Source organism: Tripterygium wilfordii, chromosome 11 (genome assembly GCF_013401445.1).
Source record: "Tripterygium wilfordii isolate XIE 37 chromosome 11, ASM1340144v1, whole genome shotgun sequence".
NCBI lineage: Eukaryota > Viridiplantae > Streptophyta > Magnoliopsida > Celastrales > Celastraceae > Tripterygium > Tripterygium wilfordii.
This window is the reverse complement of record NC_052242.1, coordinates 8,937,443-8,992,648: the sequence shown is the minus strand read 5'-3', so window position 1 is coordinate 8,992,648 and position 55,206 is coordinate 8,937,443. Positions and strand designations below refer to the sequence as shown.

At 35.2% G+C, this 55,206-nt stretch overlaps 1 protein-coding gene, 3 long non-coding RNA genes and 1 pseudogene across 10 annotated transcripts; 1 reads left to right on the top strand and 4 right to left on the bottom strand.

The window, feature by feature from the left end:
* Window positions 1-2,494: 2,494 nt before the first annotated feature.
* LOC120009940 (ethylene-response factor C3-like) lies at window positions 2,495-3,207 on the bottom strand. Its single transcript, XM_038860675.1, has one exon. The coding sequence runs from the start codon at window positions 3,199-3,201 to the stop codon at window positions 2,560-2,562; it is 642 nt and encodes a 213-aa protein (XP_038716603.1). The 5' UTR covers window positions 3,202-3,207; the 3' UTR covers window positions 2,495-2,559.
* A 7,545-nt stretch (window positions 3,208-10,752) lies between these two features.
* LOC120009901 lies at window positions 10,753-12,612 on the bottom strand. The gene is made up of 2 exons (XR_005470762.1): window positions 11,121-12,612; window positions 10,753-10,957 (listed from the first exon to the last, which is right to left on the bottom strand). It is a non-coding gene; the product is annotated as an uncharacterized LOC120009901 (long non-coding RNA).
* Window positions 12,613-15,081: 2,469 nt separating this feature from the next.
* On the bottom strand, window positions 15,082-18,540 carry LOC120008462. Its single transcript, XR_005470509.1, has 3 exons — window positions 18,312-18,540; window positions 18,151-18,211; window positions 15,082-15,494 (listed from the first exon to the last, which is right to left on the bottom strand). It is a non-coding gene; the product is annotated as an uncharacterized LOC120008462 (long non-coding RNA).
* Window positions 18,541-30,331: 11,791 nt separating this feature from the next.
* LOC120008750 lies at window positions 30,332-36,015 on the top strand (annotated as a pseudogene).
* A 3,123-nt stretch (window positions 36,016-39,138) lies between these two features.
* LOC120008939 lies at window positions 39,139-46,038 on the bottom strand. Of its 7 annotated transcripts, none has more exons than XR_005470565.1 (7): window positions 41,422-46,038; window positions 41,118-41,353; window positions 40,836-41,038; window positions 40,327-40,503; window positions 40,149-40,250; window positions 39,662-40,063; window positions 39,139-39,353 (listed from the first exon to the last, which is right to left on the bottom strand). It is a non-coding gene; the product is annotated as an uncharacterized LOC120008939 (long non-coding RNA). The 7 variants fall into 7 exon arrangements; XR_005470567.1 differs by having other exon boundaries at window positions 41,118-41,348; XR_005470569.1 differs by having other exon boundaries at window positions 41,118-44,671; window positions 45,834-46,038.
* Between the last annotated feature and the right edge of the window lie 9,168 nt (window positions 46,039-55,206).

Below are 55,206 nucleotides of genomic sequence, written 5' to 3'. Positions count from 1 at the left end.
ACTCCAACTAGTGGCTCAAGTGTGAAAATCCTCTCGTTAATTAAGTGTGGTAGAGCATCCACCACAGCTCCTCTTAACAGATTCTCTAAAATACAATAAAATGAGTCATTTTACAGTTTCACAGAATCACAGTTCAACAGTACTCCACAGCAGCTCCTCTAAAATCATCTTCTATAAAATGGTAGCATATATTGTAGCATATATTGTGGACAATTTATGCAGGTATAAAATGGTAGCATATATTGTTGCTGAAATGTTGATAGGTGTTTGGTTGTACTTTTACTGGTAGCATATTGGTGTTAAAATTGTTTTGACAAATTACGTGCAGGAGTATTATGTATTTAAGTTGTAATATATTCAAATAAATAATAAAATAAATAACAAATAATTTATAATATTGATAAAAACATTGAAATTAATTTTAAGATTTTTTTTTTGAAAATTTCGTTCACTTTATTATTCAATTCAAACTAAAAAATTTCACAATTCATTATTAAATTTAATTTTTATTAAAAATATTTAAGTATTACAAATATACATATAAATAATCTATTATTAAAAATATTTAAGTATTACAAATATACATAAATATCAGTAGCAATCGAGGGTATTTCGGTAATATAGGCATAATATTGTCTCAAAATTGTTCAAATTGGAACAATTCCAAAAAGACAATAATATTGTCCAAAAAATGCTTAGGAATATGCACCCAAAAATTGCTGTTTGTTTCACAAGTAGCATATATTGTTTGGGAATTGTACTTGGGTAATATATTGCCTTCAAAAATTGTTTGCCAAACTGGTACTTAGTCTAAAAGTTGACTCGAACAACTATATTCTCAAAACTCAAAATTCCAATGGTCATATATCAAACGGCTATATTTCATAAGATATTCGAATGATCTAGAATATTCTAATGACATATTATAAAGGATCAGAGTATTCTAAAGCATATTCTAAAGGATCATAATATTCTAACAACATAGTCAAATGGTCAAAATTTCAAACGTTACTTTTCAACAGTCACATACTTTTACTATAAAAGAACTAGTGTCTCTCAACTTCATTTTCACCTCTCCCAACTCTTTTTCATTATATTATATTTTCACAATGAAATCTCTTTTCAAGCGTATACAAAAAATTTACGATGATTCATCCTCAAACTCGTCCTCTGAGGATGAGTTTGAAGATCTTTTATTTTTGGAGTATGAAAGAAAACAATTCGAGCGAGGATCAACGTCACGTACCGGTTCTCATTGACAATGTTCGGTCATTAATCATAATCGACTGCAAGGTCATGAATGCATTTTCAACGATTATTTTGTAGAATCACCAGTCTATAATGATGTTATGTTTAGAAGGAGATTTCGCATGAATCGAGCTCTATTGCTGTCGATTACGACTAATGACCGAACGTTGTCGATGAGAACCGGTACGTGACGTTGATCCTCGCTCGAATTGTTATTGTATAATGTAATCAATAAAAATTAAACATAAAAGATTTTAAAAGTGATTGGAGAAATAAATATTTTAAATTATAGAAGATGGTTTAGAGGAACCGCTGTGGAGTGCTGTTGAATTGTGATTCTGTAAAACTGTAAAATGACTCATTTTATTGTATTTTAGAGAATCTGTTAAGAGGCTAGTGAACCACTGTAGCGAAACGTTATTTTGCCGGATGTTTACCGGATCCGTTGGGGGTGAATTTTTCTCACTTTTTGGGCTTCCATCCTGTAAAATAGGATGAAGGAGCAGTTTACAAGAGCTGCTGGAGATGCTCTTAGTAGTGACTTTATTCTTATTAAATTTAGTTTACTAGTTTCTTATACAAATATTATATGTATACAACTAACTAGAGAATTAAGGAGTTATGCATGTTGAATGTGTTATAACCTCAGTCATCCTCCCAGGATCATATCGGAATAACAATCTTCTATTTTCACATATGTAAACTTTGGGAGCCGGTTGAATGTAGCCTTAAAAGGTCAAAAGCACTTCATGAATTATATTAGATATACTTATATAAAAATAACATATATATTTCCACTCTTTTAGTGTGTGAAAGCAAATTTAATATTGCTGGTTAAATGATCATTGTGAGCACTTCAAGACAAAGAAAAAACAGATATTAGTAAAAGAAGATCTGTGTCCCCAAATCTCACTTAATAAATAATTAAAACTTTAGTCCTCCATTTGCCAAGATAATAGACACAAAAAGTATAAAACTTTTTAGTGGGCTCCTAATTATATATTAATTCATAGTGATTCAGAGTAATTAATCATCATGCTGGTGGAAGAATAAGTTCTTAATTAATTAGCCTAACGATTAGGAGAGTCTGTCATTTCTCGAGATTGTAGGTTCGATTTCTACTTGAAGTCTATACATTATTTTTACGTATTTGTCTGACATGCGTGATTTTCAAGTTATTATATATACAGGCCCATGAGTTAACCATTATGCAAAGGATATGGCTGCAAATGTTTCAATTTGTAAAAAAGATCGTCACACTTATCAAGTATCAATTACAAAGAGAGAAAGAGAGTGAGTGAAAACAATTTACTAAGTAGTAGCATTAAGCAACTCCTCCAAATAATCAGCCCCTAAATCCTCCAACACCACCACATTATCATCATCTTCATTAATATTATTATTGTATTGTGATCTTTTTCGACTCCCCGATTTCCTCTTCATGGAGTGTATCCTTTTCAACTCCAGAACCGGTGATTCCCCTTCCTCGTACGAGTAGTTCATCGCTCTTAGCGACTCATAAACCTTCTGCGCCGGGAAGTTGAGTGTTGCCAATGTACCTCTCAAGGCGAATGCTGCTTGATCATAAGCCAACGCCGCCTCCTCGGCCGTGTCGAAGGTCCCTATCCAAACCCTCACTCCATTCCTCGTTGAGTCTCTAATCTCCGCCGCGAATTTCCCCCACGGCCTCTTCCTAACTCCTCTATATGAAATCTCCGATGAGGTTATCTCTTCATGGTCTCTTGTAACAGCATTGGTCGTCACAAAAGAGTCTCTAGTAGTAGTAATGGGTTCATTGAGGACATCCATAAGAAACATTTCTTGTGAGTCATTTGGGTTGAAGGGTAGGTGTTGGTGGTTATGATTGAATGACAAAGAATCCGGTGAAGAAGATTCAGGGGAGAAGTAGTTGTTGGATTGATATTCTTGGGATTGGAAGAATGAGGAATCCATTTTGAATAGTTTCTGTTTTGAGTGAATACGAGTGAGTTGGTAGTATTTGTTTTGAAATGAAAGGGTTTATATAGGCACGTAAAGGAAAAGAAAAACGGATTCCTGGTCTTTGAAAATCAAAGGGAGTCTTCTACGTTGGATGAATTTGGGTGGGGCCACCTTCAAAGAATGTTGCTAACTGGGACCCACTAAGGCTACTTGGTGCACGTGTGTCAAAGGGTGTCTTTTTTTTTTACAATTGGTGGGGTATGGCGGCCCGGTCTTAACAAGAATTCAACGTGATGTCAAAGAATTCAACATGTGATGTCAAGCATGACGATATCATTCTTAGTGCCCTCATGCACGTCCACTTGGCACTCTCTATTATTCATATTTTCATAAAATAAAAAGAAAAAAAAAAAGGAATGAGAGAAAGGAGTTATTGGGCACAACTTTGACTTGGCAAGACAAAAAAAGAAAATAGTGAAAATACCTTATATGAAATAAAAATGTATGATGGTGAAAATGTTGCTTGAGGTGGGATTAAATGTCGCAATTACTCAATACAATAATGTATTGGATAAAATAACTTCCTTGACTCATTTCCATACCTAAATATTAATTTTACACATTAATATTTAAGGTTCTTATGACCGATGCCATCATATATGCACTAAAAACATCACGTCTAAAACAGCCTTCGGTCTTGTGATGTATCAGAAGGTAAGGTTGATCCTTTGACTTATTCCAGTTTCGCAAAAAATGTAGTTAGCATAATACTCTTAAAGCTCTAGAAAGGCATATGTGGTAGTTTATTAGTTACCAAGGGGGTCCCAAGGGTGTATTCAGGAGAGTTCTCTGACGCTCAAGTCGGTAAACTATTAACTGGGGAGTGCTCGTTGTTTGGAACCCTCTCTCTCTAGTAGCAAGTAAAGTTAGAAGTTCAAAAATCGTTTACATGTAGGTGGGGTAACTGGGTCAGTGGTCTTCATAACCGCAACTCTCTCCTAGAAATGTGGATGATGGCGTATCTCTCTATTCATGCTTCTTCTTCAAGGAGGATGTGTGTATTCTTGGAGGTTGTGATGTGCTCCACCTTCTAGGTTTACAAGATTCGTGTTTGAAATTATGGGAACATGGCTAACAACAGCCATTCCATTGATGCTTCTACACGAAAGATCGTGAAAAATGACATCTTCCATGATGTATAGGACGAACATGGCTTTGACCTCTTAATATCGTGTAACAAACTCTTATTTCTTTGACCTATCACCAAACAAGCTGTGTGCAATTTGAGAACATAAAAAGTGCTAGTTCGAGGGTGCTTTCCTGAAAAGGGATGTAAAATTTATTGAGTGTCAAGTGAGAAAAGTAGGAGATATAAGACAAACATCATAATGAAATAATAGAACTTCTTACTTAACTGTGCAAGAATGCTCTTTATAGCCAGTGCTACCATCTCCTCTTCTGGTATCTCAATGTTGCACCGAGGTTTGACTTCTTTGAACTTACTGAGAAAATGCTCAATTGGCTCTTCTGGATATTGAGTGATCATAGACAAGTCTGCCACAATAACTTTTTGCAAAATTACTTGTTGAAAGCGTCCTCCATCTCTGTCCAATTGTCAATAGAATTATTAGCTAACTTTATGTATTATGAGAGAGCAATACCATTAAGGAAATTTCCAAATAGCTTGAGCTTGTAGTTGTCTTTTGAGCCCATTTCTCGACACTGGATGGTGAAACGGGTGATGCGCTCCACTGTTGATTGAGCATCCTTTCCTAAGAAAAGAGAAAATTATGGAGTTATGAACCCTCTAGGGAGTGGAATGCAATTTGTTGCTCTATGAAAGGTCTACAGTACATGAGTCTCCCCAAACACCTAGAACCCAACTTGCCTTGGATGATATTCATTTCTTAATCTCTGTTTACCACATTTTAAGCCTAATTCTGGATCACCTATGGCAGACGATAAAGTTGTTGATAGTCAAACTCACCTTGCCCTTGGTAATGTTGTTGTTGTGGTTGAACATGTGGATCTTTCTATGGTTCCATAGATGGTACAAAATGAGGAGGCCTTTGATTGATATCGTTCAGTTCTCTCTACTCATTCAGTTACTCTAAAAGGAGCAATTGTACTTTTAATGATAGGAGCAGCAATTAATAGACGTAAAAAGGTAAAGCCACAAGACATTACCTGAAAACATATTTATTTCACTTTAGAAGTCTGGACGGTTCACAGACGAGCTAAAGGAGTGATTATAGGAACTTGATTGTTCATAATAGAGTGTCCATTGCTACTATTGGGATCTGATGCTGGTTGGCTGACCTTCAACATGATCACTAACTCCTTCAAAAAATCTTGTGAAGGTTGAAGGGGACCATGCTATTGAATGATTAGTGTAGATTGTTGTGGAGCAATAGCTAGATGCACAATTTTCTGCGAGCCTTGAATTCTCTGAAAAAATTGTAATTCCTAGGAATTACATTGAAGAACTTCTAGATTCTACTGAAGAGTCTGCTGGTAAGCTTACTGCATACTATTTGATATTTGCTCCATAATTTGCATAAAACTATGATTTTTCGAGAGTATATCTCGGCTTAAAAGTTTGACAAAAGCGAAACTTACATTTCCTTCTCATTCTCTTTTGCCAGAATGAAAGGATTGAAGAACATTATGTAACTCCCTAAGTGAAAGGGGCAGAGACTGATCTACGTGTTCACATACAACTGCTTTTCCTGTTCTCTTTATCATGACTACAAATGTATGACACATAACGTCCCACTAGGCGGGCCAAAAATTTATTGGCCTCTTATGCGTCTAGGTAGGAGATCAACCACTTCTAACTCTTGGGGATAGGAGTTTATAATGTGATGAGTATGTAATGTTGAAGCATCCAAGGACTTGTTAGTCCAATGAATTGATATGAGATTGTGCATCAATCACCCTGTCGCCGAACGAACTGTGTGCAATTTGAGAACATAAAACTGATAGTTCAATGGTGCATTCCTGAAAATGACTTAACATTTATTAAACGTCAAGTGGAAAAGGAGGATATAGAAGATAAACACCGGAATGAAAGTACTTCTATTGAGATAATAAAAAAAATACATCACTGGAATATATTGAAGTTTTTCTTTGGGAATACATCCTGAAATGTATGGTTATGTGTATTTTATAAGTTAAAACATAAAAAGCAACCGCAGAGGCTACAACCATGGAAGTTTGAAAGGAAATAAATTTGGTTAAAAGTACCTTATCAGAATCATACTAAGAAAATAGCAACTTAAGTTTGTAAACACGGAGTCTGTGTTTGACGTGGGAAAAGAGTGGAAGTTATTACTGTACAATGTATTAATCGCAATTAATGATTAATATCATTCATAAAAAATATTTTTAATAGTCATTCTAATATTAGAAACCAATTCCTTCGCAAAAAAATATTAGACACAAATTTAATTTTATTAACGTCACGATTTATAGAAAATGGAAATATTAATATTATTGATGTCCAAGAATCACCTAATAATCAAATTCAATGTCATTAATATAGAATTATTAAACAATAATTCAATAACAAATTAATATCATTCATAAATATATTAATGAAATATGTCATCACTCGACAATGATGTGATGTGTTTAATGATTTTAGGAAATAACACGAAGCAGAAAAAAAAAATCAGAGAAAGAGTGAAAGTCATTTCGACAAGGTCTGATGTGAACAAAGCCATTACCTTGTTTTTCCTTATGATACGTAAGTTCGATTCTGCAATGGGCAAGCTCATATACATGCGCAAAAGTCTGCAATGCATACCAAATAAATTATAGTTCGTTAGGAATCGACCATGTCTTCCGAAAAAAATTCTTATTTTATTATTAATTTGGCTTTATTATGATAAAAAAATATATATATGCCACAAGCCACTTTCAATTCTTTAGGGAATTAAGTGCATGAACCTGTTTATCAATACAGCATCCATGGCTAGCTACAACAAGTTGTGCAACATTAGTCATCGATCGATCCTTTAGAAGTGGACAAATTATTCTTCGGTTTTCATTGGTCAAAACCTCCATATACTCTCTTTGCTAGAAAGGGTCTTTTCTCTTTGTTTTTCAGCCCGAAAAGGGATAATCAATTTATATGTAATGTAAAGCATGTGATGCATATATGTTCGATCGGTTGTCTTGCAATTTGATATATTAAGGTTTGGCATGTAATTAGGCAGATGCAGTGCATCCATTATATTATTAGTCAGCCCACGTGCTACTCGTGCGGTCGTGCCACTAGAGTCATGACTTTCCACCCTAAGCTAGAATTTTTTTTTTTTTCAAACAGGGTTTGGCAAGGGTTAGGATTTAAATCCACGACTTATTGGGTGAGTGAATCCTTACATACAAGACGATTGTCATTCAACTAATGACTCACTTATTAGTTAATTACACCCTAAGCTAGTTAATTACTACTTTGTCCAAGGATGTATATATGCAATAGCCACTGCACCTGCTCATCTACATATAAGAGGAGCAATCTGATGGAAGCCGTGGTTATTGATTGGTCTTCTTGATTGACCGACATCAAAGTGTGTGTACTTACCCCAAGTGTAGGGTATCGACAAGTAATAAAATTGGTGAGTTCGGTATCATATCCACAAGGAAGCAATGCAAATTTAGTGGTGGAATGAAATGCAAACAATTTGCTAACACTAATAAACGCAATGAATGACAAATAAAAGTAAGTAAATGAAATGGGTCGAATGACTCGGTAGCATAGGCAATTCGTAACCAAAGTAAGTAAGAATTGGATTTAAAAGTTCTAGCCTCTAATCCTTTTATGTGGATGCTTATTTTTCATGCTCAAAATATAATTTCAAGCACACACAATCATACACAATGCATTGTGCGATACTATTAATTATGCATATGCAAAAGAAATTGGGCATGAAGACTTCAATTTCTACATGGAGGCCATCGGGTCTCTTGATCTACGATGAACACAAAGGGGTAGACACCTACTCTTAAGGATTAATATTCCCCCTTGGGGCTTGACTTTGCTAACACCCTAGTTTCACACTCAAAGACCAATTAACCATAACTCTTCCATGCATATTCCATAAATTCCACAAAATCTCATCATCAATACACATAATAAATAGCTATGCAATAAAAACTCAATCAATTATGGAAATCATGCATTGGGTATTAACAATTCCTAATTCAAGGACATTAAATTGAATCCTTAGATTATACAATCGAAAAACACAATAAACGTATTATTCTCATGCACCCATATACATAACTATCACAAAATCGAAAGGGAGAGATCAAAGCTACAACTCTATGAACATACCTCAAGCAATCGAAAATCACATCCATCGTTGGGGACTAGAAACTAGAAAGGGGACTCATCCACTCATCATAATGAACATAAACATCAATTTTTATAGAAGAAAACCAATGTTTACAACCAAAATCACAAGGACTAAGTAAAACCCTATAGAGAGAGAGACAAGGAATCACAATATTGTAGAATGAATGAATGAGATAGAAACTCAAATCTTAGGGTTTTTCCCTCTTTTTATGCTGGAAAATACCTAATTAACCTTACAATATTAATCCCCATTGGTTACAATTAAGAAATACCTGAAAAACCCTTCAAAACTCTATGTTGCAGTTGCTGGTTCACGACGAGATGTTCGGACGGCTTCTGAAGGTGTTCGGACATCTGGGCTTCATCAAGTCTTCGCCATAGGCTCTGTTTCATTTTTCAAATTAGGTGTCCGGATACCTAAGTAGGGTGTCCGGATAAAGGTGTCCCGACACCTCACTACAAAAATGCCCAAAAAGGTCCCCTCCAAGTTGCCCGAGTTAAGTATGATTCCTACAAAACCAAGGGAAAATATTTGTAAGTGCAAAACTAAGATAAAATGCAATAAAACACATTAGATAAGTGCTGGAACATCCTATTTAAAAGACATTGAAACCTCAAAATAGAGTTCCAATCAATAATTCCTTGACCCCAGAGACATGACACCATGCATCTACATCTTTCCATCCAACACCATTGAGTCTTGGCACCTGTTTGGCTTACGGGACTGCTAGCAACCCCACTTTGCGGCTTTTCTCCACCAAACAGGTGATACAAGTTAGCGGTATTATTGGCAAAAAATATGCTTCAATATGAAGCTTGTTTTGCTGGATTGCTCTAATTTTTTTGGTTTTATTTTATCTTATTAAATTATAAATAATTTTAAATTTATTTATATAAAAGTGATTTTAATAATATAAATAAAAAATAATTTTCACAGTTTATAAGCTATCATCATCTAAAAGTTTGATCAAACACCTCTCATCTTATTTCACAGTTTCTTTTTCACAGCTTTTCAAGTAGCGTTGAAAATTACAACAACTACTCTACCAAACGAATCCCTGAATTTCGAAAGCAACATTAAGGTATGAATCAGAAACCCATTTGCATCTTGCATGCGCCATAGCGAACACTAGATATGGTAAATAGCTTACTAGTTAGTTTGCCCATTTTAGTGGCCTCCTAGTACTTCTGGCGGACATGACATTCTAATGCGCCCATCACCTCCACTCCCCTTGAAAGTAATCTTGTCCTCAAGATTACAGCTACAAAAACATCGCCAAATATGGGACAACCACCTTCCAAGTGCATCGTTCTTTGAGACACGGTTTTGAGGCATTTCAAACCCACTTGCAAGGTCCTATAATTTTGTTTCAGTGCCTCTTGGTGCAATACCAATACCAACCAAAATGCTGCCCATTTCAATAGAGTAATTACAGGATGAACTACACATGCAATTGTACCAAAATTCCATAAAGAGAATCCAATTCCAATGAAGCCAACATGTGTCATGGCTATTGTCAAAGAAAACTAGAGAAACCGTTCAAAATCCAATCCTTTGAATAAGCATAATGTTGAAGTGCAACTACAAACACTACAACAGTAATTTTTATTACGGCGCCGTTAAAGAGAAAAAAGCGTCGTAAAGGTAGTTTGCAGTGTTACGGTAAACCCCCAACAAGTGCCGTTGTTGAAGGTGCTGCTAATGATCTTACGACGCTTTTTTATAAACGTCGCTACATTTGATAATTAACGGTGCTTTTACAAATGTCGTAAATGAGAAAAAAAGTGTCGCGATCTCGACGACAGGTTTGGTCTCCATTGACACGGGAAAGCGCCGTTTACGTTATATGTTATGGCGCATTTGTTAGCATTGTAACTATTTTATTCTTATACTGGTGCTTCAAAAATGTCGTAATTGAAAAAAAAAATGAATTAAAAAAAATTAGACATATACCGATGCTTCCAAAGCGCCGTAAATGAATAGTTGGGAAAAAAAAATAAAAACTATATTCATTTGCGGCGCTTTGAAAAGCGTTGTAAAAACTATAACATATACCATAACAGCTTGTTTGTGCAATGCACAAAACAAATTACTTGCAAAACTCAAATTAGACTGCAGCAACAACAACAATAGCAGAATATAACTCTAGCAGCAGTAGGGACACAATCTAAAATAATAATCGCACTAATTAACAAGCATCTATCCCAAGTCTAGTAGGCATTACGAATCTAAATTAGGTCATAGAGATCAACATAGGTAGTTAATTTATACATAAGCATCCCATGCTGAAAACTCAAGTTCAAAATATTTTTTAAAAAAAAACATAAAGCTTGGTCATCCAAAATGCATGAGCATCCCATGAGAGCTTGACCTTTAGCCTTCCTTGTAGCCAATTGAGTATCGAGCTGAAAAAATACGTATAAAGAGCAATTAATTAAGCAACTACTTGGGCATGCTGGCTCCTTTAATTTTTCTGCTTAACAGTGTAGCTATGACTGCTAATTTACATGTTACGAGAGTCAGAACACCAACGTTTTAACCAACTAAAGTAATTAGAGTTCAATTTACCATCTTAAATGTTACCATCATTGCCCCCTTATGTAAATCTCCTCAAAGTTTGTGTAAGCATAGCCTCATCTTCCTCCGTTTTTCTTGCTCTTTCATTAGACATCCTCTTATAGTCCTCAAGCTCTTTATTGCCTCTTCAGCTGCTCTTCGTGCACTCTCAGCTTCTCTTTTTGCTTCTTGGACAGCTTTAGAGGATCCAGACCTATTAGTAACACCTTTAGAAGATGGTGTCACTGTCACGCCCCGATTTCCATAGGAAAACGAAACGTGAGGAAATGACAAAAATGCACCTGGATCAAAAAGACGGACGTGGCGCAATATTGCATAGCAATGGCACCAACCTATCGAACCAATCCCTATCATGAAAAATTGCCAAAAGTGGCCCAAAAGATTTCTCAAAACATAATTAAAGACGCAAACCATGCAACATGTCTAATCCATGCACCTCATGCATCCGGACATTCAAATATAGGAAAATCTCATCTGGTGTCTAAACACCTAAATAACATAAAACATAATCTAAAACATATCGAAGAATACCATGCCAACGTGGTAACAATCCTAATATGTTTAAGAGCTTAATTAACCAATATCCTAGTAAACAAGTAGATCTACTAAAAATTCAAAGTGCAAATAGAACAAAATGGACTACGCCCGCATAATGCGCCCGACAAGTGTTCCTCAACCTGCTCACTTGAAAACAAAGGTAAACAAGGAATAAGGAAAGAGAATAGGGTGAGCCAAATGCCCAGTAGAATATAGAAAGCTAATGACCTATGTCGGAAAGGAATTAGAAGTAGAATTCGAAGACAAAAGGAATAAACTGGATGTGACAATCCATCAATCATGCTCATGCAAGCAATGATATAATATTTTTATCAACGTATGCTCAAATCCAAGGTAATTATTAAGTAACATATTACATTTCAAATATCACCAGTCACCAAGGATATAATAATAATAATAACATCAAATAGTCAACCGTTCTTTAGCCTTGCCATGATCCTTTATCGGTCTTTCACCGAAAACCGATCACCAATTATTGCTTAACTAGGTTATAAGTACACCTAGTAGGACATCCGGACTCTTATCTTAGGTATTGGAGTATACCATTCCAATAGCCTACTTTTGACTAAAGAATCTTGGGCCGAGAGCTTTGCTCAATCCTAGCCCCCCATGGCTTTGGTTCCTAACCAAGAGCTTTGCATAGTCCGATCTAGGAATACCAATTATTTATCCAATCCACATTTCCAGTGTAAAAACCTCATCAAAATTCATGATGCATGCTGTAATTTCAAAAGCTTAAATATTTCCATATCAATATCCCCTTATCCATCCATTTTCCAAAGACATGGAACTTTAACAAAACCAAGTGTAAATATTATAGATAGTTAAACTTTAGCCCAGTCACATCGGGACTCACAGGTTTGCACAACTCTATCTTCCGAGGCCCAGCTAGGTCCTATACCCTATTGAGCCCAGGGAAAACCGAGTGTTAAATATTTAACTACATAATATTTAGACGTATGCATTTAAACATATATATATATATATATATATATATATAGGAATTCTCCTATGTGGACCAAAAGTGTGGACCAAGTTTGTGGACCAAAATCCAATGGTTGTAATCAATCAAAACATAAGTAGGGGCCACACATTTATTATAGGGCCCACCACATCTATGGTTGAAAAACAAGTCCACAAACTTTGTCCACACTTTTGGTCCACATAGGAGAATTTCTGTATATATATATATATATATATATATATCTAATATAATTTCATTGAATGCAAGGATTTAAAACCCGTGTATCAAATCAAACCATGCATGCATGTACCACCCTCTTCTATAGGAGAAATCAAGAATGTTCATCAATCGGGAGCTCAACAAACTCCAGGGAGACACCACGGAAAACAACTCTAGCAACCTAATCAAAGGAAGATAAGGAGTTCATCAATCCATAATACACCAAGGAATATGAATTTAATCATTGAAAACAATATACCATGACCATTGAAAACACCAAGTTGAAATAATGATATACGAACCATTTATTCAAGGAATTCACTTATAGCCAAACAAAGAGTGGTTTGGTTTACTCAAGGATTACCACCTCAAGAATAAGCAGCAACAACAATATTGAAGCTTAGGAGCCCAATGATAAGAAATCCCCTACCTCTCCTCCTTAGCTTCTACGCAAAATTCACAAAATCGTCCCGCGTGTGCACCAATTGCTTTCCGAATACTATCCATTGAGCCAATTATCCATAAACAACACAATTTATCATTAGCAACCCAAAATAATTGATTCAAACTAAAAATCCCGAAATGCCCATGATTCCTAAAATCTCAAATCACCTAAATACCCAAATACAAACTTTTAGGTTAAATAGACTTATTAAGGGTATAGAAACAAGTAAAGGAAGGGATTCATGCTTCCTTTAAGCCCCCAATGATATAAGAACTCATGGATTCGAGTTTGGGTTTAAACCTTGAAAATTAGAACAAAGAGAGAAGTTGAAGAATATGTAATCTAGAGAGAGAATCCATAATCCAACTTGGAAACAACTTAGGTGAGAAGAATCTTACCTTGATTGATGATCTTGGGTGATGGAGATGAGGGATTTTGAGAGAAAATGGAGTTTGTGGGTTGTTTAGGTCAAATGGTATGAAGAAGAATCGCGAAATGGGTGTTTTTAAAACAACTCACGCATGCAGATTTTTTTCACAGTAACGAATTCCGATCGATCGGGACCAATTTCAATCGATCAGAACTAGACACTGTAATCCCTTTTCACCTCTTTTTCTACCAATGCCTCTCATATTTGATCCGTATTTGTTTCTAAGAAATTTTAATACTCCAAAATGAGTCCCGAACCCCTATAACTACCCCGAATCACAAAATATTAAATTCTAATATGTTTAAGCCACCTATTTGACTATTCACACTTGTCTACCCTACTCAAATGGATACGTACTCAACACATGCTATTCGTACAAAGACTCTAAAAGTACGAGGTATTACAGTCACTCCATGTCTTCGACAGTGCACACGCCCAGGTCTATCAAGCCCAAAACTTGGGTGAAGATGCCTCGTCACCTCAGGAGTTCAATCCCTCCTCTCGATCGACGATCAAATTACGCATTTCTTCCTATATACAAACACGGGAATCATTAGTTTTGTAGTTAATAAAAACATTAAATGAACCAATTAGAAAAACAAATAAATCATACCGCCTTTTGTTATGTGAGTGGATTGGGAAAAGATCCATCTTTATTAGCATAGTAAAGCTCGAACATTTCGATGCGACTGGGTCGAACTTCCCTCTTTTTTGTCTAATAACAATGGGAAAGCAACACAAATTATAATATGTACTTAATCGATATTCAAGAATTTAAGCTCATAAATGCATATAAACGTCATCTCTTCATGCTCAATCTTCGCATAGGATTTTCAACCGGTGGGATGGTGCATTTTGTTGAACTTCTCAATTTTCCCTTTTCTTTTGACATAGCTCTTGTATAAATAAGTTATCATTAAACCAATGTAAGTTATAAACATGTAATAACTAGACAAACAATTTGTGTTGACAATAAAATAGAAGAAAATATCACTTGTACTTTTTTCGTCCCCTAATATTATTTCACCAACCATTTCCGCTCAATTTCACTGACGTTTGGGGGTTTATTTGCCAATCTTTCCTTATCAGTTTCATGCCTATCATAGTATTCCTTCTTCAATCAATATCGAAAGTCCCCCCTTTTTTTCCCATTGATGACAACATCAACTTTTCTCTTACTAGCTCATCACCTATGTCAAACTTCTCCTAAGTAAATAATCAAGATATCATCTCAACGAAGCACACAAAGGTCAAAAAGTATTAGTACATACTAAAAATGAGAACTTAAATGATGTCAATACATCAAATTTCAGTTTGTATTTCTACTTACCTTCACATTAGCAAGCATGAGCTCCTTCTTCTCTTTCTCAACATGATGCCAATTTTCTTTTGATACAGGTGTAATAAGCATGTTTCTTACAATCACCCCTTGGTGTGACACAAATTTGGGATGTTGTTCTCCCACGGGTCGGTGATTGTCATCGAATTCTACCGTAAACTTTTCTCCAGTTTGCAATTGTGTAACTTTTTTCCCACTTGCCCTCCACGCTCTCTTGTCCGTCCATGCTTTCTTGTTCTGACGCTACCTGCAAAAATGAAGTATAAATCAAAGATCCAAGTAATTATTAGACGATGCTTGAATGAGAAACAAACTAGAAGAGCTTGCTCTAGTATCATGTGGAGAAGATTGCTCTGAATGTGATGATGGTGATCTGTCATCAATTGGTCTTGATAGCCGTGATGTCATGCCTATAAAAATTGTTATAAGTTAGTTTGAGATCAATAAAGCAAATTCCTTTGTTGACAAATAGTTAAAATTAAGGTTGCATACATAATTAGGAAAATTAAGAAAGACTGAGAATAATATTCATTCAAGATCACCTCTAATGTCTTCTTTTTCTCTTCTTTTTTTATTTATGCTACTTTCAAACAATGGAATTGTTTCAATTGGCAAATCTGGTCTATTCCATATTACATTATCAATATCATATGTTGACGGATGACAGAATGATGTATCCCCTAGTATAAGAGGTTGCAATGCCTCTGTTTCATCGACAATTGCCTCATCTTCATTCTCTATCACGTCATAAAATTCACGTGGAAGGGCTTTTTATATGACTAGCCATTGTGGTCATATGTTGTCTCTAACATAGAAAACTTGTTCACATTGGCTTGACAACACAAATGGCTCATTTGTCCCCAACGTTCTCATGAAATTAACACTTACAAAACCATGCTTGTCCTTATCAATCCCTCTGTCATGGTTATGTACATCTCTCCAGTCACATTTGAACAGAACAATACGTTTTCCTCCAAGATATTGTAATTCAACTATGTCAATAAGAACTCCATAGTAATTCAATCTATCAGCACCATTATCGCCACTAACCACCACACCACTATTTTTGTGTTTTAGACGAGCTTCTCGCATTTTTGTGTGAAACTTGAAACCATTAACAATATAATCACTCCACGACATTATCATTTTGTCAGGGCCATGAGACAAACAACTCAATTCTTCAAGTGATTCATCATTTGTGCTTCTACGTAATCCAGTCATATATACAACTAAAAGTTTCACCTTTAGGGAAAGTTTTCTTCAATTCCTTAAGCAACATGGTGAATGTGTTATTAGTTTTTCCCCAACACATTTAATATGTAGGAGTTTTAAGATGAATGAGAGTAATGAAATCTCACAAGCAAGAGATATGCTAGTTTTGGCATTTTCAAGAATCCTGTAAATTCATTCAACCTCATTTTGTAACAAATTACTACTAGCATCATATTCAGGGTCCGCAAAAAGCTCCGAATTTAGACTTGGTAAAGTATATGCTATCAATTGATCTATTTCATCACATTCCACCTCATGCTTAAGCTCATCTTCCTCAACTTCCATGGTAGCAGGTCGTTCTTCACCATGGAAGTTCCAAAAAGTGTAACTACGAATTATGCCCCTTATGATCAAATCTTCCTTCACATTCTCTCTAGTCTTAAGATGTCCATTGAAGCACTTTTTACACGGGCAATATATGAGATTTCCTACTCTTGGGTGTTGAAAAGCAAAATCAAGAAATTCCTCGACTCCCCTAATATAATTAGGGCCCAACCGGTTGCCAATATTCATCCAACTTTTGTCCAATGTGGGCATCTATTCAATAATCTGTAAGTACATGTGCCAAATTGAGCAATAATATGACATGTAAAACTACACAAATGAGGAAGTTAATAAAAGCATAAGTTAATTTGTACGGAACATTCCATACAAATTTAAAATTTACCACTATACATTTATTCTTTTTCCCAAAGTTCCAAGATTGATATATCCAATATGCATCCTAAGCTAAATTATCAATACAATAAATGATGAAAACATTGTTTATCTATAAAATCAACTCAGAAAATTAAAACTTCACAAGAAAGTGCATTAGCACACTAATGCATGGTACAGAGCTTAAACACAACGTTGGAATAATACATGTGCACAGAGAATGTTCACAAGGCATTAGAATAGACACCAAAACTAGTTTTGAAAAGATAAATAGCTATGTTGTATCAACGTACAACTCTGTGCAGCTAAAGAATGAATACATGTCATGTTGAGCTAGAACCTGTCTCTGTCTCTAAAACAACTTAGAGACGGTTCCTATTATGGTAAAATTTTATGCAAATAAAACCCAAGAATGAAAATTTATTCATGCAATTAACTCATAGTGGTCTATCATTCGCTCAATACTGAAGGTTTTATCCAAATCATGGATTACAAAAAGGAATATTAGATGGTAACAAAATCAGCCATGAGTGTATTGATTTCCATAGAGTAAAAGAATGGTACTCATCCAAAAAACAGAGAGCAGTGAAGATAGATGTAGGAAGTTTCCACAAAATTGAGAAACCTACTGGAGTTCATCTTTTAATCACTAAATTGATGAAAACCTATCCAAGCGTGTATAGGAGCAATTTCAATCATAGAAAAATTAATAGGGAGATACATATATATTAAGTATATAAATAATGGTCACTGTAAAGCATGGAGGAGAATTGGGCTTGGTGCAATGTAACAAAATAAATTGGGATAAAGCTCACCACACAAGAAGTAACAAAGCAAAACAATAGTACAGTAACAAACCAAATCCAACATCCAAGGATAGCAAGCAACCAATGCCTATTTAACAAGAGAACATGAACCACTAAAACAATCGAAGCATAAACATGAGAGAAACAGATAAAATAGGGATTCACTAGAGACAGGCTCCTGTCTCTAAAACAACTCAGACCAACAAATAAGAACAATTGAAAGAATGACTTAACTTCTTGGTAACCAATAGAACAATTGAAGCATAAACATGCTAGAAACAGAGAAAACAGGCAAAGAAAATCTACCAATTGAAATATTCGAACGACTCACCAACACTATACAAATTGTGTCAAAGGAATCGCCCAATTCTTCTAGCACCGCTCTTGTAAATCTACCAAAACCAAGGGCAAAACTTAGTCAATATAAAGAATTGAACCCACAAAGATCTAGGGCTCCGTCCTTGAAGCAATAAAAATGACATAGATTCATACCTTACAAAGGACCCAAGCCAGAATCGTGCAATTGTATCAAAATTTATGGTGCAGTGTGTGCTTGTGGTAGACATAGTGCAAGTGTGTGCTTGTGTCAATGGAATGCAGGAACTGGAAGACGGAGTGTAGTGGTGGAAGTCAGGAGCATAGTAGTGGAAGATGGAGTGTAGTAGTGAAGACAGAGTGTAACTGCGCGAATCGTGCTAGGAAAAAAAGGGGATTTGCCTATAGCTACAACAAAACGGCAATGTCTTTATGTTAAAGAAATTGTGGCGTTTCATAAGCGCCGTAAAATAACACTATTTACGTTGATAAGATAACTAGCGTTGTTATATGAAATTCATAACTTAAAAATAAAACGAAACGATGTCGTTTATTTTACTAATGTTATGACGCTTTTCCAAAGCACCACCCAATTACATATATTTCTGGCGCTTCTCTGGGAGAAGCGCCACCCATTTGAATACAAAACCCTAAACACTAATTTTTTTTAAGTTCTCATTCATTATATATATGTTTTAAAATTAAACATTTGGATGATATTTGAGTTACAATATGATGTTTCAAGTAAAATTATATATTATTTTTAAAATTATACTCAACATATATACATAGTATTAGCTACTCATCATATCCCAAACCCTAAACTAAAGAATTATGTGATGATCAAACACTAAACCCTAACATATAATCCTCATTCTTAATTAAATCGCAAACCTTATGTACGTAAACCTAGATAGAACTAAACAAATCATATATATAAGTATTGGTCTAATATATATATCACTACAAATTAACACAAAAATAAAATATTATTTAGATAGACCAATATCTATAAACAATTGTGTGTGTATATATTAATTAAGGATAATGCATATAATTAATAAGGATATATATTTTTGTGAATTTAACATATAGTATATCAAATAATCTATAAAAACATGAATCCTTATTAAAAAAAGAAAATTCATAAAATCATTTAACGACGCTTTAAATAAAATTGTCATCACATGACGACACTTTAATGGAAAGCATCGTTAGTGTTTCATTTAACAATAGTTAGGGTTAACGTCGCTAAGTAGAAACTGAATAACGGCGTTTTCTTTTTGAAACGTCGGAGAATTGACTACGCTTCAAAGTGTCACGGTGTAATTCATACCAACTGAATTGGCGCGAATTGCTTTAAGTAGACGACGCTTTTTGGAAAAGCGCCGATATAGGGATGTTTTCATGATGCTTAAACTAGCGTCACGTATGTGTTTCATTGTAACGACGCTTGTTTATAAAGTGCCGTAAAATAAAGTAAAGCGTAGGTCTTTTTCTATAAGCGTCGAGAAAAAATGTTGTAAATAATGTAGTTTCTTGTAGTGAAATCAGATAACTATTAATTAAAACTGTGCAAAAAAATAAATTGAGGCTTGGCATATTGCTCAACTTCTTGAGTAATTGGTTGGTTGTTAACGATTCTTTTTCTGTTCGATTTGTTTGGTTAGATACATCATACACTTTGTTTTTCATTCTACATAATGCAATTGGTCAATCACTTTGTTGTGTATCTTTTTGTTATTTTGTTTTTGTATTATTTGTCATTATGTACGATCATTAGTTAATATTTCATTATTTAAGGAGTGTTGATGATGTAAACATCGTTCGTGAATCCCACATCGGTGGATTCAGGTTCCAAGTTGTAGTATATAAGTGGGCCAAACCTAACATTGGATAACCGGTTTTCTAGTGGCTAGTTAGGGTCGCTTGTTGCTGGGCTTGGGCCTGGATTTACATCAGAGCAGGTTTCGAAAACACTTGTCAGCCGGGGCCCGGAGGGGTAGCAGCGGCATGTCGTAGAGGGTGTGAATGATGTAAACATCGTTCGTGAATCCCACATCGGTGGATTCAGGTTCCAAGTTGTAGTATATAAGTGGGCCAAACTTAACATTGGATAACCGGTTTTCTAGTGGCTAGTTAGGGTCGCTTGTTGCTGGGCTTGGGCCTGGATTTACATCAGAAATGATGTAAACATCGTTCGTGAATCCCACATCGGTGGATTCAGGTTCCAAGTTGTAGTATATAAGTGGGCCAAACCTAACATTGGATAACCGGTTTTCTATTGGCTAGTTAGGGTCGCTTGTTGCTGGGCTTGGGCCTGGATTTACATCAGAGCAGGTTTCGAAAACACTTGTCAGCCGGGGCCCGGAGGGGTAGCAGCGGCGTGTCGTAGAGGGTGTGAATGATGTAAACATCGTTCGTGAATCCCACATAGGTGGATTCAGGTTTCAAGTTGTAGTATATAAGTGGGTCAAACCTAACATTGGATAACCGGTTTTCTAGTGGCTAGTTAGGGTCGCTTGTTGCTGGGCTTGGGCCTGGATTTACATCAGTTGACTAGGGTTGCTTTATGATTAGTTATTAGTTATTATTAATCAATGTGGCTCAGTCTGATGTCCCTTACTATGTATGTTATGTTATTCATTATATACATAATATTAGGATGGAGATTGATGAAAATAACAACATACGTAGATCTAAACAGAAGATGTTGATGACAATATTGTTAGAAAGAGGGAATGTTGAGACAAAGAATGTTGAACTTTTTAAATTCTATATTACCAAACTTGGCATGTAAATTTTGTGGTGTAATCTTCTGGCGTGATGAGTACCTAAAGCCTAATGAATAAATTTACTAAAAAACACAAGTTGTATCAAATTAAAATTTAAAGACCTTTATTCATTTTTAAACCACAAATAAATATGAGAGGATCGAAAAAAATTTCAATACAATTTTAGTTGATCCAAAAAAATTACAATAATTACTCGTAGATAATTTTCCGCAAGAGAAATATCAAAAGAAAACTTACATGGGGGAGTATGGTTAAAGAAATGCAAATTGCACATACAAGAGTAATCCTTTTTTTTATGTACTTGAGTCCATTAAAAAACACATACGAGAGCAACAACCCGCAGTGAAGATCAAATGTCACCTTGTATAATTAAGAGATAAGGGTGGAACATATTTTAATTGTTCACCATAAGTAAACAACATAAGAAGAATATAAACTTAAAGCAAAGACGAAGCTTTGCATTGTAGGTTTCATGTTTTTGTACTCAGGTCCGGTTGGTTATCTCTTTCTCTAGCATATAAGAAATATTTTGTATTTTTGAATAAAAAACCAAAAACAAAAAGGTAATGGTATTGGCAACAACTTGGGTGGTGTAACATAACTCTTTATTTCGTCACCTTAGCTATCAACAACATTGTTTGTTATTTTTTTAGACTCATAAACCAGCTTTTGTGTTATCAATCCCTCTCCACCATCCGTAGAACTACTAAATAACGTAAATTTATTCAGTAATAATAGAAAAAGTAGCTTCTCCCAAACACGAAACTCCAACTCATATTTAAAACTCTTCGACGAAGCCGCATTGTTGTTGTCATTTTACCTCCTCCGTCCCTGTCTAAAGACTCCAACAAACATGTTTTCCTCATCTCTGTGGCGTCATTGATGTATATAGAGGCACATTTCATTTTCATAGATTCATAGAAATGAAGAGAAATAAAAGTTAAAGAGGAAGAAAAGGAAATGGTGTTTAACGGTTATTGCCTTTGTGTACACTATTGTTTCATTTATTTTGAACAATTTTGTGGGACCATTATACTAGAAGATATATTCTATTTATGACTTGTACATATAAAAAAGAGTAATGGGTGTATTAAAAGTTTTATTCAACAAGTACTTGGCTTATATAAAAATTATAATTAGTCTACATATGTGTGCATACTAGATTTAAACTCATGGAAAATGAGTTTTTGGATGTGAATAAAGAGTTATTACTTTATCTTTTCTCTTATACATAAATGTGTCCAATAATAGAAATGTATATGGGTCTATTTGAGTCAGATTTTGTTAAATACCTCATCTGACCCTTATCGATACAAGCTAACCTAATACAACCCTTAATTGAACCTAGAAATGTTTAGGTGAGGTTGGGTTAGTCGGTTAGAATGATAGGGTTGGGTCAATAACTTGTTAACATGTACATCTTCATATTATTTTTTTAGTTTTGTAAAATTTCATCAATGATAGTTGGATAGATTAAAAAAAATATAAAAATATTCAAAGCACGCAAGTAACATCAAACTCAACAAGAACCACCTCTTAATATCTACCATCTTAAAATATTAGCCAAAACAAATTAAAAGAGTTACAACTCTTCATTGATAGTGTCAAAGTGTCCCCAAACCTCGAATGGTTGAAATCCGTCATCCACATCACTCCTTGGAATTCGGTGTTGATGTCTAAGGTCGTGTAAAAAATCATATCGATAATACAAAACTATCATAATACTATGGAAAATGACATGCATACATAATATTTGGTATACATAAGATACATAATCTATGTGGCATGCCACATAGATATTTTACACAAAACCCTAAAGACCCAGCCATTGTCTTTCTCACTTATCTCTCTTAGTCTCCCTCCGATCTGTTATTTCTCTCTCTATTTGTACGTTAGTCGCTACTTTACGTTACCCACTAGCTTACTTACACAAAAACCAAGTTTCTCTCTCTATTTCTCTGGTAGATAGCGAGGTGGCCGACGTGTTTTCTCAATTCACATAATCATCGGCTTGATGTATCAGTTAAACGCTGCACATATTCATCATTCGGACGATATCAGACCCAGCCATGAGTTTCCCTAGTTGTTCCAGGTTATTATTATCTTATTCAACATTTTTTGATGAACACTGGAGTTTATGCATGGATTTGGTGAGAATGAGTTTGGTTGTGTTAGATGTTGATGTTATATATTTTTTTTGGATTTGTTGTGAATGAATTAGATGTGGTAGATGCCCATGTTATTCCTTTTGCTTTTGTTGTGTCTGAAGTATTACTTGACCAAAAAATCTACAATGTTGGTGATGATCATTGTCCTTCCTTTAAGATTTCTTTCATGGTGGGACTTTATCAATGGGGATTCCCATTTTTGTCATGCCAGTTACTTATTACATTAGGTTTTTTAATGTGTATTTTGTTAGCCAGGTTTTAATACATTACGAATAACCAGTGTATTTAGACAAGTTGTTCATTATATAGAAATTTTCCTTGTTAAATAGATCGATATTCCTTTGATGGTGAGATTTTATCACTGGGGATTCCCATTATTGTCTAGCACGAGCAACACAGTGGGAGGATCTGGGACAAATGGAGATCTAGGGTGTTGAGTGTTCAAGATGTGGTTTATTGTGTTTTAAATATTTATTACTATAAAATTTTTACGGCTATTTCTTTCTTTGTGAGACTTTATCAATGGGTATACAAATGTTAATGCATTACGAATTAACAGGTATTTAACATAGTTGTCCATGGCGGTGTCTTATTACATTATGTTTTTATAGTATATTTGTATCTCAGATGTTAATACATTACAATTTAACAGGGTATTTAACATAGCTGTCCATGGCAGTGCCTTATTACATTGTGTTTCGATAGGGTATTTATTACCCATTTGTTAATGAATTACCACTGTATTTAGCGCACGGTAGTGATAGCATAGTCATATTTCTTGTTAAATACATGGAGTTTATGACACTCTAGTATGATAGTGTTTATCAATTGCATTTGTTTCACAGTTTCTTCGTGGCAGCAGCTTCTTACATTTTGTTTAAATGTATTTCTTTCACAATTGTTAATTCATTATGTAGTATATTTACTCACTAATACTTATGTACATTCATGTGAGGTGTTCATCAACAAAAGTTATAAGGCTCACTTGCCTTTTAAGCATCCGAACATCAACAAAATTGACATGGTTCAATTGATATAAAAACCCATCTTCCATTTACAATTACATAACTAGATAAATGTTTTGCTCATCATTTCCACTTTTTTGTAGTGGTACACATCCCATGAATATCCATCATCATTCAAAAACTTATGAATGTAGTTCGCCCTCAATTGGTTTATGTCTGTTTTGATTGGCTTCTTTATACTCACGTTGTTGAATATGCAATCAATTAAGTATATGCATATTAAACCGCAATCGACCCTTTTTTTTATTACAAAAAAATATGTCAATGTATTTATATATATTTACTAAACAATAACAATAAATGAAAAGAAAAATTACACGAACATACTTAACCCAAATACATTACACAACGTAGTAGTGTAGTTAAATACTAAATACACTTCCATTAAGCATGAAGAAAAGATCATAAAACACCAACCATTACAATTTCACTAAAAATTTCAGCAGCATCACCCCATAAATTGGGGAACCCAACCTGTAAACAAATCCAAAAATAAAGAAAACACTTCAAAATCCATCCACCATCAAACACATAATTGATATGCCAATTATATTCATATAATTGTGCATCATTTTACATGAAATCTTGCATTGTTTAAGAGTTGTTTTGGACTATATGCTGCTTAACGAGTGTTATGTGCGCATTTCAGGTGCCGGGGCACAAATGGAAGAAAAGCAGCTGAATGGATAGGAAAGAGACGAGAAGTGGAGACAGAGAGAAATTTCGATCGATTGGCCTTATGGTCCGATCGATCGGACTTCAGCTCTGTCTGATTCAGCTTCAAGGGCGTCCGATCGATCGGCCACATCCGCAACCTAAACTAATGAGTTTATCTCTAACTTTGTTTGCTCTTTTTGTTCGATTATGTTTTTTTTCCCTTCTTTGGCCATTGTTTCATACTAATCACCTTGCATATTCGTGCATATTGTTCTTTTTTTTTTTTTTTTCTGATGCATGTCTGGGGCGATTGGAGTTCCTCCTTCAAGAGGACATTAATGTTTCCTGGTATATCAGGCGATTGGAGTTCCTCCTAACAATTGATTTCAAGCACTTAAATCTGAAGATTTGCAAAATGCCGATCTCGCTCTAAACCCAAATGGTCCCACTCAAAACGGCATAGACTTATTAGACAGAACGACTGAAGAGTTGTTAGGAGTATAAAAGCTTAGAATTTTAGGGTTTTAGTAACTTTTCACTTTTGGAGCAAAACCAAGGGTTTTGGGAACTTCTCTACAACAGCCATTGGCACAAGCGCAAGGGGTTAAGGGGTTTTCCTTCTTTTCTTCTTTAATCTTGTATTTAATGTTTGCTGTTTGGATCTTGCGCTGTATTCCTTAGTTATGAGGAACTAATCCTCTAACTAAGGGTCCTAATGGAACCCTTCTTTGAAGATTAAATGAAATTGGTTTATTGTTCTTGAATCTCTTTTTATGATGTTGATTTTCTGTGGATATGCTTATTGCTTTCAAATGCTTGATCACCATTTGAATGATTTCTAGTCTAGATTGAGACCGGAAGGATAAACCTAGGGTTGCAAGAGTCCATAGAGAACATAGGTTGTATGAACCATAGGAATATAGGTTCATGACTTATGCAATCATTAATTGTATTCCATTATGCTTAAGGGATTTTTGATATAAAACCGAATGTTAGGAATAACAGGGATTCTATTGAAAATACTTTCAGTGTATCTAGGAATAGAACATTGGATAGTTTGGGAAATCGATTGTCAACAACTAAATTGAGAAGTGAGAATTGATGAACCAATGGAGTTTAGTCGGATAAGAAGTGGTGACATTAGGAGCCTTAGTGTTTACTTTGCTTGAAAATAAAATTTCTGGTTTGTTGCTTTGTTAATCATTAAATTTTTCATTTACTCAGTACTCTTTTTTTATAATTACTTGTTTAGCATTAGGTAAAACCAAATCAACGTTTTGCTTGCCATTTATGTGCTAATTGCTTGTATTGTCATTGAGTTGAAATTGCCAAAACATTCTTGTGGGACGATACTCTATTCACTCTTTATTACTTGTGCGATTTTGTCCGCTTGCCAATAATCCATCCTCATTATCAGACACACATTACTAAACAAAGCCAACCACAATATGCACAAAGGCAGGGTAGTTATAGTTTTGTTCATACACAACAAATACATTACAATCCTCGTAGTGTGATTAAGATTTGATTTACGAACATAAATGGAACCCATAAACCAAATTATAACAATTTAGTCAAATAAATTATTATACTCACAGTGTAATACTTTAGACTCTACAAAAATAAAATGTCACCCAACAAACAAAACTAAAGCTTTCAATCCAAAACTGGCTAAGAATAGCGTACTGGCAGTGTAGTCAGCATAATGAGAAAACGAACCATTAATCAGAAAAAACTAATTAATGGCAGTGTAGACCAGTACTGTAATTTGGCCATACTGAAACAACAAATTTTAGTATTAACATTATGCAAAAAAAGTTGTGTATTATAAAAATTTAAGTATTAACACTGGACCCAATACATTATGCAAACTGGTAGTGTATTATACATTAAAGTAAATTATTCCAGTCAAAAGGTAAACGGAATAAATTATGCATATTGCACTTGACTCAATACATTACGCAAAATTTTAGTGTATTTAACATAGGTATTTATGGCAGTAATCAAATATTTGAGTTACATACACAATTGAACCGAGCCAAAAAAACTCAAGCACTCACAAATTGGCGTGTAGTTATATACCCACAAAAAAATGGTTGTGTAATCAAAGATTTTAGCTACCTACACAATGGAACCGAGCAAAACAAACCCATTAAAACGCTTAAATCAGCAGTGTATTTATATACCCACACAAAATGGTAGTCTAATCAAAGATTTTAGCAACCTACACAATCGAACCGAGCAAAACAAACCCATTAAAACTCTCAAATCGACAACGTATTTATATACCCACACAAAATGGTTGTGTAATCAAAGATTTTAGCTACCTACACAATGAAACCGAGCAAAACAAACCCATTAAACCTCTCACATAGGCAGTGTATTTATATACCCACACAATGGTAGTGTAATAAAAAAAATCAATTTTTAGCTGAACAAATACAACTACAGATTCACTTTTAACAGTTAGTTGGGTGAATTCAATCCATGATTATAACTAAAGACCGAGACTGCTTTCCCTATAATTTTCTGACCAACCAAACAGTGAAAAAAAAAGGCCCTAAAAGTAATTGCCCATAACTGTACTCACCTCGCCCTCGCTTGGAAGCTAACTCTGGAGTTGAAGACGGGGACAAAGAAAATCCCGATGGCGACGAAACTGGTGGCACCACACAATGGTAGTGTAATCAAATTTATTTTCTACCTACTCAATGAAACTGAGTAAAAAAGATCATTAAATGCCAAATAAATTGTTTAGAAACAAATTATTCACTCAAAGTTCATACCTTTAACTTCGATGTGGGTTTGCTTGTCGATATTAACCAAACTACAGCAAGACCAGGGCAGAGAATGGTTGTCACGGAGATGCCGACAACGGTGAGCACAAACGATTATCACCGGAGATGAAAAAACTCGTCGGAGGTCTAAACAGGGGAGGAGTGATGGACGGCATATTGGGATAATTTTGGAAGTTTCTCTCCACTTGTGATTACCGAGGTTTTGAGGGTTTTTGTGTTGGAAATAAAAAAACCAGCTTAAAATAATATTTTCCCTTTTGAGATTTTGAATTTTAAAATTGCATAATCATCATCCTAATCACCATGCCATGTTATTATGTATCCTTATGTATACCAAACCTATGTATGAGTATCATAACCGTAATACTATGGCTATATGCAAATTTTTTGATATCCAAATTTTTTTTATTACATTCAACTACAACTCTCAATGGCCTGAGATTAGACATTTGTGCATAAGAGTAAAGGTAATATTATTTGTAAGTTAATATACGAATATCTACTATTTGTAATTTAATATATGAACATTCGTTTTTACACTATGAACATATGCATATCATGTGCATCTACACTTTAAATTTGATTCGTAAAATCCATATTTGATAGATATTGAATTTTATTGTAATATTGAGACCGTAGACAACTATTTATTTATGTTAATATTTTATATCTGATTTATATATATATATATATATATATATATATATATATATATATATATATATTATCTATATTTATGTATGTGTGTCCTTGCCGTGTCTGTGTCATGCAAATTTTGTAATAAACCTCTAACAAACTAAATAAGTCAACAATGTCAAGTTTACTAACCAGTGACTTATTACATTGACAATGTAACTAATTACATTCAAAGTGTAATAAGAAGGCAGGGCATAAAATCCCATAAAAAATTCATCTAAAATAAATTTCAATCCATTCTAGTGGGTTTATCTCAAATACCCATGAAAATCCAAACAAAACTCCAATCGAAATCTCAAATACCCATGAAAATCCAAACAAAACCCAAATCGAAATCTCTAATACCTATCAAAATTGAGTCATCAATGAGTTTCCATTTGTTGTGGCCATTTCGATCGATGAAGGGCTAGGCTAGGTGCTCCTTAACTAGGTGAGTCCATTGATGCTGTCGGTATGCTGAATCGACACTGAAATCAGCCGGATCAAAGCTTTTTGATTGGCGGTTACAACGGCTTTACGGTGGATTTTCGGCAAAATCAACAACTATTCATGGCAAGTGGTGGCTGGTTTTGCTCGTGGGGACCAGATGCTTCTTTTAGCGGTAGTGGTGATCGGATTGGTGGCTGGATAGCTGAGATCCGTCATTGGCCTTGAGAGAGGGAGAGAGAATATGCGTGAGAGAGGAAAGGGAGAGAGAGAATTGAAATATCAAGAGAGATGAGAGTGATTTTAGGGATTTGATGTTAGATTTATTTGCAATATGGATTTGCTTAGGTAGAAAGTCATCTAATTATGAATCATTATGGATGGAAAATATTATAGCTATGAAAATTCACAAGATGGAAGGCCCACAAATAAGTGGACTATTAAGAGCAATTGCAACAATATACTTTTGTTGGCCGATAGATCATAGATTTTAGCAATTTACGACTGATCTAGCATCACCGATCGAACGACCGCTGTCCACCGTTTCGGTCACTCAATACACGGACTCGCCTAATAGGGTTTTTATATATTTTCTGGATCTTCAACCACAACACGCGGCGCTTCCATTATGTGGGTTTTGTTGTCTTGCTTCTTTCATCAGGTTTCTTCCTTGTCTTTTTCTTACTACGTGTTGTACATATGCTTGAATCCATTCATTAGGCTTGATTCGTGTGATTTTGATTCACGATATGTGATTTGATTTATTGAATTTCGAATTCATTGATGTTTGGTCGTGAATCTAACAAGGATGATATTAGCTCATCGTTCTAGCAACCTACAGGAACATGAAGGGGCAGTATGAATTCAACAAGTATTTTGACAGTGATCCAACTTTGTCCAGCACCTTCTTGCGATAGAGAGAGGAAGCACATACAAAAAATCACCGGCAAAATAGTATTTTTCATTCCTCAATTATTGGTCGGGTTTCATTTTCATCCCTTAACTCTTTTTTTTTCCCTTTTTCGTCCCCCAACTATGGGAAGGTACCATGTTTATCCCTCGAATAAATCCGGCCATTGAAAAATCCTACGTGGCATCATATTGTTCGTCAGATAAGGTTTTTCCCAACCTCAATCTCACTTGAAATGACGAAAATGATACTTTTCAATAGTTGAGGGACACAAATGGGAGAAAAAAAAAGTTTAGGGATAAAAATGAAACTCGCCCCATAGTTGTGGGACGAAAAGTATCTTTTTGCCAAAAATCCAGTAAATAGTATTATCTTTAGCAATAATCCGACTTTGTCCAACACTTTCTTGTGACAGAGAGAGCAATCACTGCAAAAAAAATCAAGTAAATAGTATTACCTTTGTTTAAGACTACCTTAGTATTTTATTGTTGGTTTGGGTTGTTTTCAACAGATTTTAGCAGTTTATTTATACTTTTCCCTCTACGAAAGGACACATGTGAAGCCATTAGTCTTTAACCATTGTAGAAAAAACTTATCCATGCCTTGCCAAATCACATATGCACATGTCCCAATGTGTTTTGTTGTCCCAAACAATGATAAAACATTGCAATTGCTCTTATGCCCAAGCCCATGGCCCATTAATCAAAACAAATCTTCGCAAATTCCCGCCAGACCTCTCTTCAATCCATCGACCTCAAATTCGAAATAGCGAAGAAGAGCGTAGTAGAAACTAGAAACTGAGTCCACACACAACGAGTGAAGTTACTTCATAAATCTTTCTAATCAGAACCTGAAACTGGCAATTGAAGGCACCGAGTTGACCTCGAAATGGGGATGGAAACGGTGGACGAGTTCATGAACTGTGAGTCCGATTCAGTGCGCCTGGAATCGGGATCGGGATCCGGAGCCCCGAGACTTGTAATCAAAGAAATGGTGATGAGGAACTTCAAATCGTATGCCGGCGAACAACGCGTTGGTCCTTTCCACAAGGTTAGGGCGTTGGATTTTGCTTGCATTTTTTGTCTGATTTGTTTGTGCAAGTCGAAGTCTAGGGTTTTGTTGTTCTGCCGAGACACGAAGGAAAATCAGAAGAAAGATTTGTGATTACTTCTCTTTCCTTGCTCTGGACGGTCTTATTGGTTCTTAGTTGAAGTCAGTAAGAGAGGTAGACTGGAAATTAGCGAAGTTATTGTGAGAATGGAACTATGAATTAAAGGATGTGGCAAAATAATTATCTTTATGTTGTCAATTTTTGGTACCAGAGTTTTTCTGCAGTGGTTGGACCAAATGGGAGTGGAAAGAGCAATGTCATAGATGCAATACTCTTCGTCTTTGGATAGCGAGCAAGACAGGTATTATTTTGGAATTAGTTTAAATGCTGTGTTAGATTGTTTATTTACTGCCATTTTGCCTAATTAAGTTAATCGAACTATCCAGATGCGGCTTAATAAAGTTTCAGAGCTTATACATAATTCTACTAATCATCAGAATCTGGACAGTGCTGGTGTTTCTGTTCATTTTCAAGAGATTGTCGATCTGGTAATCTGAAAGTTTTACACAAGGGTTTTGTTGGTTGTAAGCAATTTTCCATATTGTTGGTTATCAGAAGTTTTATTTTTCTTTCACTTTTTAGTTTTATTTTTTGAATTTCCTCTAAACGAAGTGAATTAATACTCCATGTTCAAGTGGATTGGCCCAAAAGAAAGTTCAAATCCAAACAGACTGAATACTCCATGGAAACTTATTTCATGTTCGTTGTTGTGCTCATATTTCTAATTTGATAGTTCAAGATGGTTTACACATTTTACATTACTCCATTGAAGTAATTAGAGATATTGTACTATGCATTAATTCATCTGTATCCAGATACAAAATGTTTAAAAATTGTTGTGTAAAATTACACATGAAGAGGAGAAACATTCCACTAGATGTGCCTTTTAGATGGAACTCAACATATTTACTATTAAACGTGGTAATAAAATATAGGAGGGTCGTAGATTTATTTTGCGAAGAAATGAAAGAAAAATATGGTAGTCCAAATTTACAAGTACCTAGTGATTATGAATTATGATTGGGCAATTGCTGAAGTTATTAGAGATTTTTTAGATGTTTTTCATACTGCTACTAAGATATTTTGTTCAATTTATTATGCTACATCTAGTCGAGTGCTTATGCAATTAACACATATTTGTATGACATTTGATAAATATTCACAATTTGATGCTTTTAAAAATACTTTGGCGGTAATGAGATTAAAATTTTCAAAATATCTTGACCCAGTATTGTTGTGGTTATGGATCCTAGGTGTAAGATTGAAGTATTAGAAGTATGGTTAGAAACAGTATATGCTAATGATCAAGAAAAAGTCAAAACACAAATGAACGAAATAAATAATTGTTTGACTCAATTGTATGATGAATACAAAAATCAACTAGGAGAGCATAGGACACCACAAAATGTTATTGGTTCGAGTTCTTCTTCCTCGTCTTCGTCTAGATTCTTGGGAGGATTTCAATTGTTAAAAAGCAGACGAACTCACTCATCTACATCATCTAGTGGGTCAACTTCTGAATTAAAATTGTATCTTGATCAATTTGTGATTGATTTTGATTATATTAGCCTGGTGGAGGGTACAACAGGGCAGGTACCCTTTACTCTTCAAAATGGCCCGTGATATACTAACCGTTCAAGTTTCGACTGTAGCGTTAGAAGCAGCTTTTAGTGCAGGTGGGAGAGTTGTGTCTACAACTCGGAGCAGTCTTGATTTTCAGGACTAGGGTCAGGCTAGGGCTTGGGCCTCATTTTCCCAATATGGAGCGGCCTGAACCTGGCCCGAGGCCTGAAGATCAAAACGGGCCTGGGCCTAAAAAAGTAAGGCCGGGTTGACCCGATGTCGAGCCCTACTCCTTGGAGCTTGAGATGTCAGCCTGTCAACTATATGATGTTTCGCTCATTTTTCTAGAATGCATCCTTAAAATACAATTTGGCACCATCTTTGAATCGTAGATAATAATCCTTTGAAGTTTATTTTGAATTCCATTTTAAAGCTTATCCTGCTCTGGTAGTCTTAGTTACTCATCTTTCTTTCGGGCTACGCGTATCGCTTATGGAAATAATCATGAGTTATGACGAGTGGGTTACTCTTGATGGTTCTCTGTTTGAAAAATCTGGCCAAAAACTTGCTGATGCTGTAAGACAATGCCAAGCCTCAGAAAAAGCTGTTACACACTTGGAGATGGAGTTAGCTAAAACCAAGAAAGAGGTAAGCTACTGCCAAGGACAGGGTAACGTTTCTTTTGATTTGGTACATAATAAATAATAAAAATAGTCCAATGTTTCTGTTACAGATTGACAACAACTCAACTCCCTAAAGGCTGCATCGGAGGATGAGCTTAATAGGCTAGAGGATCTCAAGAAAATTATTTCTGCAGAAGAAAAGGAGATTGATAGACTTATTCAGGGGTCTAAGGAGTTCAAGGAGAAGGTAGAAAGTTAGTTGTATCTCTAGTTTTATCTCTTTGCTCATCAAGTTGCTCCTTCATGTTCTGAATATCCAGAGGAAAAAAAAATGCTAATTCCTGTTTTTTGCTTACATTTTTCTCTGGATATTATGTCTATGTCCAACAAAGCGGGCAATGCTTTGTACATCGATACATTTTGGATTGATTTACAAGAGCTTCTACTTTTAGGCCTCAGAGCTTCAGAGTAAAACTGAGAATGCTGGTGGTGAAAGTTTGAAAAAGCAGAAGTCCAAGGTCACTAAGTTTCAATCTGTAATTTGTGTGTCCCTGTTAGATGTCCAAATTACAACTGATGATTTATTCACTAAATCATTCCATTCGTCTGGTTAGGATATTGATAAAAATGGCACTGAGATTAATCGCCACAAAGTTCAAGTAGAGACAGGCCAGAAAATGATAAAGAAGTTGACAAAGGAGATTGAGGAGTATAAGAAAGAAAAAGAGCGGGTTATTGAGGAGAAGGACAAAATGAGAGGCGTGTTCAAAGAAATGGAAGAGAAGGCATATCAAATTCAATAGGATTACAAAAAAACGCAGAAGGTTTGTTTATTAGTTGCCTGCTGAGTTCATGCAGATATTTCCTTCTAAAAAAATTCTCTTTTATTTCTTTCTTAATTTTACTCAGGGTGGCAGATCTTGTTCTTTTGTTCCTTATACAGATGATTGATGACCATAAAGATGTGTTAGACAAAGCAAAATATGAGTACAAGAAAGAAAAGAAGGTTATAAATGAGATGCGTGCATCAGAGGTACTTTAGTGTTTTTTCCTCTTTGGAACGTACTCAACGTAGATACTATGATAACTAAAGTATCTTTAGTCGTCCCTACTTTATGCAAGTTATTACAAGTACTGTGCTAAGAATCTTTCTTCCATAGCACAGGTAGATGCTGATTACAAACTGCAAGACATGAAGAAATTATACATGGAACTTGAATTGAAAGAGAAGGGTTACAAGAAAAGGCTTTTTGACGTGCAAAGTGATCTAACGAGACACCTGGAACAGTATGTGAATCTGATGACTTTGTCTGTTTAGGGGTGCATATGACTTTGTGGCATGTATAATGTTGCATCCTGGTTGCAGAATTCAGAAAGATCTAGTAGACCCTGAAAAGCTTCAAGCAACCCTGACAGATGATATTCTTAGCAAGGCTTGTGATCTTAAAAGGGCTCTTGAGATGGTTGCCTTGCTGGAAGCACAATTGAAAGAGATGAATCCAAATCTGAATTCAATTTCAGAGTATGGACTTTCTTTAATGTATAACATTATTTGATGGTAATGATTTCTATCTGCATCATACCTTTGCTAATTTTTCTCTTCAATGTAGATATCGGAAAAAAGCTGCGTTGTATAATGAGCGAGTTGAGGAGCTGAATATGGTCACTCAACAACGGGATGATATAAAAAAGCAATACGATGAATGGAGAAAGAAAAGGCGAGTAGAGTTGCACTTGCTGTATTTATGTATTCCTACTTGAGATAATACCTCCTTGCAAAAGAAGTTCACGCAACTAGGCTGTATTGCAGGTTGGATGAATTCATGGCAGGTTTCAATGCAATTTCTTTAAAGCTGAAGGAAATGTATCAGGTTTTGAACTGATCTCTCTGTGTGGGTGGGGGGTTGCATGTATAAAGGCTTGTGTTTGCGTGTTGTGTTCTTGTCTCTCTTTTTTTTCTTTTTCCTTTTATCCGAGGATATCCTAATCTCATTATCAGTGATGCCAAATATAGTCGTTAATGTCTGCCTGACCATGTAGCTTTGCTTAATTATCCTCTCACTGACTGTGTAGCTTTGCTTAATTATCCTCTCACTGAACTTTTCTGCAGATGATCACACTTGGCGGTGATGCAGAACTTGAACTGGTAGATTCTTTAGATCCTCTCTGAAGGAGTTGTTTTTAGCGTAAGACCTCCAAAGAAAAGCTGGAAGAATATTGCAAACTTATCGGGTGGGGAAAAGGTAATAATAAAACATTTGACTACCCATTATTATTGAACTTTCAATATTCCATGAATGTGAAGTCTCATTTCTACGAATAAGGAAGCATATTTGTATTTTTTTTTTGGAATAACATATGGCCTCCTAACATTTTCAGACTCTTAGTTCTTTGGCTCTTGTTTTTGCACTTCATCACTATAAGCCTACCCCGCTATATGTAATGGATGAAATTGACGCGGCTCTCGGTAATCTCTTGTGAAATGATGATCTAGTTTCTTTTTGCATTAAATCTTTTTTTTTTTATCTGAATTTTCTGTTCATGTGGAGTGCCAGATTTCAAGAATGTTTCCATTGTTGGCCATTATGTGAAGGACAGGACAAAGAATGCTCAATTTGTAATTATAAGGCAAGAATAGAAGCCCTTAGATTATTACTAGATATTTTCTTGTCCTTTCGATGTTGTAACCAATATTAACTGCTCTGTCTTATGATTTGTACCACATGCAGCCTCAGGAACAACATGTTTGAGTTGGCCGATCGGCTTGTTGGCATCTATAAGACTGATAATTGCACAAAGAGCATAACCATCAACCCTGGCAGTTTTGTGATCAGTGAACAAGCTTCTTAACGGATTGTAGCTTTTCCTTTTGTGAGTTGGTGCCTCCATGATCTTGTATAGACCTGTTTTTCCACTTAACGTCTATAGCTCGCAGATATCACATAGGCATTTATTGCTGGAAAGATTATGCTGAATTCTTCTCATCTCAAGTCGGTTTACTTCAATTATCTTAGGTCAGTACATTGCTTTGCTCCGTTGGTAATCACCATTTTGTAGTAATTATTGTAAATGCTTTATAATGACAGCTATGTGCATCTCTCTGCTAACAGTTGAACCAGTTTGGGATTACTCTTTGGGGTGTCTTATCTATTTTACAGTGCTGGAGTTATGATATCATTAACCATAATTCGTACCACCTCTTCCTTTCTGGGGTTCTGAGAAACCTGCTCATTATGGCTTGTTGAAGTTTAAATGAAAGTGAACCCGGAGAAGTTGTTTGAAGGGATTTATCAGCACCACGAATCAGATTATACGACCATGCTCCTAATAGGGTTCCTGTCACTGGTCCTACAACATGGACCCATATTCCTTTATAGTGCGCACTAGCAAGTGCTGGTCCTATTGTCCTTGCTGGATTCATGATCCTCCTGATATTGGTCTGAAGGACAAGTAATCATCTTAGATACATAATCTGGTTCTATCATATTTGCATACTGAATATTGTTGTACGTGTGCTTGTGTTCTGGTGTAGCTAGTATTGTTCACTCCACCTATGAAGACTAGGTTTACATAAGAACCGATTGTCGGCATACTTGTTCTTGTAACAAGGTATCTAAGGCTGTGTCGAGTCTTGACTTGTCCTTGGCAAGAAACCATTGATGCAGACGAAAGGAGTTTAGTGATGTAACATTGCTTGCCCTGCTAGGATGGATGTTATGCATACAGCAGATCCAACCGCTATGCCTTCTAGTTGTTAGGGACTGAAGGATTCTGGATGGCTAATGTGGAATATGTTCGGATGTACATATGTTTCTTACAGCTTTAGTATCAGTTGCCACTGGTGAAGTGATTCCATAGCCAAAGATTGAATGTCTGTTCCGAAAGGTCTTGTGGTGCCAGGAAGTTTTATAGGTTGGAGCAGGACTTGCAGTGTAAACGCACGCAGCTGAAATAGCTCCTGTAAGTTGAACTGCAGCATAACATGGTACCTGGAACAAAATCTGAACTCTATCCACGCAGAAAACATTCCATTCACGATGAAATCATTGGCATATGTGGTGGGTTTTTTTTCTTGTTCTTTTGAATGGAAAACAAATATTATTGAAGAACGCCAACGAGGTGCAAACAAGAACATCACAAATAGGCTAAACTGATGGCGGGCCCACAATGCCGACTATCATGTTTGTTATATTTGTCTAACTACCGATTAGCCAACTAATGTACAACAAAACAACTTGTAACTATGGGAATTTCGGAAGCCACTTATCAGTTTAGTTTTCAGTGACGGACACAGGAATTGAAATCACTGGGGCACAAAAGTGCTGCGAGAGTCCGGGGTAGTGTCCTCGAAATTTTTTTTTGGGTTCTTTATGTAATCGATTTACGAATATATACTGCAAATAGAAAACACAGTAATAATAGTTCAAAATAATAAGAAAATACATTATAATTATCCCAATCATTCTCCGCAATATTACAATATCATTAATAATAGTTCCAACCAATTCCTTTTCTATGTAACATATAAGACAATCATTCAAAAATTAATCACTCATTCGATTGAGCAAATCTGTCTTGACCATATTCATTCCACAAAGGGAGAGAGATGGGTTAAGAGATTGAGAAATTGAGGAGATTTGAGGGCCTGTGCTTGGTATGTGGGCTTGACCACTTATGAATATTGGCTTAGGCTTGACAACTTATGAATGTTAATTAGTGGGCTGGGTTAGAGTTAGTGAATTGGGGGCCTAATGGCCAATTTATCATAAATATCTAATATACCTAGTGTTAAAAAAATTGACTGGGGGCCCATGCCGCCAATGCTAGTATAGTGGGTTCGCCACTGTCTGTTGCAAAGGAAAATATTTTATGGCTGCACAAAATAAACCCAAGTCTTCCGATTAAAATCATCAATGAAGGTAATTATGTATCTTTTACCTCTGTTAAAAGATGAATTTATTGGCCTGCAAAGGTCAAAATGAACCAGCTCCAATGCTTTCTCAATGATGGTGATATCCTCCATTTTTCCGCCATGGATGTAATAGACTCTCCCGATTTCATTCAAAGCATTTTGAACTATGAACGAAATGCTTGAAGTTGCTACCTCTTTGCCTTTGCTTATCCTTGGTATTTCTTCTTCATGGAATCTCATATATGCTTGGAGGTGTCATTGGAAAGAATGGTTTCCAATATCGAACGATCAATAGCCAGGAAGAGATGATTCTTTGCCTTCAAATCTTTTAACTTCAATCCCTGCAATTCTTTTTTTTGTGCCTTTGTCAGTGCAACACCTGCTATTGGGACTACAACACCAACATCAATCACTTGCCAATAACTTTTGAATCTGAGGAAGTTTTCCATTAGTATGCTGCAATGGTCAGAGTGACCATCAAAGCGTGGAATAACGGCTTGCACAAAATTTTTAGAAGCCATATGAGACCTACTGCTAGCACTACAAGAAACTGCCCCATTTTGCAATGGTTATAAACCGTTGCAAAAAATGCTTAAACCGTTGCATAATGGATTAGCAACGGTTTCAGTGACCATTGTCAAATCGACTGTTGCAATAGTGATTTGACAACGGTTCCATAAGTCTTTTGCTACGGTCACAAAACGAGTTGTAAATGATACTATTAGCAACGTTTTTCATCCTATTAGGTAATAGTTCAAAAATGTTACGATAGTACAATTTGACGACGATTTATAAACTGTTATCTATTTTAATTAATTTACAACGGTTGCGTAACTGTTGCATGCTAGTATTTTGTAACGGTTAATAAATCGTTACAAAAAAAAAAAGCAATGGTTTTTTAACTGTTGCGTTTTGGTATTTGGCAACGGTCAACAAACTGTTGCCAGAAAATGCAACAGTTAAAAAAAGTTGTTAATATTGTTTTAGGCAACATGTATAGAAACGTTGCTTTAATCTATTAGTAACGAAATTTATAACTTTTGTGAAATCATTAAATGCGCAACGATTTTAAATTAAATAGCAACATTTACGTTTTTAAAGATAGTGGGCATTCTCAACTTTTATGTTGATAGTTTGCAACTGTTTTGGAACCGTTGCGATCTAATCATTATTTGCAACAATTTGCGAAACCGTTGTAAAATGATTTTCTTTTTTTCCTGTGATGCATTTCATACATTAATCATACCATCATTCAAATCAATGCACATCAGACAAGACTACAAAGAAATAGTAATACATAAAGTTACTAATATTATCCCAAACAACAATAACTTATCCAATTTGCATAAATATCCTCAGTTGCATACATATAACTCGAACTATCAGAAGCATAATCTAACAATATAAATTCAAAGTAATGCAGTTCACAAAATTAAAGGAGTGGAATAGCTTTATTAGCTAACAAGTATTCAGATATTGTCTTGTCCAACTTGATCATGGTCTCCTTGCTCAACTTCATTTCCCTCTTCATTGTGCTACAAACAAAATTAACACGATAAAAAGTAAAATAGATTGTCAAGAAATTCGGCTGTCAGGTAAAATAAATTTATAAATCTGTTATTGAACTCAAGATTAAGAGCCCTAAATCCAAAAGATATACAGATTGATTACTAAGAATGGCAAGGAATATATGGGGTTCTATATACATATGTGTGTGTGTATGCACCCTTAACCAGAATTACAAGATATACCATATTGGATAAATAATAATCTCATTATAAGAGCATTCGAACAGTCTTCGTTTCTAAGTTATGATTAATTGAGAGAACAAGTGTTTAATTACCTGATCCATGATATTTGTAGTTGTGGAACAGTCTTCGTTGACACGAGGAGCACTTGAAGCATCATGAAGTGAGCCTCTGCCAGTCATAGGAGAATGAACCAATCCAGGAGGTAGTTCCACATTGGGATAAGCTGTTGCCATGTTTGCAATGAAAGTACCCAAACCAGAGATCATTGCCTGATACCTTTCCTCAAGCTCCATTATCCTTCTTTGTCCAGCAGCCAAGCTTTAAGAGGATTGTGCTCTTGTCATATTTTTCTTCAAATCTGAAGGTGCAACTCCTTTTCCATAAACAGGCGCACGACCAAGATGATCTTTTAACACTTTCTTCAAGAAATTCTCCCTCGCAGTGCTACTTTCGAGGGTGTCAATTGATTGGGACGATAAATTTTCAAGCTCAATCTGTAGAAAATACATAAAATAATTGAACTTATTTTTAAATCTCCTTATTTCTAAATTATAAAAAAATTAATGCTATATTGCTCACTCTTATATCTTCATCAAGTTTTAATGTCCTATCGTTTCTCTTTTGAGTCAACATAAACATATCTACTTCGGATGGTTCATCTTCACTTTGTCTTTTCCTTTTCTGGCAAATTCAAAATTTCACATAAGCAAGCTAAGATGTATAATATAACTAATTAATATGAATGCCTCAAACCAACCTCCTATTCTCACACTCGAGCAAAACTTTTTGATCCCATAGTTTGAGTATACTTTGCCTCCATCATATTCTTTGTATTGGCCTCACTTCTTAATTGCAAGTAAATTGGTATTCACACCTCCAGTTCAGTTTAAACATTAAAAAAAATCTCTAGAATCTTTTTTGTAGTGCTAAAATCCTACACAGAAAATGAAATATGGAATCAAAAGTAAAGAACAAAAAAATAACAAAGCAGAAAAAACTATAAACTTCCAACTGAGGCCTCAGAGGTAGTGGCAATAGGGTATCATCATTAGTAATATGATAATACGTGCATTATATTGCATCACAGGCTTATACCAGAAATTGGGATGAATATACAACTAGAGTCCATTAAGCATTAATAAAAGAAACAGGACATTAAAAGGATTTATTGGACACCTTTTCCAAAGAACTCATCTCCAAATGATCATAACTCACCTTTAATGTAACTAAAAATATTCAAAAATTTATCAAAACTAGAAAATGTACCTTAGCCTTCTTTGAACTCCATCTTTTCACAAGTTTTTTCCATTGTGCAATGGGTACCGCCTTAGGACGATCTTTTAGGCGTGCAAACCTTTAGTGTGTTTCTTAAAATGTTTTCTCTTCAATCGGCTTTTCCAGCAGCACCAAGCAGATGCAATGGTGGCCAATACCTATCTTTTTGCAAGTTCATCAATGATGAATTTTTCCTACATCATCTTCTATTAGTACAAGAAAATTTTTAAAGAAAAATTGAATTGGAAGAAAAGCAAAACAGGAATATCTTACCTGAATCAGTTTCCATAATTCGTCCTTCTCATTTTTAGGCAGCTTCTTCCAATTTTTGAGGCTAAGGGGAACAAGTGGACATTCATAGTCAATGTTCTTATGTATGAGCTCAATGATGCAACATGACTCTCTGGACCAATGGGTTGATTTTTATCGTTCAATATAATAGTAGGCCGATCATTGAGACCCCTGCCTACTATATTCAAACACCTTGTTTTTCTCCTGTATACCCTTTTCTAAGATAAAATTATGTTAGTATATTTGTAAAAATATAACATATAAAACAACATATTGCAAATATTACCTTGACCAACTAGATTGGTAGGAATTATTGGTTCATTTTCCAATCCATCAGTACATTCATCTTCCGTGTCAATAGGTTCACCATAAGTTTCTTGCTCTAACTCCTCCTCCATAGCATACAATAGATCAAGATCAGATTCTTCATCCCCATCCATGCGACTTGAATTATCAGCACTACCACCATCACTGGAATCTGAATTCTCTTCACTTTCACTTTTAGTTTCTATCTCTCTTGGTTGTCGCAACCATATAGGGACACAATTAAGTTTAGTCTGAGAATGTGATCTTGCTCGCTTAGTTTTTTGTTGTACATCTTTACATTTACTTTCGGAACCACTTCAATGTTCAGCTTGTAAGTTTCCTCCATACCCACTAGATTGTCCACCTTCTAAGCTTCCTCTAGAACTAGTTACTCGTCCTCCAATCTGTAAGTTTCCTCTAGATCTAGCATGGTGGTCACTAGAAGGAAATCCTCTTGCATCCCTTGTTTTCCAACCTGAGGACTTACTTTCTTACTAACTCTAGATGAGTTTTTCTTCTCCTTTCCCATTTAAAAATTGCATAAGTAAAATAAAAAATACATTAGTACATAAAAAGTAGCATAGAATAGTTAAAAAATAGCACAAATCATTTCTCATATAAAGCAACTTACAAGACTTCAATATAAGAAATACTAGAAAATTGAAACAAGGTAACACATAACAAACTCTAAACTTACATAAATATCATTGAAGCCTTATAGGAAAAACGACTATAAATTGTCCTTCCAATCCGTCAATTATCTATTTCCATGTCATCGGTACTCGGCTCACCATCCATGTCAAAATTGTCTCTTGGTATTGCTTTGATAACATTATACCAATCATGCTCCATAGGATCTTGGACATAAAAAACCTGATGCACTTGGGATGCTAACATAAAAGGATCATTTTTGTAAATCAATTTCTTGAAGATAACCATTTGAAACTGAAATTCATCTCTCCTCCATTGGAATCAATCACAACCAAACAATACAAAGCTTTGATGTCCATAATAATCTAACTCAATTATTTGCTTCACTACTTCATAGTAAGTAACATCACCAGTAATTGGATTTTGATCCTTGTTGCTTGCAAAATAAAGTTAGAATACTTGTAAAATAACTTAATACGTACAAGATTTAATATTTTGAAATTCGTACAGACCTTTCTACAGGGTACATCCATGAAATTGAACTGGTCCACCAAGCCTAACCTCATGCGCTAGATGAATTGGTAAGTGCATCATAATATCAAAAAAAGATGGAGGAAAAATCATTTCCAGTCTACAAAGCGTTTCCACAATTTCTCCTCTAACTTATCAATTTCATCCAAGTCAATGACTTTTCGCACAAAGACCTCTGAAAAAGTCCCCTAGTTTAATCAATAGCTCTACAATATTAGTAGGCAAGGATCTTCGTACAGCCAGTTGAAGCAAATAATGCAAAATGAAACGACAATCATGACTCTTAAGTCCAGATACTTTATGTCCCTTGATTTGCACGCATCGAGAAATGTTTGATGCATACCTATCTAGAAGTCTAACTCCTTTTAGCACCTTACAGAAATTGTCTTTCTCCTTTGATCCCATAGCGAATATTGCAGGAGGCAAATATATTTTATTGGATTCACCTACTCTTGCATGAAGTTCATGTATAACCCCAATGTCTTCTAAATCAAGGCAGCCTTTCAAGTGATCTTTTCATTTTCCTTGCATATCTAATAGTGTTGCAAGTACCTTATCACATACATTTTTCTCTATAAGCATCACGTCTAGGTTATGGCGCAATATATTGAATTTCCAATATGGTAACTCAAAGAATATGCTTTTTTTCTTCCATGGACTACTATCTTTGTCTCTTTTCTTTGACTGAGTCTTCTCAAACTTATTTTCTATGTCCTTCACATGCTCAAAAACATTACACCCAGATAAAAGAGATGGGGTAGCACCCAATTCCTTTCCGTCATAGAATGACCTTTTATCATGACACCATTTATGATTCAAATGTAGGAGGTGTCCTGGATAACAAAACTTTCGACTATTGTGCAGGTAGATAGATTTGGTGTCATAACAACAAACAGGACATGCTAAATTCCCTTTCGTACTCCACCTCGATAACATGGCATATGCAAGAAAATCATTTATTGTCCATAATAAAGCAGCACGCATCTAGAAATACTCACGCTTTGAGGCATCATAGGTCTTTACATCAAAATCCCAAAGTTCTTTCAACTCCTCTATTACTGGCTATACAAACAAACATCAATGTTGTTACCTGGAGACTCTTTTCTAGGAATAAGAAGAGCCATTGTAAAATTGGGAGGCTTCATACTCATCCACAGAGGTAAATTATATGACATAAGAACTACAGGCCACATACTATACTGAATACTCATTGTTCTGAATGAATTGAAACCATCACTGGATAAACCAAGTCTTACATTGCGAGGGTCGCTAGCAAAACTTGGGTCAAAAGAATCTAAAACTCTTCAAGCTTCCGACTCTGCTGGATGCCTTAATTTATCATCTTTTGTACGATCATTTTCATGCCAACTCATAGATGTAGAAACTTTTGAACACATAAAAGATGTTGAAGCCTTGATTTTACTGGAAAATGATGAAATATTTTTTCTGAAATCCGTTTCTTGGTATGGAATGAAACATCTTTAGATGATAAGACAATTTCACAAACACTTTTCCCCTTCTCTGAACCCATGTCCTCAACTGTGACCCATCTAGAAGCACCACATTTACTACAAAAATCAGCATTTGCATGTTCTTTCCAAAACAACATACAGTCATTCTTACAAGCATCAATTTTCTTGTAACCAAGACCAAACCCCCGCATAATGCTTCTAGTCTCATTAAAAATTTTTGGAATTATCTTTAATTGTGGGATTGAAAATCTTAGAATCTCTAAAATTGTTGTGAAACATGAATTGGTCATTCCATGGAGGCACTTTGTTAGGAATAATTGAACAATGAAATTAAGTTTGCTAACTGGAGCTCCTGGAAAGAGATCTTGTTTACAATCTTCCAATAATTGAGATAACTTCTCCACATTAGTATCAATCCATTCTCTACGCTCATCATTGTTGGCAACTTCTTCATCCTCGAGGTGTTCAAAAATAAAGGGATGTGCATCATACAATAACCTCTCTATATCATCACGGATATGTGGCAAGTCATCATTCGTATCATGAAACTCATCATTAGAAGATGAGACACCCTCCCTATGAAAATACCAATTGATATATGACTGGTCAATCCCTTTAATGATCATATGAGTATATACCACATCCCGACTTCCCCACTCACAATGGTGACAATTCACACAATGACACAAAATCTTCCCTTCTTGTGATGCGTTAGCAAATGCAAAATCAAGGAAGTTTACCAACCCTTCTGTGTATAAAGTTCCACTTCTATCACAATGCATCCAATTCTTATCCATATACAGTGCACTCAAAAAACTGGAACATAAAACATAATAGTAACAGACAATTTAAAATGATATACACAAAGGAAAATTTGCACGAAAATAATCTTATAAACATCTAAAGCAATGTCATACCAAAATCAAGAAAAACATAACACTCTTAGGATAATTTTGATATCGTTCACAACAATATATTGAAGCAATTCAAAGGGGAAAATTTTTGATGAGCAAGGAATAAAAACTAAATCATAAAGGAAATGGATTGACACATCTGGTAACTCCAAGAAAAAAAATACAAATGCAGTATTTCGGGTTGTTAACATCCAAGTGTACTAAGGGAAAGGCCCCTCAAGTGTTAGCTACTAAAAGAGTTAAAACTTTACATATTTTCATAAACATATGTTAAAAAATCGTAATATTTTCCTCTAAGGAAAACTATAGATTTTCCAAAAGTTTGATTTTATGTTAAGCTAAACGGAGTCTAAATGATATGTAAATTCCTCCAACAACTTCCATCCCCTCCACCCCACCAAGAAAACAGAAAAGGGTTGCAATTTCCCCCAATTCAATGAGGGCTAGAATACCAAAACACGCACAACGGAGACAGACTTTCCCTCTACCTCTTAAAAACTAATTCAAGGCAACGAAATAAATACAAAAGTTCCAAACTACCAATTTCTGTCCAGGCAACAACAAATAACCTGTTGGGTGTAATATATTTCAAAACAATGAGTTCCAAAAGAGTACTTCAGTGATCCACAGATTAATGATTCAGTGGTTTAGTATCGACAATAGCTGATTCTCAGATTCATGAACCAAATCGACAACAGAAAGCAAGCAAAATCACAGCAAAATGAGACCAAAATCAAACCATAAAAAGCCCCAAATCAAGCAATAAGAGGAGAAGCCTAACCCAGTGAACGGAAGTTGAGAAACCAAAAGAGACGATAACCTACCGTTGGAAGTTGACGGCTGCGCAGAAGAGGGGTCACCAGCGGAGAAGAGAGCCTTAGGTTGAGATTGACTTAGGTTTAGACCACAGCTAGCTTATCTGACCTCCTCGCATCCTCAAGAAAAGATAGACTTAGGTTTAGAAGTGAGATTGAGGTGGAGAAGAGAGAAGACAGTGAAGAGCTAGGGATTGAAATTTTTGGTATTACGTGTTTTTTGACTTTGGAGCCTGAAGGAAACGGCGGCGTCGTATTAGTTTTTTATGAAATTAACAAGATAAATATATTGCATATATGTAATCAGAATATATAAATTTGATTTAATTTAATAAGTAATATATTAAATATTACCATAAATACAAACAGTATAAAGGTAATTAAAGAATTATTATTAAATTTCATATTAGAAAATACTTTATTAAGTATAATAGTAAAAAATACACTCCATACAATACATACATAAGATTAAAATCAATTATATATATAAGGAAAGAAATATTCAATTTTTTAAGTTTTTTTTATCCGGTTTTTTTACCTACTCATGGGAACAAAGGCTCACCCCCGACCCCAACCATACATAAATTTTATGGTTGAGGTGAGACTCATACCATAAACCTCCACTTTAAGAGGCCCAAAACTAAGTTATGCCATGTAGCTAGGATATATGACACAACCACAAAAACTCAAGGAAAACACAATTCAGAGAAACTCACGTTTATCCAAATATGGAATAATATTCTATAGCTATAACTCCAAAAGGAGCTATTTTGACGCAATGCGAAAGATCAAACAACTAAAATCGTTCACGATGAGTCTACCAAGAACAATATGATTAGAGAAATCCCAAACTTTATAATGTTTTGTTAAGCTTCAAAATAATAGCTTTCGGGATTCGTAATGTCTCTCAACTAGGATTTCCCCATGTTAACCTTTAGGCCTTTAAATCAGTCATCAGAAACATATTATATTAGGCAAACACACAAGCGATTCAAAAGTTATGGGTGGTCAAAGTTGTTGAACGGCAACGTTTCCTCGAAACCGTTGTATGACTGTTGCCCATTCCTCCCACAATAACAACATTTCCTCTAAAACCGTTGCAAGTAGAAGTCACAACGGCAAGGTTTTTTCAACACTGTTGCAAGATGGAGTCACAACAGCAACGTTTACACAAACCGTTGCACGATCATTACAAGTTGAAGTAACAAAAGCAACATTTTCTTGAAACCGTTGCAAGATGGATCCACAACGGCAACATTTCCAGGGACCTTTGCAAGTTGAAGTTACAATGACAACGTTTTCTTGAAACTGTTCCAGAACCATTGCAAGTTGAACTCACAACGGCAATGTTTTCTTTAAACTGTTGCATAACCATTGCTAAATGCATAAACCTTTGACAACAGTTTTATAAACCATTGTAATTGAAATTTATGCAACCGTATACTTTAAACGATTCCAATAAACCAAGTTTTGCAACATATTTTTTAACCGTTGCGGAAATCTAAATTTGCAACATTTATAAAACCATTGCCTAAAAACCGTTGCACAATGGGGCAGTTTCTTGTAGTTTAGAAGAAACTACTACTAAGGGAAAGAGAGCAAAAAAATTCACTACTAAAACTCTTCTTTTCACTTTCCACTATTGCAAGTTCTGATACCACTATTATAATTTATGGACTGTTAATAAAAAGAAAGTGTTTGAGATAGATTCATAAAGCATAAAGACTCATTGATTATTTGCTTGGAACATATGCCTTTTAAATAGGCAATACAAACGTGAATAACAAAATAATAACATACCACTAAACCATTATTCCTAAAGATTAAGTACTGTAACAAACTAACACAATAGTGCCTAAACAATAGCCACATCACAAACAGTAACCCAAAATACCACCTAAAGACTAGAACAACACACTCAAATAGTAACTACTTGGTAGCATGTTGAAACTCATCTGACCAATCATACTATTACAAGAATAAAAGGTTGAAAGTATGTAGCCACTACAGAGTGAGGGTCACTATGGGACTTGATACTACGTGGTCAAGAATATCAATCCATTTGACGTTACCAAAACAAACCTTGCTTCTCATATTTCTGGGTGAACTTCAGAGTATTGGGCTCTATCTTGATTCACATTACTGTCGGAGCATCCATAATTACCTGGTATATGGTAGTATCATCACCGACTTTCGTAATAACCCTACAAAACTTCTTCAATAATGAGGCTGAGGCTGATTTTTTGTTATAAATGGCAATAAAAGAAGGATAATTTAGTTCATGTGGTTGTTGATTGCACTTCCACTAGCTTCGTCTAAGTACCGAAACCAAATGCTCTCTAGTGTTACCCGAGGCCACATAAGAACTAAATATAATCTTGGAAACCCACGTCGTATATTAGTCCTGGTTCCATGGCCTTGTTAGGGTGTATAAGGCTGCCCCAAAATCTAGAGGTGTATCGAGAATATCTCTACTTTCTAAAGTAGACTGAGATGTGATTATTGAGCCATCATTATCAATGGTATATGCTATAGTAACGAGAGTCGACCAAATGACTGTCATACTCCATTCAGGGTGTACAACTTTTAGTAAAGATGCCACTCCAGCAACATATGTTGCTACCATTGACGTGCTCGAGTGTAGGGCATAGTCCATTGCCAATTGATAGCGGCCTAGTTCCATGTATGGTTTAATTGGTACAATTGCTGCAATAACATAGACTCTTGGAGCAAAGACATATGGTTAAACTATTGAAGGGTTCATGGGATCTAGACCTCTTGACGAGAAAAGTGACACCTGAGGTGTTGGTTTTGTACCCAACCTCATCAATACAAACTGCAAGCTTTTTACCCTTGTTTCCTCTACCCCTATTATGTAATCTTTGACTAGAGTGTACTAGAACTAGGTGACAAAATTATGCTTGGAAAGGAGTATAACTGTGGTTCTAAATCTAAAAATTATGTTACGAATACTTTAGCAAGTGCACCTTACAATGAAGCTCCTGCATTTGTGAATAAATGAAATTGTGGGTGGCATCACAGAAGACTATCTTTCTCCTTACCTTAGTTTTTTTCATCTTATATTGTTATAGGTGCATCAATATTGCCATAGTATAGAAGCGCATCACTGCTATATATATATATATATATGTTGTATGGATAGTATGACATTCCTTCTCAAGTCATCCATTTTGTAGAGTCATTCTAGCCTTGAAACTCCTATCAAACTATAGTGATCCAGGGAGCTACATTATGCGTTGAATTATACGCTCGATCATGTAGAGCTTGCTAAATGACTCTTGATATGTGGCAACATGTGCTAGGAATCTTTGAATGTCAAAGAGTTGAGGTGGAGTTAGCCTAGCACTAAAACAATGCATGACATTGTTGTATGAATATAGCAATGTCCCTTTTGCATCAACTGAAATTGAAGTTGACCTCAAGATGTGATGGGTACCATAACTTGTGGGTTGAGAAAGGTTCAGGCTTTTGGGAGTGGTCAATATGAATGATGTAGGTCTGGTATTCTTCCTTTTATGTAACTTGTGCACTGGTGATTCCCAGTAACAATAAGCACAACCAACGCATACAAAAGGAGGTCAGGTCTAACGGGGTGAATAAATTATGTACCTTCATTTCATGCACAGCAACCATGTAAAATATGATAAACACTGGTGAACTAAACAATTTATAAATCTCATCAATCCAAATTTTAAAAAAATAATAATAATAACCCACATGAGTACATGACTAGCTAACAATCACACCAAACAAATTGTGTTAAGATGCCGAATTTTTTTATCTACCAAGGATTAACTTCATTAAAAATAATGTCATTCGTTACTAGTTAAGAACAAAGTCATTCATTGCTAGTTCTGATTATTTCAATAACCATATATATGCAAATTCCTCTTCATGATTTACATATCATATTTGGTTGTAACAACAATAAAATAAATACACATTGTGACACCAAATTTTCCGTAAATATAAAGTAAAAAAAAAAAACTTAGTTAATTGTGCTCTCTCCCTTCCTCTGTAATTCATTCACAATTAATTCATTTGGCTATTTCATGAGCTAACCCGTGGGCTTTTGGTGCCCTCCAGTTGACAAAGAAAAAGACTTGTTTAGATATTATTTTTTGGACTGAGCTACCCTACCCATACCTTGGGCTTAGTGTCTGTCTAATATACACTACTGCACTGGTGATTCCCATAAGCATAACCAAGGCATACAAGCAAGAGGTCATTGTGAATAAAATATGTAATTTAATTTCATGCACATCAACAAGTAAAAAATAATAAACTTTGGTGAATTAAATTATCTATAAATCTCATAAATTAAAATTTGAAAAAATTCACATGATTAAAATTTTAACAAATTGTGTTAAAATGTCAAATCTTCTTAACTACTGAGAATTGACTTTATTAAAAAGAAAGTCATTAATTACTCATATTGATTATTGTAATATCCATATATATATATATGCATTTTCCTCTTCATGATGTACAAAGCATAATGTTTGTAAGAGCAAATCATGCCATAAATATAAGGTCAACAAAAATGAAAAATGGTTTATCAATTGCTTTCGCTCTCTCTCCTTCTATAATTCATTCACAATTAATTAATTTGGCTATTCCATGAGCTAACCCATGGGCTTTTGATGCCTTCCAATTGACAAACAACAAGACTTGTTTTAGATATTGGATGGGCCAAAAGTAAGGCGAATTGCTTTTGACTGGGCTAGCCTACCCATACCTTGGGTTTGGGGTCTACGATTGGAAAGAAAGCGTGATAGCTAACATACACAAGCTGACACCTAAAGGGGCCTAAACCATAAAACTCGACATTTGGATTCAGTTTAATTTGGACATATATTAATCAAGTGTCGTAAATTGACTCTTTTGTATATTTTTTTGGATTAATTAGCAATAGGTCCCTTCAATCAAATTTTTATTCCAATAGATCCACTTTAATTTTTTTCAACCTATAAAGTTCATAAGTGAATACGATTTATTCTATTAAGGAAAAATTATTTAAATATATTTTTTGTTTACCATACTACCCTCAACCCTTATTTTACTTCTAAAATCCATAGAATTTCTTGTCTGGTAATGGAGAATTGACCGACACCAAATAGTGCTTGTGTGTGCTTATTCCAAGTGTAGGATAGTCGACAAGTAATAAAATCGGTGAGACTAGTGTTGAACCACAAGGAAGCTAATGCAAATTTGGAGTGGATGAAAGGCAAACCTAACTCTAGAATAAAAACTCAACGAATAACAAATCAATGCGAGTAAAGTAAAAAAGGGTCGAATGACTCGGTAGCATGGGAATTTATGTGACCAAAAGTGAGCACTATTTTTAAGAAAGCAATTAATGAAAAGCTCTAGCCTCTAATCCTTCCCGATGAATGTTCAGTTCTCATATTTAAGGTATTTAGTATGAAAGCACACAACCATGCACTATGAAATTGTGTGCGATCAAACAATCATACCAGTGGTGTACCTGAGTTTACAGGGGCCCCGGACGAGCTCTAGAAAATGGGCCCGTATTTTCTTTTTTGTTTATTTTAAAATCAAAAAAAATTTCTTTTATTAGTTTTTTAGTTGAAATATGTGGAGAATTATTAGTTTTTAACTAATTTTTTGTGTTTAGATTAATATAAAATCACTATTTTTTTCAAAATTTGGGGCCCTGGGGATTTGGGGGCCCGGGGCGACCGCCCGTGTTGCCCCACCCCAGGGCCGCCCCTGAATCATACAAACACAAGGGAAATTAGGCATGAAGACTTCAGTACAATTATGGAGGCCATCGGGTTCATTGGTCCACGATGAAAGCTTAGGAGTAGTCACCTAATTTTATGTATTAATGTTCCTAACAAAGCTCGGCTTTATAATACTCTAGTTCCACACTCAAAGACCAAATAACCGTAACTCTACCATACTCATTCCATAAATTTCACAAAATCCACGAGCCGATTCATACATTGAATGATCATGCAATTAATTGATATGTTGGGTTTTGAAGACTTCCATTGTGTCAAACTGCAAACCTATTTTGAGTATTCTACTCTTGACCTCCCATCCATAACATTACAAATGAAGTTATCAATGCTAGACAAGTCTCTGTAAAAAAAATAATCAATTAAAATGAAGTTTGAAATAAAGACAGTAGATGGAGGATGAGGATAACAACCTAAGAGGATTGCAAAATTGATAAGATCAACCAAAGTAATATTGGACCAAGACTTACTGTCTAGGTCAACATTGTGTTTTTTATGATTGTGTATGATTGTATGCCAAAATATGTGTGAGCATTCTTGACTTGAACACATCCTAAAATGCTAGAAAATATGCTTAAATGGTAGTTTGTCAAACTACATGTTGATTGTTTAATCTTAATTATACATAATATGTTTTGGACTTATGATCGCATATGTGAATCATATCTTATAAAAATGACCCATGTGTTAAATGTTTATGCTTAAACGTTTACATGTTTTAAGTTACGACTTTATACACTTAAGTGAAGTATGGCCAAAGGCCACATGTACTAAGTGAGGCTTATGCCTATTTCTATGCGAATTTGACATACATACATGCTTGAATGTGTGCTGAAAATTAGTTTTGAAATAGAACAAGAATGGACTAAGTTAGGGCTTCAATCTTCGATTAATCACTATTTAACCAACTTAGGTTCAAATGACATGAAACTTGAACCACACAGCCATGAGAGTCTAATATATATTCTAGATCAAAAATTGATTGAAATTAAGTGCATTAGACTTAAATTCCGTCAAAACTAGGTATTAACCTAAGTTTTGTGTATATGTATTCCTTTGCAAACGTGGTGAACCAAATGAACTCCGATTTACATGAAATTTTGTGTGAATCTTAGTTTCATAATTATGAACATATTTGACTAAGGTTGGTTTAAGATAAAACTGAACGAGGATGGTCTGTCTATAAGCCAGCCTAAGCACGCTTAATTCAAAATGGCATAATTCAGTCATATAAAGTCTGATTGATGTGTTTCTTGAACGGAAATGTATTTAAGACATAAATGAAAATATCATATTCAGAGTGATTGATCAAATTTCATCTTCTTGCTGTTTAATTTTATGCATGAAGCTGCTGCATCTGTGCAGAGCTGAAACTATGATAGTTGAGCTTTCACTTCTATGTTCAATGCCCATATGAAGGAATTTTGATGTGAAATTTGATTTGAACATTCTAATGTGCTTATTATGATTTATCATATATAAACTTGAATTTATTGAATCGTATTTCTATGTGATTGACCTAAGGCAATGCTTGAAGCTTTCAAAAGCTTACAAGCCAAATGAGGTGTCTATACACCAAATTGTTTGTAGGTACAATCTTTTAAAAATTCAAATATGCTCAGAATTCAGTATTGACATCAAGATTGAGAAACAGAGAACCAACCACGCCTTGCGTTAAGTACTTTTTTGAATACAGAGTCTCAACCAGCTTGAAAATAGCCCTCAACCAGCTACTCACAGTGATCAGATCAAGAAAAGAATAACTCAAGTAATGGAAAGGACAACAAGCATAACAACTTCAATATAGTCGGTGGCCAATATTACATCAACAACGGTTCAAAAGTGCTCTCCAACACACACGCTAGGGTAAAGATAATAAAGGAACATCAGCAGGTCAAAGTACCCTCCAAGAAAAAAATCATAAACTTACACAAGTTGTAGCAATAATATAGAATAAGTATAGACATCCGTGTCAAGTATGTTCAAGAGAATTGAAGTTTGGTTTCCAAGAATGAGCTTTAAGCTCTAGAAAACTATGGAAAATCCTAAGTTTCACCAACTTTCTACTATGGATTTGATGCGATGATCGAAACGAGCCTTAGGGCTATGTGTTGCGGTCATATGGAAGCTATACAAGCATTCATTGGAGTCATATTGTATGAAATGAAGAAAAAGTCAGTTTTGAAGTCAGAGGTAAAATGAGATCGATCGGGAATATTTGAGATCGATCAAACTATGATGGATCAGCATTGCATTTCATGATAGGGATCAACTAGATCGATCAAAAATTATTTGAGATCGATCACAATTTGTTCTGGTGCACTATTTCTTGAATGTGAAGAAAAGAAAGAGAGAGGGAAGATACTTGGAGGAGAAGAGGCCACGTCATCGATTTCCCTATATGGGCAAACATGAGAACAAGTGTAGTACCTTCTCATAGGGTATAAGACTTGTTTGGGTTTCTTCATTCAAGACACAAGTTCATAAAGATCATCTTTTTGGTGCAACCAAACAATGCTTAGGTCTGAAGAGATTTATTTAAGTCTTGTAGCCAAAACCAATGGCTTAGATCAAGCACGTACAAGACAATCAAAGGCTCAAAATTAAAGTGGGCTTGAAGGGTCAAGATTTGAAGGTACAAGTTGATCCAATGGCTATCATTGAAAGTTGCAAAGCTCACACCTTTGACATTGCTCCCAACGGTTGGTTTTTGTGTGGTGGAGATTTGTTGATTCAAATTGATCAAGGGCCAAGATTTGAAGATACATGGAAAGTCAAGATTGAGAGATTGAATCTAATCCAAGGGCTAGAAACTTGCTGAGACAAATACAATTAGGGTTCTCTCACATTTGGAGAACATAGAGAAGCCATTGGTAAGAAAGAAAAACCTATTGCTCTCAAGTTTCTTCATTCATCAAGCCTATTGATTTCATTATCATCTTGCTATTGCAAAGTGTGAAGATCCTCTTTATTTGAGCTACTATTTTGAAGCTTCTATATGGCCTTGCTTTAGAAGACTTCACCATCATCTTGCTTTTGCAAAGTGTGAAGGTTTTCATCTATTTGTACCTTTGTTGATTTACAGGTTTTGTTATGGGAAAGCTTGGGGACTTGATTTCTACTGCTGAGAAATTAGTCATCTTCAAAGAAAAATATCAAGTTTTTCCCCCTTTTTATATTCTGGTCCCATTTGATGATGATAGAGATCTTTCTCCCGAGTATATCAAGGTTCCAATGTTCTTTTGGTCAGAGTGTAGGATTCGTGTCCCATTCGGACCTTTCTTCCATGAGTTCTTTTCCTTCACCAATCTTCATCCTTTGGAGTTGGTTTCGAACACTAATCGGATTCTTGGGGGGTGTGAATATGTTGAACACTTTTCTTAAGAAAAGGCTTTCTGTCATTGATCTTCTTTATTGCTACTCCATCGTCAAAATAAAAGTGCGGATGGCCAGTACTTCCTGACTCCAAAACCTGAATGTGCATTGATTCATTGCCTTCCAAACTCTAACAAAGATGTTGACTACATGCTCATCTCTAGGCACTAGGGTTTTGGCCCTCATAGGGCTCCACCTTTAGGTATGCTTCTTTTCTATCA

Coding starts and splice junctions, on each gene's coding strand:
- LOC120009940 (XM_038860675.1), bottom strand. CDS start 3,201: ATGGATTCCTCATTCTTCCAATCCCAAGAATATCAATCCAACAACTAC.